This window comes from Barbus barbus (genome assembly GCF_936440315.1).
Source record: "Barbus barbus genome assembly, chromosome: 33".
Taxonomy (NCBI): Eukaryota; Metazoa; Chordata; class Actinopteri; order Cypriniformes; family Cyprinidae; genus Barbus; species Barbus barbus.
The window spans coordinates 16,291,894-16,363,982 of record NC_136761.1 but is presented as its reverse complement, the minus strand read 5'-3'; the positions used below and the strand labels follow the sequence as shown (position 1 = coordinate 16,363,982).

The 72,089-nt window shown below is 37.4% G+C and overlaps 4 protein-coding genes across 4 annotated transcripts; 1 reads left to right on the top strand and 3 right to left on the bottom strand.

Moving 5' to 3' along the window:
- Positions 1 to 47,298: 47,298 nt before the first annotated feature.
- LOC306853609 (alpha-1A adrenergic receptor-like) lies at positions 47,299 to 54,655 on the top strand. The gene is made up of 2 exons (XM_079391144.1): positions 47,299 to 48,381; positions 53,236 to 54,655. The coding sequence occupies exons 1-2, from the start codon at positions 47,427 to 47,429 to the stop codon at positions 53,733 to 53,735; spliced, it is 1,455 nt and encodes a 484-aa protein (XP_079247270.1). The 5' UTR covers positions 47,299 to 47,426; the 3' UTR covers positions 53,736 to 54,655.
- Positions 53,774 to 57,928, bottom strand: LOC306853611 (eukaryotic translation initiation factor 4E-1A). Its single transcript, XM_079391146.1, has 8 exons — positions 57,837 to 57,928; positions 56,393 to 56,496; positions 56,194 to 56,289; positions 56,000 to 56,063; positions 55,804 to 55,917; positions 55,563 to 55,702; positions 54,968 to 55,084; positions 53,774 to 54,882 (listed from the first exon to the last, which is right to left on the bottom strand). The coding sequence occupies exons 1-7, from the start codon at positions 57,852 to 57,854 to the stop codon at positions 54,970 to 54,972; spliced, it is 651 nt and encodes a 216-aa protein (XP_079247272.1). The 5' UTR covers positions 57,855 to 57,928; the 3' UTR covers positions 53,774 to 54,882; positions 54,968 to 54,969.
- Positions 57,929 to 57,991: 63 nt separating this feature from the next.
- Positions 57,992 to 61,875, bottom strand: LOC306853610 (alcohol dehydrogenase class-3). The gene is made up of 9 exons (XM_079391145.1): positions 61,820 to 61,875; positions 61,167 to 61,268; positions 60,614 to 60,755; positions 60,418 to 60,505; positions 59,777 to 59,996; positions 59,425 to 59,685; positions 59,065 to 59,200; positions 58,698 to 58,836; positions 57,992 to 58,580 (listed from the first exon to the last, which is right to left on the bottom strand). The coding sequence occupies exons 1-9, from the start codon at positions 61,835 to 61,837 to the stop codon at positions 58,556 to 58,558; spliced, it is 1,131 nt and encodes a 376-aa protein (XP_079247271.1). The 5' UTR covers positions 61,838 to 61,875; the 3' UTR covers positions 57,992 to 58,555.
- Positions 61,820 to 65,956, bottom strand: LOC306853612 (H/ACA ribonucleoprotein complex subunit 1-like). Its single transcript, XM_079391147.1, has 7 exons — positions 65,864 to 65,956; positions 65,328 to 65,479; positions 65,060 to 65,214; positions 64,654 to 64,713; positions 64,253 to 64,355; positions 63,969 to 64,112; positions 61,820 to 63,182 (listed from the first exon to the last, which is right to left on the bottom strand). Exons 2-7 carry the CDS (start codon positions 65,467 to 65,469, stop codon positions 63,172 to 63,174), a joined length of 615 nt encoding a protein of 204 aa, XP_079247273.1. The 5' UTR covers positions 65,470 to 65,479; positions 65,864 to 65,956; the 3' UTR covers positions 61,820 to 63,171.
- Between the last annotated feature and the right edge of the window lie 6,133 nt (positions 65,957 to 72,089).

Here is a 72,089-nt window from a genome sequence, read left to right as displayed (position 1 = left end):
GCTATTGATTTACATTTCAAAATAACACTTTAAAAATTAAACATTGTTTCTAGTTTATCTAAAATAAAATATGCTATTTAAATCAATATTCTCGGTGAGAGCAGAGCCCAAAGCTCGTGGCCAGTGGTGTTCAGACCAGAGTTTGAACCTCTGCTTCATGATATAAATGAGAATCACCCACAAGCTCTCTCTCGAGCCATCCTGTAGAGCAGGGGAAAGATTTACTATATTTCACAATATTGTTGTTTTTATTATATATTTAATCAAAGAAATGGAGCCTTGGTTAGCATGAGACTCAAAATCATCTAAGAAACAAATTAAAATACTGACCCCAAATTTTGAACAAAAGTCTAAATATAATTTAAAGGAACAAAACATTTCTAAATGTGTAAATGCATTTTGATGCTGTCAATATAGTACATTTCGGTGCACATGTGATCCTTATATACAAATAGCTACTCACACTAATGAGATCAAGGCTGATTGATGCTATTTAGCTTCTTGGAAAGTTAATACACAAGATCTGAATTTGTGAAACTGGAACTAAAACTCTAAAAAGGCATCATGTATAATGTTGTGCACATTTTTGCAATGTTTCGCCCATGCTTTTTACACCTTAATCATTTCATTCCATTAATAAGAGGACTTTTTATATTCAGGTGTCTACTCTGTGTTGTGCTAATGCAGACAAGTATGTATCAAATTGTTATAGTCTTATTAAGAAGTCCACTGTAAAGAGTGGAATCCATGTAGGTGTTTGATTCCCTGTGGGCTGTAAGATGAATAGTATCTCTATAAGATAAAAAGACAATTCTTCACTCAAGTAAAATTCGGCTGTGACAGAAGGAAAAACGAGACAAAGAGAATGTGTAACAGGTTGGTATAACAGAAACAGAAAAGCAGAGAAGCAGAGAAAGAGATAGATAATGAAGGTAGATAATGAAGATAGTGTTAATTGGAATGATACATCGGGGAGGAAAATGAAATAAGACAAGAAAAATTTAAATGAGAATGAGAGGGGGAGCAAGAGAGAGAAAGGAGAAATGTTGAGCATTTAGATTTTAAATGAGGCCAGCAGCCCTGACCCAGCACAGCCACTGCTACTTAATGAGGACATACTAAAATTACACACACACACACAAAGATTATGGGCAAACACACTCGCATTCTCTCAAATGGCAAATATTGCAAGGACATTAATAAACTGTATTCCAAAAAAGTATTCCAATGAAATATTCGCTGAAAAAACATCCGAAAAATATTTGGACTACAGAACATGCGTCACATATTCGCACTATATCCATTTATAGATAGACTACATATCAACTGAAAGCTGATCAGAATGTATCAATGAGATCATCCTTATATATTCACTATAAAATGCGAAATAGGTTGTTAAACCAAGTTGAATTTGCTTTAAATAAATAAACACAATTAAAAATGTTATAAAAAGGGAGCAACTTTGACCCTACTTTATTATAACTGTTGAAGCATATCTTATTAGACCTGTGTATTTGGAAGAGATCTTCTTTTCCTCCTTTTCATTCTTCATTAATGATAGATTCGGCTTCAGCTGCCCCTTCACTAAATGAAAGCGTTGGAGGCCCTCTGGGTTTTAGCAGTGGCACTCTTTTATCATTTGGTTCAAGAAGATGCCATGCAATGCGTTTCATATCCGAACTGCACATGCTCCTCACTAAAGAGAATATTTAGCAGCGAGACCATGTTCAGGCGCTCGCATGAGACTTCAGAGGAACATGGCCAGGCGTAAGACTATTTTAAACATGGACCTAATGCCATATGTGGGCGGTTTTCTTGATACATCTATTGTTACCCTTTGTCTTGTGTCAATAAGGAACAAATACAGAAAGCGGAAATTAAAAGTTGAGTCCATTAATCATAAGATGCACTTTGCCTGATGTGGCTATATATAATGTCTGGCCAGATTGTAATTCAAAACTACATTTAGAGAAAGAAGGAAATGCATCCTTAATATGTTTGATTATATGCAATTACACTGTGATCAGACTTTTTGGTGGACATGTAATATGTCAGTGGAAGTGCTGGGGTGGAAAGGAGGTTTGTTTAACACCCTCAGCAGCCTCTTCCGTTAAAGGGCATTTCATAACATTTTAATACAAGGTTCATTATGTTCAACATTAAAGTAACGTCAGTGAATGCAACAGGGCATGCTTCTAGTCTTTGTAGAAAATGGGTTTGTGGATAACGGAAAGGCCTTTCCAAAGTACCAATACCCAAAACAAATTTAACAGAAAACAAAAATAAAAAAGCAGCACGTGAAATTAATTAATCTTAGAATTAATTATTATAAAAAGACAGCTCTGAATCTGAAATTATACAACATTTCCATTTATTTAAATTAGCGGATTTTTAATTTACTTTATCTGCAAGTCACATATTTACGCAAATATTGACTGTCTTTTTGAGTGAAATAATCACTCAAAAAGTTTGTACAAAAGCACAGATTCAGGAACAAAACGAGTAACGAGTCTTTATAAGTGAGTCACTGAATCAATCACTCATTTGATTTGTTCAAAACATTAGGAACAACATAGTGAACAGAGTCATTACAGAGAACAGAATAGGATAATTTCATCAAACGCTTCATTTATAACATTGAATCATTCAGGAACAAACACCACTGTTGTATTTTGTTAGGAGACAGCAATATATTCTGCTTTGACTTTGTTTTTGTTTTGTTTTTTTTTCTACTTCAATTAGAAAAGGTCTGGTCATTGCTGATATCGGTAAACACCACATCTAGCTTGTGTGACATTGATTAATTGTAAGTTTTTCAACATATTGCTGTAAAAAGCAATATACCTGCTTCACATAGTGCCTAAGAAAATCCCTTCCCCATGGTAAAACATGCAGCCTCTTGTGACTCTTTGCTTAAATCAAAAAATTTAATGTTTACACGGAGTGGGGTAAAAAAATAAAATAAATTAAAACTGTTTTTCTCTCGACCTCACTTGTATCATTTGGTTATTATCAGTGGTTCCATGCAAGTTTAATCATTGATTTTAGTAACTGTCATTGCTCAACAAGAAACTGTAGGACTAATTGTGGATTCCCTGGCAATTAGATATTTTTTTCTTGTTGTTTTTGCCGTTTCTTATTTCCTAATGCCTTTCAGACCAATTACATAAATTCTATGCAGTGTATATATATATATATATATATATATATATATATATAAAATAAATAAATAGAAATCAATAGTTACTGTGACAATTGCCTAACGTGTGCAGTAGAGCCTGTAAAATCCCTTTGTGGGTCCAGCTACTGTTGTGAATCTTTAAGGGGATTCGAGTAGACCTTGCAACAGTGTATTTTTTAGGGATGCACCGATACCACTTTTTCCAGTACTCGCCCGATACGATACTTAAATTTTTGGTACTTGTCGATACAGAGTACCGATACCGATACTTTTATTGTATTTGTACATTTTTTAAATATTGGGTAAAGAAAACAAATGAGTATGTAAAATGTTAGTTGATTAACTTCATTTATCAAATAGATACTGTCAAACCAAAATTTATTCAGACACCTTCAACATTTCTCACATTTTATTCGCTATAGTTTAGAAAATGCTAATAAAATATTACAAGAACTCCAAGTTAAACTGTGTCAGAACAAATTTAGCTTGATAATACCTTTCTATCAATCAATCAAAATTATTCAGACAGCTGTTGGTATGACAATATTTACACAACTATCAATACTTTGTCGGCCCACCCTTAGCCTTAATGGCAGCCTGTAGTCTCCTGGGCATGCTGTCAACCAGGTTCATGAAAGCCTGAATTTATTTTTTTTTCCATTATTTGGTCTGAATAATTTTTGGTCTCACTTTTGCATCAATTTTACTGGTAGGCCACTGTATGAAGAATTTTTGGGTATAATTTGTCACAGTTTACTTTATACTCAATTTATACTTTATACTTACTTTGCTATCCTCAGTTACTTAAATTAACTATAGTGTCCTGCACCCACTAGTAAAAAAAAATAAAAAATTATATCTGGTCTCTGAATAATTTTTGGTTTGACTGTATATCCTTCGGTTATTTTTCACACTTAATTATGCCCATTAAAATGTAATTTACATTTTTTTGTTACTTTCACTGTTAATTTTGTATTTATTTATTTGCTCTATGGTACATCATCTTAAATAGCATTAGAGCTGCTCCATTGCAGCGGATCAGTGCTGTAACCACGCTTTTTGCTGTAATTATGCAGGGAACCACTCGTTATAAATCAATCATTTTTTTTATGATTGGACGCGCTGGATCCACTCAGAGTGGTTTGCTTATCAGCTTGCTCACATCAGCTATACAGGCATTAATACTGAATGTTTAACATTATATTCATTGCATGTACATTTTTAGACAACCTTAATCTCTAATAACTACATTCTGCTGTCTGTTTTTCTGTTGTTGGTGTTTCTTTGTCTGAATATGGCACTGATCACATGCGTGGTATCGGCGTTTAGTATCGGGGCATTTTAACGAATACGAGTACGAGTACATGAGCTCAGTATCGACCCGATACCAGTATTGGTATCGGTGCATCCCTAGTATTTTTCTATTGCTTAAATCCAGCATTTTAATATCAAGCCTCATACCTGCCTCAAGGCAGAGTTCTAAAACAGAATTGACAAAAGGTTTTTTTTTGTTTTTTCTGATCCAATTTGTGTATACTGCTCTCATGGTAACATTATGTTTATGGGAAGTCGTGGCCTAATTCGGACTCGTAATCCAAAGGTTGCGGGTTCGAGTCTCTGGCCGACAGGGATTGTAGGTGGGGGGAGTGAATGTCCAGCGCTCTCTCCACCCTCAATACCACGACTGAGGTGCCATTGAGCAAGGCACCGAACCCCCAACTGCTCCCCGGGCGCCGCAGCATAAATGGCTGCCCACTGCTCCGGGTGTGTGTTCACGGTGTGTGTGTGTGTTCACTGCTGTGTGTGTGCACTTTGGATGGGTTAAATGCAGAGCACGAATTCCGAGTATGGGTCACCATACTTGGCACTATGTCACTATGTCACTTCACTTTATAGGTTGGAGGTTAGTCTGGGCGGAGAAAAAACAACAAAAACAAACACTTTCCAACTCAAGCTTCACTTGCATAGTCTTCTTAAGAATACATAAACTGTATGAATCGGTTACATTATAGATATTATATGTTCTGCAGACCTGAACTTGAAATATAGTACAGAGAAAGCAATTTATAGCACTGACACCACTTAAATGGAAAAACACTTTGAAGAGTTTAATTAACCCGGTGTCATGAGTCCGGGCCCAGCAGTTCTTCCTTTCACCACCAGAGGTCACCATCTCCCTACCTCCCGGACTCTATTCCCCTAACTCCACACACCTGTCACATATCACACACACCTGTCACCTATTACACACACCTGTCACAGATCACACACACCTCTCACATATTACACTCCCAGCTGTTCCCCATTGTCATGGAATATTTATACACCACACTCCAGCTGCTCTGTCTGGTTGTATTAATTGTATTTGTTTGTAGGTTGTGGATGCAAGCACCTTCTGTTGCCGTATTTTTATCCCTTTCCAGTTTCGGTTTGAGTTGTTTTTCAGATCCTGTTTTTCAGATCCTGTCTGATCTGTTTCTGTTTCCGTTTTTGGACTGTGTCTGCTTTTTGTTTATTAAATTGAGGTTATACCTGCGTTTGGACCCAGATCTTGTCTTTTCCACGGCGCTCTCGCAGCGTCCCGTGACACCCAGCAGGCAACTCTTTTGCCTTTGCCTTTCTTCAACAGAATAGAAAGAGAAAGACAGAAAATGTTCTCTATCTGTTCTGTTTGCTTTCATGGATGTCTCTCTTCCTAAAGGTTATTCATGACATTATTACAATGACTGTCCTTTTCCTAGCTTGTACCTCAAAAAGCTGTAAAGGGAATTATTATGCTATTTGTTACTATGAGCACTTTTTTTTTCCCCCTCTCCAGAGGATGGGTTTTGCATTCTTAAGAGGACAGGTGCGGAGGAATCGTTTGTTCTCTCTCACTGAGCACTCTTCCAGTTAAACTTTAGTTTTCTCCTGGGAGTGAAAAAGAGACAAGGAAAAAAGAGACTAATTATTTTCAGTGACTATTATCAGTCATTAAAAAGCAAAGACTCAAAGACACAACACTTTTGAATTGCAACTGAGGTGACAAAAACAAAAGCCCTCTGCTTCTTTGCAAGACAGGTGCCTAAGATACACTATTACACATTTACGGTAACCAATTATTGTTGCTCTCTCAGGGCTTGCCGATGCCCTCTGAGGAGATTGGCATGGGACTGAAGAAAAGAAGGCCAGAGGCTAACAGCAATCTGAAGAGAGGTGATGAAGAGAAACGAGGGAAAAAAGAGATGTGCAAGAAAGTCTTAAAAGTGCAAACAGAGAAAGAGGTCAAGGAAATGTCCTTTGCTTGCAAAATTACACTCTATACCATTTCTGGGAGCATAAGTGGAGTTTTGCTTCAGTAAATGCCTGATTGTATTCTCTACATTTAGCAGTTGCCATATAAGATCATTTCAGAATTCAACAGAACAGATAAAACACATTAGAAATACATTTAATGCTGTTCAATTTTTTTTTTGTTTTTTTTTTTTGTTTTTTTACATATGTGACCCTGGACCACAAAACTAGTCTTAAGTCGCTCGGGTATATTTGTAGCAATAGCCAAAAATGTATTGTATGGGTCAAAATTATATATTTTTTATGCCAAAAATCATTAGGATATTAAGTAAAGATCATGGTCCATGAAGATATTTTGTAAATTTCCTACCATAAATATATTAAAACTTAATTTTTTAGTAGTAATAAGGGTAACACTTTACAATATGGGAGCACAAATATGTATTAAGTAATGCTTAACTAATGCACAGATAATCATTAATGTATAATGAGTTAATGTATAATTCATGATGAACTAAACCATTTATTAATGATTACTGCATCAGGAACTAATGAACATTCGATATGATTCAAAGATTAATTAATCAATAAATTGTTATTAGTTAAATGTGTCATAATGTATTAATTACCTACTAACTTATTTTATTAACTAATGAAGTAAATTAATTATGTTAATTAGCACATTGAGTTGAAGCCATGCCTTTAAACTTCCAGTTGTCTGCCTTAATTAATCATTAGCTGATGATTTGCAAAGGTATCATTATGTTATGACTTTACTTGTTGAGGCACAGAACTGTTAACTAATTGTTAAGTAATATGTCATTGTGATTATAGATTTTGAATTAGTTAGTTAGTCATGTGCCTCAACAAGTCACACCATAATGATACCTTTGCAAATCATTAGCTAATGATTAATTAAAGCAGACAACTGCTCGATAACGCCTCTAGTGGAATGGGCTCTCACTCCAATCTGGAGGCCCAGGGTGGAGTATGCTAGTGCAATAGCGTCAACTAACCATCGAGATATCCTCTGCTTTGTGACCGGAGACCCCTTGGTGTGACTGCCAAAGCAGACAAAGTGTTGTTCCGATTGCCTAAAGGGCACGAATGCTCGATGTAAGTTCTCAATGGTCAATTGTCCTCCTCAGAAGGGGAGAGCGCAGAGAGTGTAATAACCTGGGCCCTAAATGGAGTGTAGAGCGCCTTAGGGACCATAGCCATGTCTTGGCTTTAGGACGACCTTAGAGTCGTTAGGCCCAAACTCAAGACAGGCAGGGCTTACAGAGAGAGCCTGCAAGTCACCTACTCGCTTCACCGATGCTAGTGCCAGCAGCAGAGCAGTTTTGAGCGACAGTGTTTTTAAGCTTGCAGATTGTAGTGGCTCAAAGGGGGCACCTTTGAGGGCTCTCAGGACCATGGGCAGGTCCCATGCAGGGACTGTGAGGGGTCGGGGCGGATGGAGCCTCCTAGAACCCTTCAGGAAACGGACAACTAGGTTGTTCCGACCCACCAACTGTCCGGCTATTGGAGCGTGAGAAGCTGCTATTGCTGCCACAGGGGGAGCGTGGAAGGGGAGCGGCCCTTATCCAACAGCTCTTGTAAATAGGACAATATCACTGATAGGTCACATGTTGTTGGCTCCTCGCCGTGGGCTTCACACCAGGCGGAGAAAACCGAACACTTAAGGGCGTAGAGGCATCTTGTGGACGGGGATCTAGCCTGTGAGATGGTATTTAGGACATTCTCGGGGAGATCTATTGATTCCCATCGAGATCCCATAGATGCAGGGCCCACAGCTCGGGTTGGGGGTGCCAGATCGTTCTGTTCGCCTGAGAGAGGAGGTCCCGTCTCAGGGTAATGGGCCACGGAGCCGCTATTAGCAGCTGAGATAGCTCTGAGATCCAATGATGGTTCTTCCAGAGTGGGGCCACCAGAAGCACTTTGTGCTTGTGTTCCCTGATTCGCCTGATTACTTGAGGAATCAGAGCGATCGGGGGAAAAGCATACAGTAGGAGGTTGGGCCATTCGTGGGCCAACATGTCCTCGCTCTTCGAAAAGTAAGTTTGGCTGTGAGAGTTGAATTTGGAGGCGAAGAGTTTGACCTCTGCCTTGCCAAAGATTCACCAGATTTCCTGAACCGTCTGTGGGTGGAGCATCCACTCCTCTGAGGAGACGTTGTTCTGAGAGAGCATATCTGCTGCATATCACATGAGCTGCTCTCAATGAACACAGGTTGAGATGTGTCCATACCAAGAGGCACTTCTACCATCTCGAAAAGGCGTTTTGAGGTGAGCCCGCCCTGGCGATTTATGTATGACACCACCTGATGCGGATGCGTCCATGACGCCACGCATGGGGCAGAATTAGACATTTCAGCCAGTACTGAAGGGGTCTCATCCGGAGAAGGAACTATCTCTATAGCTCCTTTGCCAGCAAATTCTTTACCTCGGCTCGCAGAACGTGAGCGTTGCTGCTCAGCACTGAGGTGGAGACCATGCCGCTGAACCGCGGGGGTCTTCGTGCGAATTGAAGTGTATAACCACATTCTATAATCCCCAGAACCCAATGAGACACTCGGGGGATGGCTTGCCAGGCCTCGGCCCGTGTGGCAAGGGGTTGGATTAGTTCGGGTGGTGAGTCGCCTTGCGTGGACTCGACACACTTGGTAACTGGAAGAGGACATTTACTCTCTTCTTGAGAATGTTTGTTTTTTATTTTTCTCGCTATAACAGCGGGTGTGTGTAAAGGCGCTTTTGGAAAGGGCCCGTGATTCACAACAGTTTTCGGGACAAACAAACCGGCCTTGGCACCCGGAACCGAACAGGTGCATGAAGGCACAACAGAGGGCATTTTTCGGGGTTGGTCCGGCATTTGCGAGACTTTGCCCCCTCCTCTTTCTTTCCATCGGATCAGGACGACGCCGGGGGTGCAGGGTCCAAGGTCAGCTTGGGCCGGGGTCCTCGATGCTTCAGAAAACGGGTAGCGCTTGACAGAGCTGGAGGGCTGTCGAGACTCAGGCTTCTGAGCAGGCTGAGCGGGTGACGGCGCAGGTTTAGCTGGCTGCTGCGCTGGAGCAGGCTTGGGGCGACTAGCGACCGTTGCAGAGCTGGACCGCTTTGGCAGGAAGTATCGCATGGCCTGGGATGACTTCTGAGCCGCGGTGAATCGCTTAGCAAAACCCTCGAAGGCAGGTCCAAAGAGCCCTGTAGGGGAGACTGGGGAGTCAAGGAAAGGAACCTTGTCAGCCTCCTTGATTTCGGTGAGGTTTAGCCATAAGTGGCGTTCCAACACCACTAGGTTGACCATTGACCTCCCTATGGCCTGTGCTGTGGCCTTGGTGGCCCTAAGAGCCATGTCGGTAGCGCTGCGCAGCTCTCTGAAACCCGCGGCATCAGGTCCTGACTCATCCATGGTATGGAGGAACATTCCATCTCGGTCAGAGCGGCTTCCGCGTGAGGTTGACCCAAGCAGGAAACTGAGTGGCCGTCACCATCGTGCAGAGAGATTCTGCACGACGCACAATGATGGCGCGGCATTTGCAACAACTCCGCAAGCTCTTTTATATAGAAATTTGCTTTTTTTAGGCTCGCCGGATGGCAGCAGGGAACGAGCTGGCATCTGTGTTGATCGCTGAAGCGGCTCGGTGGAGCGGGCTAGAGCAGTGAAGAGGCGCAGAAGAAAAGGCAGCTTCAAATCCGCAGTGAGGCGTGTCAACAGCGAGCGTCTGGAGTCCTGTGATCAGCGAAGCGAAGAAGTCATCGCTGAAGGAGAATTGATCTGATTTCCTATAGCGAAGCGCCCGCTTATACAGGTCCTTCTCAAAAAATTAGCATATTGTGATAAAGTTCATTATTTTCTGTAATGTACTGATAAACATTAGACTTTCATATATTTTAGATTCATTACACACAACTGAAGTAGTTCAAGCCTTTTATTGTTTTAATATTGATGATTTTGGCATACAGCTCATGAAAACCCAAAATTCCTATCTCAAAAAATTAGCATATTTCATCCGACCAATAAAAGAAAAGTGTTTTTAATACAAAAAAAGTCAACCTTCAAATAATTATGTTCAGTTATGCACTCAATACTTGGTCGGGAATCCTTTTGCAGAAATGACTGCTTCAATGCGGCGTGGCATGGAAGCAATCAGCCTGTGGCACTGCTGAGGTGTTATGGAGGCCCAGGACGCTTCGATAGCGGCCTTAAGCTCATCCAGAGTGTTGGGTCTTGCGTCTCTCAACTTTCGCTTCACAATATCCCACAGATTCTCTATGGGGTTCAGGTCAGGAGAGTTGGCAGGCCAATTGAGTACAGTAATACCATGGTCAGTAAACCATTTACCAGTGGTTTTGGCACTGTGAGCAGGTGCCAGGTCGTGCTGAAAAATGAAATCTTCATCTCCATAAAGCTTTTCAGCAGATGGAAGCATGAAGTTCTCCAAAATCTCCTGATAGCTAGCTGCATTGACCCTGCCCTTGATAAAACACAGTGGACCAACACCAGCAGCTGACATGGCACCCCAGACCATCACTGACTGTGGGTACTTGACACTGGACTTCAGGCATTTTGGCATTTCCCTCTCCCCAGTCTTCCTCCAGACTCTGGCACCTTGATTTCCGAATAACATGCAAAATTTGCTTTCATCCGAAAAAAGTACTTTGGACCACTGAGCAACAGTCCAGTGCTGCTTCTCTGTAGCCCAGGTCAGGCGCTTCTGCCGCTGTTTCTGGTTCAAAAGTGGCTTGACCTGGGGAATGCGGCACCTGTAGCCCATTTCCTGCACACGCCTGTACACGGTGGCTCTGGATGTTTCTACTCCAGACTCAGTCCACTGCTTCCGCAGGTCCCCCAAGGTCTGGAATCGGTCCTTCTCCACAATCTTCCTCAGGGTCCGGTCACCTCTTCTCGTTGTGCTGCGTTTTCTGCCACACTTTTTCCTTCCCACAGACTTCCCACTGAGGTGCCTTGATACAGCACTCTGGGAACAGCCTATTCGTTCAGAAATTTCTTTCTGTGTCTTACCCTCTTGCTTGAGGGTGTCAATGATGGCCTTCTGGACAGCAGTCAGGTCGGCAGTCTTACCCATGATTGCGGTTTTGAGTAATGAACCAGGCTGGGAGTTTTTAAAAGCCTCAGGAATCTTTTGCAGGTGTTTAGAGTTAATTAGTTGATTCAGATGATTAGGTTAATAGCTCGTTTAGAGAACCTAATTTTTTTAATTTTTTGAGATAGGAATTTTGGGTTTTCATGAGCTGTATGCCAAAATCATCAATATTAAAACAATAAAAGGCTTGAACTACTTCAGTTGTGTGTAATGAATCTAAAATATATGAAAGTCTAATGTTTATCAGTACATTACAGAAAATAATGAACTTTATCACAATATGCTAATTTTTTGAGAAGGACCTGTATAGCCAGATGGTTATATAGCCTTTGGTTCGTTTTTATATCACTGCACGAACCAATGGCCGTGCAGTCACACTGCGTGATTGAAAAAGTCTTCAGTCCTCGCAGAAAAAAAAAAAGAGTTTTTCCCCATAGCGTCTAGTGATGCAGTACGAGTGAAGTATCGATAGGGAACTTACTGTTATTGATTTATTTTAATTTTTTTAAGAAAAATCATTATCATTTTATTTTATTCATTTATTTGAATTGAATCAGTTCCTACCTGTTCTCATTTCCCAACAATTCTACTGAAAGGTGCAGACCTTGCAACTCGTTTCTCTCTCTCTCTCTCTATCTGTATCTCTCTCCTCCCCCCATTCAGTCACTCTTTCATTCTCCTCTTTCTTCCCATTAATCATATTTGTTCACATTACCGAGGAGAAGGCAGAGTGACACTGCAGATAGGAGTCTTAATTAGCAGGAACGATCTAACACACACCAGAACCTGTGTGAAGATCAAACAGCCTAACAGCCTATCTGCTTACCGTTCAAATATCCCTGTCATTTAGCACAGAGCAAATTTGATTTTTCCAGCATTTTGTACCTTTCCCGGTAATTGAATTGTGCACCTCATAACTGAACGTTACCTCCTCAAATAGGGCGATGCTAACACGTTAAACCACTTAATATCATCTGTTGTGGCTTGTGACCGAGAGCGTTTAAAGCAGTCATGCATGCTTAAAGGTGTGGACGGCATGGCGACTTAGCGAATTTAATGAACTTAGTGCTCATAAATGATTAGCGGGGGCCAATTAATGCTTGACAGCATATATGTGTGTGCGTGGAGGGCCGTCTTCACAGCCAAGAGAAGTAACTGAATTAGAGTTACTAACAGATACACAAATAACTCTGCAATCATGGCAGGCGTTTCAGCTAGCTTAGATTAGGTCAGCTAATTGGCACACTAACACGATTTAAATAGCTCAAATTAATGTTGGACAAAATTAGTGAGGTCTATTTAAATGAATCCCATTTCAAGCTTATTTCTTTCAGATCCTCCTCTTTTTTTAAGCCTAGATCTCATTCTTCAACTCTCTATCGCCGTCTCCCTCACACACACACTCACTTTCACGACCCCTTATAATAATTTCAGAACATAAAGCCTCTGGTATTCAGCTGATTTACATATTTCAGTGATTAAGTATATATGTCAACGCTGATTTCTTGAGCCAGGAGAAAGGCATGATTTATTTATAGGTGGTGGGAGGAAAGGCACTGTGCGCATGCATCTCTAAAATCAGTCCAATATGTTCACCGCTCTCTCGTATGACCAACATGTGAAGCTTATCTGCATATGCAGCATCCAAACATAAACATAAACCAGAATCAGTCATATTCTAAATATATTCCACCGTCTCGTACAGCGAGAGAAGGTGACCCGAACTCATACACATCCCACGAGACTAATTTGCCTTCCTCTAAATCAATCACTCAGGCCATCAAATCAGCCTATCGCATTGTTTGTTACTCATAGATGCTCACACATGGAACGAGTTTTTATTTCGCCCTGTTTATGAGGCATAATAAAATGTAACATGAACTGCCAGAGGGAGTAAAGATGGGGAGACGACTCACAGCGAGCTTTACTCTGCTATGTTCACAAGATTATGTTTATTATGTTTAAGCAATATCGCAGGAACAGAACCCCGTGGCCACATATCAAGTGAGTGTTTGCAGTAAATGCAAGTGTATTCACGCACGTTAGTGCTGCTGAACTGCTTCTTCGGTGAAGTTAAATCTTCACAGTATTGTTCTAAATAAAGTGAGTGAACAAATCCAAATATCCAAATGGAGGTGTTGAGAGAAATTGCCACCTTAAGGCAAATTCTCCATATTAAGGCTGAAGTAGATGATTTCTCAACTTTTGGCTGCTAGGATACACGCAATATTTCTCTGCTTTGAGCAGATTTTCTTGATTCCAAAGTGAGTGCCATTTCTGGCAATAGGTGGTACAGAAAGAGGTACAAAAATAGTAAGAAATCAGGTCTCTGAACTTTAAAAAAGGCTGATTATAGTTATTGTTGTATGCTTCCAAAAAGTACACAACATAATAATTTGACTGCCATTTTGTAATCCAAACTACAAACTAAACATTAAAGGAATAGTTCACTTTTCTTGCCCTTCTTTCTTCCATTCAACAACAAAGAAGATATTTTGGACAATACACTTTCATGGTGCATTCTATTACACATCATCTTTTATGTTCCAAAGTGTGGGAAAAATCCCACTGGTACGGATGAGACGATGATGACAGAATTTTAATTTTAGGGTGAAATATTCCTTTAAAGGTCACGCAATCTCATCCAATACAAATTCAATACCCTGGTGAGAGGAAAAAAAAAAAATACTGGTATCTGTTTTTTAATAACCCTTTGGTCAGCCTGCTCTGGTCTCTTGGTTTTAGAGAGTTTCTGGCCATGTGTCAGCTGATCACATTAAAAGATTGGCTGGACATCCTGCTGAAATAAACAAATAATAAAATAAATGCAAATCATATACAAATAATACAAATAAATAAATGATCAATTAAACCAGTCCAGCTAAACTGGTCTTTTGCTTAATGTTAGATGTTGTTAAAGCTAATGCAAAACAGCTTCTAATACTCTAATTATATAGAAAAAGAGTCCAAGCCATTTATTTTAAAACGAGTCTAACAACAGCCCTGTTTAGACTAGTTCACATCGATGCATAAACAACCTTAAACTTCCGATCCTTGATATATTAGTTGTGGATACTGCCGTGAAACACAAGCAAGCATGTGTTTTTATTCTCATCCAATTCACAGTCTCCTACAGCAGATTTACCTCAGATAATAAAAGCGCTCCTCGGATAACCTTGCCATTCATCAAGCCCTGAGAGCTTTTTACCTGTGTCTTCTGCATGAGGCTAGACAGCCCATAAAACATCACTAATTAAATGCTGCTTTGGAGCTTCGCCTGACCAAGTTTGAGCGTTTTCAGAAACCGTCAGCGGTGTTCACGTAAGCATTACAATAATGCAATGATTCGATGAAAAAAAAAAAGAGCGGAGCCCAAGAGAACTGTTTATATAGTGTAAATTAGTTCACGCAGATCCTCAGCACCCCGTAAACAGTCGGAGTTCTGTTCCCTCACGTTGCTCTTCATTATTATCTCTATTATCTTTTCTCTTTATTCTCTTTCCATCCCCTCAGGCTTTGGCAGTTTAACAGGAAAGCAGCAATTAAACTCACTCAGGGGTTAGAGGCCGAGAAGGCCAGCGGGAGCACAAAAGGAACGGAGAGTGCATAGGGAAGAAAGAGAGACACGAAACCAGAATGTGTTTTGCTGTAGCTCTATTACACGAGGCTTGCCATCTCAGGGACCCATCTCGTCAGCAGGGTCACAATCCTGAGAGAATAAAAAGCTAATTTTCTCTTAATGAAGAGATGGAGGAACATTTGCTCTTGGTCGCTCCACCCGCTAGAGTAACGACCGCTCAGTCTGAGTGAAAAAGCGAGGGCAGGGCAGGTGAGACGCTACTTTCTGCCCACTACAGCAGGACCAAACCCAGAGAACATGTTAGGTTGGCCACCTCTAGTCCATGACAGATGCTTCGTACCATGAGCAGCCCCACGGTCCGACAGTGCAAAGGCCAGAAAGACGAGGTTCAAACAGGCTGGAGAGAATGTAGAGAAGACGAGAGAGAAAGAAAGACAGAATCAGCCGATGGATTTGAAGGGATAAAGTCAGACAGGTGACATAAAGGTACAAAGCTCTGCGGCTGGGTTGTGAATTCAAAGAGGTTCACTGCTAGATATTTTTTGGCTGTATAGCAAATGTTCTGGGATATATTCAGAAGCTATTATATTGTCTGTGGTCATTTGTAACTGTTTTACGTGTCGACTTTCATCTATTCTCGTGTATTGTGTCGAAATGTCAAACATTGTAGTTTGTCAACAATGTCAACATCTGTATGAAAAGATGCCAAGCTGTGTGGAAGAATAAAAGGAGATTCAAAGCAAAACTAGACTATTTTCTCCCACTTTATCATACATATGCACAAACACACACATGGTCAGAAATGCTCTTTTGTGTGGTGTACATCTGTCTCAGAGTTATGACACTATTTCAAAAGACGAGTCTGGAAAACCTATAATTCACATCATTATCTAAATGGAAACTTGCATCATCTGCTGTTCTTCTATATTCTTCTCTTGTATATTAGGCTTAATATAATTACTATTGTCTAACAATAAAATACTAACTTAAAAGTCACATTTTCATATAAAAAAAGATACCTAATACATGGGTAATATAATAATTCTATAAAATAGCCTTTAAAAAATAAAATAAAATACAACTACTATAAATAAATGTATAGTTTTATATGCTACAAGGCGTCACAATACTATAAGTGAAAACTCAGCTAAAATTACATTTAACAGTGTAAAATGTAAAATGTTTATTTGGGACTATAAATGATATGGAATTAAATATGTCAATTTTTTTTATTTTATTTTTTGCGCTTAGAATAGAGTATTTAAATAGAGATCAAATGGAAACCTTTGCTTAAGCTCTTGCTCAGATTTCTCAAGAAGAAATAAAAACATTCTGATAATGTCACCTGTGTCTCTCCTGGAGTTTGCAAAGATACTTCAACTATGTCATAAACCATGCTCAAATTTTTCCAAAATACCAAAGTCTGCAATAAAAAATGTTAATGTTATGTCAAGCATTTCTCATCAGATAGTTCCAAGACCAAATTATCTGAGCTATGCAATTCACATTAAAGCTCCATAACCTCAATGTCTACATTTCTCTCAATTATTTGTCTTTCTCTTTTTTTACTTCCATTTTTTCCTACAAGGAAACCCCTCAAACAAATGTGAACTTCAATGGAGTGGAACTCCATCAAGATTTCTGAAGAGGCAACCTTTGAGCAGCCATTGAGCTACTTCTCAGGACTTTTTTCAGCAATTTTCTAGCTAGTATAGCTAGATCATTCATACACACAAAGCCCATTACACTGGCTGAAAGACATGCAGTGAGCATCATAAATGGCTAAATGAGGGCTCCTGTCTGTGTCCAGCATGCCATCCGGCAGCTCCCCGAACACTGGGGTTGGACCGTGCTTTGGAATCCCACCCAAAAGAGAAACCCTGACTGATTTGAGCGCGCCCAAAATCCTGAAAAGCAATAATAGTCAAAAAGCTTGGTTTAGGAATGGAAGATGCATTTAACACCAAGCCACCCCCGCACATAGACACACTCACACTAATACGCACTTAACCAGAACTCACTCAATTCCTCCAGTCAACCCAAATCATGTCCTTTCCTTTTAGACAGCGTCTTTTCTATCATGGCGGCTGGAACTGTTTGAGTTATCATTTGGTTTCATCAGCACATTGCCATTTATCAAGAAATTCAGATCAAGTATATGTTACAAACCCACAATGCCCCCTTCTGGCCACTTTTGAAACTTGTTCCATTGTTTCCTCAGGAGAAAGGCCTATTGTGGAAATAGTATTTTTACTATTGTTTGACTGCAGTCTTACTACTGCAGTCAAACAACATCATTCAGAGACCTGCATCTACACATCCAATGATGACAGATTATATAGTAAGCACTGACCCTGATATAATGGCCATAATGAATTATAGTATAGTGATATCTCACATAACATTATGTGAACATTATAGGCGCTTCAAACTTGCCATCAGCACATAACAATGTTAGTGTCAGGCTAAAACTAGTGCTTTCTACGTCCAACAGACAATTACCACCCATTCAACAAAACAAATTGCTTTTCTCCCAAGGTTTTGAGCACCATGAGGGCCTTTTCATTTCCAGTGGTAAGTATGCTGGGGCTGAATATAGCTGTTAAAGCTAGCTCTCCAGGTGAGACACAGCAGCATTCCAATCTGACATGGATTTAACCACAGCTTTCCAGTGTGATTCCTGCAATAAGAGATTTGTGTGACTCTATATGTCTTTGTCCACATATTTTATTTTTGGTGCCTTTCAAAGTCCCATTAGCTCAAACCGCTCTGCTGACTGGAAATAAAAAGCGAGAGATGCTGCAGTATCCTAGCATGCTCTCTCAATCTGCTTGGTTATAACTTTTTTTTTTTTTTTTTCAACGCAGGGTAGGACAAATGTCACAGCAATGCAAGAATATTTGCCAATGTCTGTGTGTGAGAGAGAGGGGGAAATGAAGGGGAGTGTGTGTGTGTGTGTGACTGAACAGTAGCTTTGATGTTTTACACCTTCTGAAGTGGGCCTTCTTCAGGTGTCTAAAGTGGAGAGATCCTGGAACTGGAGGGAGAGGCGTACTTGTTCAAAGACTCGCTTTCTCACTCTTTTTTATCACTCCCTCTCTCTTTCTCAGGAAAACAAAAGTATAATTTTGACTATTCACTGTATCCTGTGGCACACATCCACAGCAGCAGTTTTATTCTGTAAAAATATCACCAGGATTGTTAGACTCTTTCATAGTAACTAAAGGTGCAGCTTTTCATTCTTTTTTCGATGTTAAAATAGACACAACTACACAACTAAAACAATGTTGGGACCATGATTTGGGACTCTACTCATACTTGTGGTTCCATCAGACCAGGGGTAGGCAACGTCAGTCCTGGAGTGCCGCTGTCCTGTAGAGTTTAGCTTCAACCCTAATCAAACACACCTGAGCAAGCTAATCAAGGTCTTCAGAATTACTAGGGCTACAGGCAGGTGAGGTTTTTTTCAGGGTTGGAGCTAAACTCTGCAGGACATTGGTACTCCAGGACCGACGTTACATACCCCTGCATCAGACAATCAGCAGTGTCATTCTACTGCAGCTTCAGAATGATTAGTCGCTCAAAGAAAAAAAAAAGCAAAGAGGTTAAAACTGGTACCTCTGGTGGTTCCTGAGCCAGATGAGAAACGGATGTTGAGATGAACGGGATGGATTACTCTCTCCAGGATGGTTCTCTCCAGGTATTACAGACCTCTTTGAGCCAAACAATGGCAGTGAGTTAGGGAAACCTGTCTAAAAGCAATTTGACATTGTGTTTACTTTATGTGTGCCTTTAAATTAAAAAAAAAATTGTTATTTTGAACTTTCTATTCATCAAAAATCTTAAAAAGGTTACCACAAAATCCACATACTAGAGTGATTTCTAAACGATTGTTTGATACTTTGCTATCACAGGAATAAATAACATTTTAGAATATATTCAAATAGAAAACAGTTGTTTTAGTAATAATATTTGACAAAATCAACTTTGACTGTATTAAACTTAACTGTAGTCTCACTTAACTGTTTTTATTAATCACACAGGTTTAGTAAAAAATGCAGCAGAATTTAAAACTAGGTTCCCAGCAACGTGATTTTATTTACCTTGTGATAGTCAGGGATTTCCTTGTATGGAGTTCAAGATTAAAATAAAACTCTCATTCATACTCAAAGTCGTGAACCAAACAACCACTCATTTAAACATTTTCTGCACCATCTTTGGACACAGACAACTTCCCCTCAAATACTGTGTTCTCACATCACTCACAAACATGCACCCATTAAATGTGAAGCATGTGATTATGAGATAGATTTGCTTTGTAGAGACCTGTCTGATAGAAATGAGAGCAGAGACGCTATAGCTCATAAACAGGCTGGCAGTTTTTATGCTATTGAATAATTCATTTCATTTCATGTGTTGCCTGTATACTAACTATAACAAGCCCAAACCTGTCACAGTCAGAATATTTCAAAGACATCACAATGAGTTGTTGAGAGACGGCAACCCAGACTAAATGACTCATCTGTGTGTGTGGGAGAGAACAAAGAGAGAGATCAGATGCAGGTCTCTGTATGTGACCTACAGCACAGCAGGTCTCTGATTCTATGCCTAACTGACTTAGACATGTGCCACCTGTGCACACATACATGCTTACGCGCCTGCTATCGTGGTCAATACTTTGTATTGACTATTATTTTTATGCAGAGACAATTTTCTGTGGCCTAACTCTTGTGGTTAATAAATATGCGTATGTGTATATGTTTGTATGTAACAGTATCAGATGCATATAGTTTACAGAAAATACACACAGAGAAATATACCTTCCAAATACCACTAAAATAAACCAACACATACCGCGTGTAAAAATAAAAATCATATCCCCCTGATTTATATTTAATTTTCATACCATCTGAACAATTCAAACTACAATTAAAACCTAAATGGGAGTTCACTTTCAGCCCAGCTCCAGCTGCTATTATTGGAAGCTGTTATTTAATGTTTATTAAGATGTTTTCCTTCCAACATTCCCTACAATGTAGGCAAAACCTGACCATCACACACACACACACACAAATGCACTGCTTTCATCATGAGTCAATATATTCTTTAGTCAATGGAGCTAGATTTGCAGACACAACATATCTGACAATGATGCAACGAGTTTAAATTCAGTGCTATATGTATGTACATGTTTGTGCGTGTATACATGCATGAAAAGTGTGTATATTACAGACTTGAGAGAGGAGATACTGGCCAATACAATTTGCCAAGACGTGGGGCAAACCTGCCAGGCTTGATTAAGTTCTCATATAAATTGCACAATAAGCAACCCAGTCATGTCTGTGATCAATTAACCCCTAAAACACATGAGGAACTAATATAAACAAAGAACAACTAATACTGACTGCTCAAAGGATGAAGACAGAGATAAAAACTGATTCACATTAGAGTGTAAACAACAAACGCGCACAGACCTTGTTTGAATTAACATGCATCAGATTATTAATGTGTGGATCATTACTAGGCCATTGCATTGTTACTGTGCAGCTAGTTCAGTGTAGTCACATGCATGCATTTCTGACGACCTCTGAATGTGCTTCAAGTGATCAGACACTGCTTATACATGTATTTACCATTGTGTACTTGTAATCGGATCAATAAAGACATGTAGTGGAAGAATAAATGACCCCAAAAAAGACAGTTCTGTCCTTATTTATGCCTTTTAAAATGGTGCAGCATGTCCAAGCTGCAACATTCAATGACAGTGAACGGTGACCATGGCTCTCTCAAGCTAATTTTTCAATGTATTACAATTTAAATTTCAGTCAGTTCCTCACACAGACCTATTTTATGGCCATAAAAGTGAGTACATGGAGTGAAACTTGAGTCATATGGACCAATTCTATGGCACTTTTTTGTCCATTCTGTAACTTGACAGTCCCTGGTCTTCATTCACTTTCATATAGAAAGCAGCATATTCAAAGAACGAAGCAGAAGACATGAGAAATGGGAGGATCAAATATATTTTGAATAATTTTTAACACATATGCACTCTTAAAAATAAAGGTTACAAAAGGTTTGTAAAAGTTTGTCACAAAAGTTTTGGTTCCCCAAGGAACCTTTCAGTGAACAGTTCTTAAAAGAACCCTTTTTTTCTTGAAGAACCTTTTTCCACTGTAAAGGACCTTTTGTAGAATGAAAAGGTTCCATGGATGGTAAAGGTACTTTGTGGAACCATTGATGCCAGTAAAGTGTATGTGTGTGTTTTTTTTTTTTTTACTCGAAGGTCCAGTTCGAATATAACCACAGGAGTTAGGGGAGAAAAAAAGGCTCAGTTATTATTGATTTAATTACATAATATTTAAAGGGATAGTTCACTCAAGATTATTCCATTAATTACTCACCCTCAGTTAATTCCAAGAACTTCGTTCATCTTCAGAACACAAATTATGATAATAATTGTTGAGTAAAGTCATTATTTTTGTTTTCTTTGTGCACAAAAAGTATTCTCTTAGCTTCGTACAATTACGGTTGATCCACTGATGTTACATGGACTATTTTAAAGATGTCCTTACTGACTTTCTGGGCCTTTATGTCAGTCGCGTTGCTGCAGGGTCAGAAAGCTCTCAGATTTCACCAAAAATATCGCAATTTGTGTTCCGAATATGAACAAAGGTCTTATTCATTTGGAACAACATGAGAATTTTGGGTGAATTAACCCTTTAACTTTATATAAATACTTATTTTTACTCCTGGAATGTTTGGGTGAAATATCCCTTTAATACCAGGTGTCTCTGTAGCGTTGCAGCTGTCAAACAGCATAGCACACTGGTCATCTCAAAAGAGAGTGAGCGAGAGGGAGCAGATAAAAGAGTGAAAACCAAATACAGCATCATATTCAGAGGAAGAGGCAGAATGAGAAATGGGAGAATAGATTACATGGACAGAGAGATGGAGAACTTTTATCTCTACCTTAAGGGGACTGACATGGTAGGGGCCCCGATGAGACAGCTCCTCGACTGTAGTCCATTTGTCTCCCTGTTCCAGTCTGTCTCTTAGGAACAAAATCAATATATCTAACCTTTTCAGCAGCCGGAGGCTTAACGCACACACTGACACACACTCTTCACCTCACCCTGCTGCTGCTGAGTAAGATTTAGTAAATCACATATCACCTGCTGATGTTCATCCAGAGACATGGAGCTAGATGGCATGTATATGGCTCAACACACACACACAAACAGACACACAACAAATGAGAGATGTACATATGGACAAAGATGCACAGAAAACGCAGAGGCACAGTGCCATCTGTAGGCCAATAAGAGAATGATGGCTTCAGCATGGGTAGTGATAACAGGCTATCAAGTTTTGCAGAGGATGTCAAGTTCTTTGGATCACATGAAAAAGTCTCAAAGAAATAATTGATTCTTTTATGCATTCAGCAGTGATGAAGCTGTGGTTTAATCCAGATTTGAGATAAAATTCACAGTCTGAGTGTGTATCTGATAGCACACAAGTAGAAAGGAAACGTTCTCTGTTAGAAGCGCAGACTGCTATTAGCAAGTTGATTTGTTATCTGCATGGTGTCATTCTCCTCATCAATATGAGAGCTCTGATATCTGCATTATAGGCTGTGGATGATGTGTTTTAAACACTGTTTTATGATACAATCCCACATCTACACAGCAACAGCGATGGCTCTCAAAAATCAGCACAATCCTTCATTATGATTCATTGAGGAGTGGATACTAGAAACCTCTCAGACAATCTGTCTGTATGTAAAGTACACCATGAGGCCGAAGACTTCAGCTTGGCTGTCAATCAGGGGTGCTACTAAATCATGTGGATCACAGACGTGGCCCTTCTGTTGTTAAGCCTTTTTCGCACCAACAAAATGACCTGAACACATTCGTTTTTAATCAAAGCAGCTACTTTACAGTTATTTGAATAAGGTCAACTGTATGAAAATAAAAGAGCAAACCAATGGAAATGAAGATACTGATATACTATAGCCTACTTATATATATTTTTTTTATCCTTGTTTCTTTTCATTTATTTTGAAGATCTGAGGTAAAATATCCAATGTCGCTTTTAGTATGGCTATAAGGTCCTTGCTAAATGATACTCAAACTCACATTAAACCCTTTTAAAATTGAATAAAGCATATATTCATTACCTGAGATTAACACAAATGCCAGTTCACATTTATTATATGGTAATGTTATGAAAATAGTAGGCTACATAATCAGCAGTATGTATAATAGATGTACTCAAATAATTTGTTTGCTCTAAATGTCCGTGGTGGTTTTACAAACATTACATTTGTTTGTGCAACAGAGTATTAAATGATGTAAGAGATGATTCTGAGTATTTAATATCAACTGAATACCACTGCTGTGCTTTGCTCTCCTTCTTCAACTTCCATATTCACTAACAGTTTTAAGAATTATGTGATGTAAATATTTAAAACTGAAAGTCCATAGCAGATTAAACACTATGAATCAGGGTCAGCTCCGCTTTGCTCATTTTCTGACCCATGATAATCAAATCAACATCATTGCCATTAAGACGCAAGCCATCTTGTTTTGGGCTTTTGAACCTGATCACATTGATGATAGAGAGCACGGGCTAAAAAGCATTCGTACAGCACAGATTTGTGTGTTAGGAAATGGTTTGGAAAATATGTCAACTTCACTATTTCTCTTTCAGAAACTCCGAAATTACAATGACAGCAGATTTTAGAAATATATAAAATACACAGAAACAGATGATTCAGTCAGCTCATTCACCTCCCACTGATGGAGATGTCAGATATATGTATGATCTTTCTATGCCACTGTGCTTTGTTTTGTAGCACCACTGGAAATACCATTTGTCACACTGATTATGTTATGGCAATTAGATGAGATTATTTCATTAAATGTGTTTAAATCAGTTTAAGAAGTATTTAAGAACTTTTATTACAGATTAAAATGAAAATAAATAAATAAAAATACTTTTTTCCTAAAGTATTTCTTGTAGTGAAATTATAAGCGTGCAACAACAGTCTGTGTGGTTTAGGCTTTGCCTACATTGCAGAGGTATCTGGCCAGTAAAACCTGAAATCACCTACCAATTCCCACAAGGAAACCCATTATTCATGCTTTTCTGAATAAAGTATTTTGGTTTGACTAACCAGTAGTGAACACTCAGGACCAGAAAATATGTAATTGCCAAGGCTGTCTAGTGGCCCTTTAGTAACACAATCACAAAACATGTGATTTACATAATTAGAGAGTGAACAATTTTCTAATTTGTTGATTGCTTAAAATGGGTTTACCTGAAGTTTAAACTAGGCCATCTTAAATGGATAGCATACTTAAAATTGAAAATCTATAATTTACTCACCCTAATGAGTACCTGGATTACTTTATTTCTTAAGTGGAACACAAAACAACACATTTTGAAGAACTCTGGGATCCAAACAACATTGGACCCCAATGGCTTTTATTGAATGGAAAATCACACAGGGTTTGGAACAACATAAGATTTTTCCTTTTGATGTCAGTCTCAAAGTATTCAGTGTCATGTCATGTCATGCTAAATGTCAATAGATCCTTTGGTACTATAAATTGGCTGTAAAATACTGTGGTGTACGATTTCCATAGGGTGTCTTATTCATTGCGTCAAGGTGTTTCTTAACAGCATGAAGGGCAATGAAGGCCCTGCATTCAAATGCAAATTTATGGGGTGCCAATGACTGTAACTATTTGTACTAAGAACTTGAAGCAAAATACTGTCATGCATGAGTGTTTTTCCTTGTTTTGCTCAGAATATTGTGTGCCGCTTTGGCTTGGCTGTCGCTGAGGTACTAGATTTTTTCAATATTGGTTTAGTGATACCTCCCTGTAGCTATCCGTTTTCATTCAATTCAGAGAAAAAAACACCTCCAGAGACATTAGCTACGGCTGAGTGAAGTAATTCATCACTGCAAGCTCTTCAAATACACAGGAGTTGCATAAAGCAACATTAATGCATTGTTCACCAAACACGATGTTCTCATTTCTCAAACGGCGTAACTCTGCTGCTCTGCGATAAACCTCAGTGGCCTAAAAAGACATTTTAGGCATTATTAAAGAAACAAGTTCTGCTGAACTTGGATCAGTAGAAATGAAAGAGAAAGAGAGAAAGAGAAGCAGCCGTTGTGCCTGGGTGAAGAGACACATTTGAAGGAGTGTGTGGGTCGGAGATGACAGCGGGGCTTTTTCATTTGACTTTTAAGTGCTGGAAGATGTAAGATGTAAGGCTGACAGGTCATGTAAGTTATGAGAGGGTGAAAAACATCAGTCATCTTGTGACTGCACCAACACACACACACACACACACGCAAACCAGCCTGAGAGAAACAAACACTCTCTGCACACAAATATTAGCATGCACAAACAATTCCCGCCCTGTGGTGTACGTCTCCAGCGACGGAGAATTGATGAACGAAATCATGATTCCGTCACCATAACATCTGGCTGCAGATCCAGCTTCAAATCTGTGTTTTTGAACCAAAACCGTCTCACCTATGCCTCAAGGTGTCATTGAAAGAGGCAGGGTGTTAGTATATCCTGCACGATTGGCTCACAGCACTCCACTAAAGAGCCGTCAGTGCGGAACATTCTGAATAAAGAAAGTCATTTAGCTGTATTTTGCTGCCGGACAGAGAATAAGTGATTGCCCTGGGCTCCTCTCTACTCGCTCTTAAAAACAAAGTCATAATTGAGGTCTTTGTAAGGGAGAACATTAGACTGTGAAACATTTATGCGCCTGTTCGCCTGCCGAATAATAATAATGCCGGCAGTGTTGTCTCTTTAATATTAAAAAAACACAAACATTTGCACAAGTTATCTTCCTTTATTACCAAATGCAATAATGAGATGTTTGTGCTACCAGATGATTCTAAGAGAGTACTTCATCTACTGCTAACAATGTCAGATTTACAGAGGTGAGTAGGGCCCTATGATTTCTATGAAGCAGAAAAGAAAAAAAAAAAAACTATAAAAATGGATTTACAGTATAACATGAAATGTCATTTGGCAAATTTTGGATGAATACATCATAAATTCATGATTTTATTATTTATTAAAAATCATTTAAAATGTAAATTGTTAAACAATTAATAGATCTGTTAAATTGTAGATGTTTCATGTTTTTTTATTATTATTATTAATTAAACTAAATGTAATGTTGTTATAAAAATGGAATCCAGAATAAATAACTGACTAAATAAATAAAAAGAAAAAAAAAATGTTTAGGAACAAAGTGCCTAAGTCAGCTTTTGTACTAAAATCTAAACTACTGACTGTAAAAATTCCTATTTAATGAGTCAGAAACACTGAAAAACAAACATAAACGTGTAAATATGGTAAATGAAAGGCTGATGTTTTGTCTAAGAATCAGTGGCTAACACTGAGAAGTCAGTGGTTAAATAGAGGGTTAATGTTCTGGTAAATGTTCAGAGAAATAAAAAACCTAAAGGTTATACCGTCTGAAAAAGGGTCATGAGACTCTGTGTTTAACGATTATAAATGGCCAATCGTAGAAGAACCAAAGTCTACTGTTACTAAAAATCTACCGTTTTAGTAGATTTATGCTAATCAAAAATGCTTGAGAGAATAACATAGTAACACTGCCAACATAGTACAAATTAGGGAAAAGAAGGGGAAAATGGGAAAATATGGGAAAATTATCATGTGTGACCATCCAAAAAAAATAAAATAATAATAATATCCAATGCCAATGTCATGTAACCCTGGTGCATACAGGTCCTTTTCAAAAAATTAGCATATTGTGATAAAGTTCATTATTTTCTGTAATGTACTGATAAACATTAGACTTTCATATATTTTAGATTCATTACACACAACTGAAGTAGTTCAAGCCTTTTATTGTTTTAATATTGATGATTTTGGCATACAGCTCATGAAAACCCAAAATTCCTATCTCAAAAAATTAGCATATCATGAAAAGGTTCTCTAAACGAGCTATTAACCTAATCATCTGAATCAACTAATTAACTCTAAACACCTGCAAAAGATTCCTGAGGCTTTTAAAAACTCCCAGCCTGGTTCATTACTCAAAACCGCAATCATGGGTAAGACTGCCGACCTGACTGCTGTCCAGAAGGCCATCATTGACACCCTCAAGCAAGAGGGTAAGACACAGAAAGAAATTTCTGAACGAATAGGCTGTTCCCAGAGTGCTGTATCAAGGCACCTCAGTGGGAAGTCTGTGGGAAGGAAAAAGTGTGGCAGAAAACGCAGCACAACGAGAAGAGGTGACTGGACCCTGAGGAAGATTGTGGAGAAGGACCGATTCCAGACCTTGGGGGACCTGCGGAAGCAGTGGACTGAGTCTGGAGTAGAAACATCCAGAGCCACCGTGTACAGGCGTGTGCAGGAAATGGGCTACAGGTGCCGCATTCCCCAGGTCAAGCCACTTTTGAACCAGAAACAGCGGCAGAAGCGCCTGACCTGGGCTACAGAGAAGCAGCACTGGACTGTTGCTCAGTGGTCCAAAGTACTTTTTTCGGATGAAAGCAAATTTTGCATGTCATTCGGAAATCAAGGTGCCAGAGTCTGGAGGAAGACTGGGGAGAGGGAAATGCCAAAATGCCTGAAGTCCAGTGTCAAGTACCCACAGCCAGTGATGGTGGTGTTGGTCCACTGTGTTTTATCAAGGGCAGGGTCAATGCAGCTAGCTATCAGGAGATTTTGGAGCACTTCATGCTTCCATCTGCTGAAAAGCTTTATGGAGATGATTTCATTTTTCAGCACGACCTGGCACCTGCTCACAGTGCCAAAACCACTGGTAAATGGTTTACTGACCATGGTATTACTGTGCTCAATTGGCCTGCCAACTCTCCTGACCTGAACCCCATAGAGAATCTGTGGGATATTGTGAAGAGAAAGTTGAGAGACGCAAGACCCAACACTCTGGATGAGCTTAAGGCCGCTATCGAAGCATCCTGGGCCTCCATAACACCTCAGCAGTGCCACAGGCTGATTGCTTCCATGCCACGCCGCATTGAAGCAGTCATTTCTGCAAAAGGATTCCCGACCAAGTATTGAGTGCATAACTGAACATAATTATTTGAAGGTTGACTTTTTTTTTGTATTAAAAACACTTTTCTTTTATTGGTCGGATGAAATATGCTAATTTTTTGAGATAGGAATTTTGGGTTTTCATGAGCTGTATGCCAAAATCATCAATATTAAAACAATAAAAGGCTTGAACTACTTCAGTTGTGTTGTAATGAATCTAAAATATATGAAAGTCTAATGTTCATCAGTACATTACAGAAAATAATGAACTTTATCACAATATGCTAATTCTTTGAAAAGGACCTATATATATAAACTATAATAATAATAATTAAATAATTAATTTGAAAAAATATGGTATTCCTATAGTCCAAAAAAAAAAAAACGTAAAATACCATGATACATTTTGGTTCTGTTTCTATGTGCTGTGCATAGCCCTCATTATTCAGTTGTGGGCAGAAACTAATCGTTAAAGCTTAAGTGGGAGATCCACATTGATAGTTTGTAGGACAGCAGCTGAATCTTAATCTGAGTTTTAATAGAAGATGTCTTTAGCACAGCCCTGTTGACCGCTTCACTGCTGGAGTAATTAAGACATTATTATAAATTCCAGAAAAAAAAAAAACACTTTTCACACTTGCATAACAGTGTTGTGGCCAGGCGTTTTGGATGTAATGACAGCATATATTGTTTAAATGCTAATCATTACAAAGGTGAAAATGTCATTTATGCACAACTAGAAGTACAAAACTAATTTAAATATTTCGTTTTAGCCATTTCGTATGTCATATAGCATGTAACTACTATACTGTAGGAGACTGACATGACAACACTGATTGGTCGATGGCACCAAATGACCATCAAATATTCCCTCAAATATTGTGATGTCAAAAGGCAGCAGAGAAGAAAATAGGTTAATTTCAAGCTTTCAAATGCCTTTCAAAAAAAAAAAAAAAAAAAAAGAATCAGACACCTTCTAAGCACAAAGGTACTTCTGAACAACCATCAATAGAAAAATGTTTTTTGTGTAAAGATGGTTACGACATGACATCTGCAAAGACAACGTAAGATGCAACTTCTCAGAAAAAGTACAAATTACCAGTTCAGAAGCATGTGTCATCCCAAACCAGCAGGTAGACTCCATACATCAAAATTCAGTCTAGGTTGTTTTTTTTCTAAATCAGGAAATACACTTGCATTACGGACATGATAAAAAAAGGACATGCCATTTTGAGAATTTATATATTTTAGAAACTGCAAAATTCAGAAACAGCTACAGCAACATATGCCATTTAGAAAGGTTGGCTTTCTAAAGAACATTTTTTTTTTTCCAAAGACACATTAATGAGGAAAATCCAGTGTTACAGATGGACATCACATCACAGATCACAGGAGATTTGTGAGCAATCTGTAACTGTCAGGTCTGAAATGCAAAAATCATAATTGTTAAAGAATAGAAAAATTAAGCAATGTATAAAAGATAGCAATGCATAGGAAGTTTCAACTTTGTGTAACATAGAACATTACGGACATGACGCATCACTGAAGTGAAGAAGCTTCATAAAAATGGATCTTGTGAATTCAAAAATTTCATAAATTGTTGTTATGCAAAAGTGGATGCATACATTTCTTAAACACCTAGACTTTTTGAAAAACGCTTACTTAGAACAAAGTGAAATTAAATAATTATTTGAATCCCTATTTTGAAAAATTAATGGTTTAAAATGTTGTTTTTGTCATTTTGGCATGGCCAAATAAAGCAATTTCCTTAAAAAGTCAATTATAGAAGCTAATATAGTAAAATACTGTTTAAAAAAAAACAACAACATTTAACATAGGTTAAATATATCTCTCCAATTTGCGGTTATAGTGTAGATGTGTGTGAACTATAAAATGTATTTATGCGCATATGTGCTAATAAGTCCTGGTGAGTCCTTGAAAAGTTTGAAAAATATAGTTACATGAAATTTAAAGTAATAAGTCTTGAATATTTTAAATGGTATAACAAACATCTTAATTATAGTTCTAAGAGGTCTTACATTTGAGGAATGAGAAATAGGAATCATGATACAGCCTAAAGGCCTCAATATACTTCAAACGAAGTTCGTTTTCATTCTTCGTTTGGGGGCAAAAAGAAGTTTGAAAAGGCTGAGCTACAGTATACTGTTTTCAAACATTTCAACACCCCTGTGCTGCTGGAGGCGGACAACATTTGTCGCTCGCGCGAATGCCCTAAACACAACAATGATGCAATGAAGGTGTATCTGGGTCTTTTATTAAACTGGATAAATGATGTGATGGGATAAAAACAAAGGTTTATTATTGTATGTTCTTTTGGCATTTTATTTATTGTATACCATTTAAATTTGCTTATTGAAAGAGCAACGACAACAGCAGCAGTATGGTGTAACATTTATTTGAAACATGTATTTGGTACTTGCTACCTTATAGCTTTACTCTTTCGTTTCCTTCTTTTCACAGCTTTGGAAAACTTGCATCTGATGTTTCACTTCATCGCTTTGCATAACTCCGGGACACCAAGCTTCGTTGCAAATTCTTTCTTGGAATTAAATGCTTTCTCTGAATCTTTAAAGTCTCTCCACGAGCAATGGTACAGGCACGGATATATTTGTGGCAGCTCAGCTATTTGACACAGTGTATTTATGTTGCTAGTGACTTGGAGATGTTGCTCTCCTGCCTGACCTTTGTTGTAGTCTCACGTAGCCAGACCTTCAGACTGACGACTGAAGGTCTGGGAACTTTGGCCACTTTGAATGGCCAAGGCCCGCCCAAGAGGGCATGTGACTGACAGGTAAAGCAACCAATCACGTTTCGTTTTGTGCCGCGTCGTATTTAGGGGCGTGGAAAGTCACTACAATGCCAGACCGGTTTGTAAAGCTCTCTGATATATTTTAAAGATTCTATGCCACAAACTTTAAATATTTCACATACTTTTGAAAATCCAGCGTTTAGTTGACCTGGTAAGCGCTCGCCGTCACCATTGTAAACACGAAGGCTTTCTTCTTTCGTAAGGGGGTTTGGCGCCAGAAAGTTCACTTTGGCGTTTTTTTAACTGCCAAAATGAACTCAAAATGAACTTCGTTTCGGCCTGATTTTGTTCGAAATGACATCATATCAGTTTGTTCTTCGATTTCATTTGAAGTATATGGGGGCCTTAATGTATTAATTAAATCTGAAAAAACTTGATTTCATTAAATAAATATGAGTGCTGCACATTTTAAAAGTAAAAACATGGCAGTGTTGCATGTTCTACAGCCTTGAGGTTTCAAAGCAGTTTGCAATTAATCAAGCTATCATTTATTTATGTATGTATTAGTTGTTATTTATTTTTTGATAGACATTTGTCTTATCTGACTAGAACCAGAAAGTCTGAGCATATCACATCAGTCCTCAGGTCCTTACACTGGCTTACAGTTACATTTAGGATTGATTTTAAAGTTATTTTACTCATTTATAAATCACTAAATGGCCTAGGACCCAAATACATTGCAAATATGCTCACTGAATATAAACCTAACAGACCACTCAGATCATTAGGACTGAGTCAGTTAGAAATAGCACGGGTTCACACAAAACAGGGGGAGTCCGCTTTTAGCTATTATGCGGCCCGCAGTTGGAACCAGCTTCCAGAAGAGATCAGATGTGCTAAAACATTAGCCACATTTAAATCCAGACTCAAAACTCATCTGTTTAGCTGTGCATTTGTTAAATGAGCACTGTGCTACGTCCGAACTGACTGCACTGTACTTTCATTTTATATCATTTTCCTTGTTTTTATTGTTGTGATTATTATTCCTTGTTTTTATTGCCGTGATAATCATTTTCTATTCTTAACTAATTTAATTAATCTAAATTAATTTGAAATCAATTTTATATAATTTTAAAAGTTTAAACTGAAGGCTAAAGTAAGTGCTGTGATGGTAAAGAGAATATGGGCAAAGAAAGACAAATGTGTTGGTTAATCAGTTTAAAGTAGGACCTCTGAGTTCTATTTGTTTGGTTTCTGGTTAGGGACTGTCTGTAAGAGGAGGGAGTGCGGGAGGGAGAGAGCGATGGACTCACTCAGATATGAGTGAGGGACACCAGCAGAAGAAAACTGGTGTCATAATTTAGGTACACCTGTAAGTGTAAAAGTGTACACTACAAGTGCAATATCTATAAATTGAGAAATGTGCACAGTCCGGGAGGGACAAAATGCCTTCTCTAAGGCTCTAAGAGCTGTAGAGGCAATTAGCACATTTGAAAGAATGTGAGATGCTAGAATGGAGGTTCTAGTCATGAATCGCTCTACCAACTCTAAGTTCCTACCATTACAAACAAGGGCACGCCCCGAGTTTTAGCCAAAAGGTCAGATATGATGGTCAAAGTAAGTAGGGGGTGAAGTAAGTGTTTTGGAAGGGGTTTTTTTTTCCCACTCACTTAGTGCGGAAGAGTTTGAAAAAAGCTTGAGAATATTTGTTTTTATTATTATTATTACCATTTTTTTCCAACTTGCTGTGATCAATATTATTATTATTTTTTATGACTATTTTACTTTCTTTCATGTAAAGCACATTGAATTGCCATTGTGTATGAAATGTGCTATATAAATAAACTTGCCCTGCCTTGCCTTATCATTCCATTTTTGTCCAAGTACAAATATGGTAAGGTACTTACAGCACTTACTCTTTTCTACAAAAGAAAAAGAAGTTGTCTTTGCACCTTTTCTCCCTGAAAGCTCCTTAAAACATGCACACTTTGAGACACACACACCTTAAATTAATAAAAGGATTCATATTTCTTTCATACAATATAATCTGCATATTGGCCAACTGAATGAAGTAGGTGGGACGTTCTTTAAAGCTGTGTGAAAGCTAAGTAAGAAAGAGAGATTTCTTTGCTATGAAATGTAATCTCCTGTATTGGTTTGTGAGTAATGGAGGCAGATTCAGTATTTCATTAAGTTGGCCAAAGTGATGTATCATCCCTCTCTTCTCAGTAACGTTGCATTAACTTATTAGCTTTACACTCTCCCACTCGCTCTCCCGTTTTCACTTGCTCTCTCTTTCCCCTCGTCTGTCATTGAAACATAATCACCCTGTAAAAGTAGAGATAATAAAAGCAGAGGGAATAAATGACCCTAAGAGACACAGAGAAAGATGCAGTTTACAAGATATTTCCTTCCTTAATTTTGTCACTGTGACTCAATAGATAGACTGACAGTGGGCCGTATAAATGGTTGTAAAGGTTGCATCTGATATGTGTGTGTGTGTCTGTGTGTGTGCGCGTGCGCGTGAGTCAGTGCACATGTGTGCATATTTGCATGTGTATTAATGGCTCTCTGCATGAATGGAGACAGTTCATTACTGAAGCTGTCCTCTATCCAATGATAAAGCCTTTTTAATTATGCTTCATGAAACAATATTAAAGATTATTGGGGTGTGCCTAATTTTTCTAGACAGTGCCACTCCTCTCCGGGACAGATGCCACCATGGGATGGATGAGAATGACTGACGGCGGAGTGAACTTCAGAGACATGACAGGAAGTCTCTTGAGAGAATTAGGACTGACTCAGCTCTTTTGGCCCATCTAGATGAGAAGCAAGACGTTACGGGCATTTTAATACCAACAAATACTTCCAGCAGTAATGCATGAGAGATAGTGTACAGTCAATCAGTTATTATGGGAAAATATTTTGCAATAATGATGACTGATTGTACATTATCCCTCATTACACAGTGACTCAGCAAATACATCTGCAGACATTATATTGCTTTAAAAATATTGTATAATTTACAGTAATATATACAAATAAATAATTCCTAGGTTATAGCTGCACTGTAAAAAAAAAAGTGTTTGTAATTTTTACACCCTCAAGTTGTTCCAAACCTGTATGAATTTCTGTCTTCTACTGAAGACAATAGACAATGTTTTGAAGAAATAAAAAGTTCTCTCATGAAAATCCAGATGGGGCAGGCCGATAGGTTCCAACTCGATCTGATATAAATCACATCATTATTCACATGGTGCAGCTGATTGGTTTGTTTTCACATCAGCAGCCAAAGAGTTTGCTGTTTAACATTCAAATACACGGCTAGTGCTTGCTGTAACAGTTGCAGCGCGTTTCAGAAACCCTCCACCTTCCCCGATTCCACCTATATCGATCTGCTACAAGGTAAGTTCATGTATGCTATATATGCAGGGTCATTTCACATATGTTTCAGCAGTAGTATTTCCTACATGCTCACAGTAGCATGTCTGTGGATGTATTTTCAGTCTCGATACTTGCTCTGCCACATCAGCAGCAGCGTGGAAGATCTATTTTGCCAAGACCAAACACATTGACATTGCCATTTATACGACCATGCTAAGCGTTCCTAGAGTGGTAATGACCAAATGTGGACTCCAAACAGTTGCTGGTCTCCATTGACTTCCACAGTTTTTCCATACTGTAAAAGTCAACTGTTTGGTTACCAACAACTTAAGGCTGAGTAAACGATGACAAAATTTTCATTTTTGGGTCAACTTTAACCATTTAACTGTATTATATATTTATTTATTCATTCCTTTATTAAATCATTCATTCGGTACTGGGGTGTTTTGTTTTATATTTTCTATTATTTGTGTAATTTTTATTGAATTATTAGTGTTTTTAGTTACCCTTAATGGTGTTCTTCTCTTTGTGTATGACCCTGTGTAATGTAAACATACAACTACTGACCATGTTTTATGGATGGGCCACTTAAAATGAATTCTGATTCGTCATGTGGCTTTCTACTGAAATACTAGACAGTATTCTCATGGTGGTTATTAGTGAAGCCGATTTTGGCAATTTGAGTAGATTGGTATTTTAACATTTTATCACTTACAGAAAAATGAGTTACTAATTATAAAAATACAGGTACCAATATGCCATCTCGTAATACCTGAAACATTGTCGCCGAAACAGGATATTTTTAAAGTGTGTATATTATCTTACATTACCTTCTGCAGCAATATAAATTATATATATATATATATATATATATATATATATATATATATATATATATATATATATATATACATATATAAAATGTTAATCAGTTTACATTGACAACATACTATGAAAATTCACTTTTACTTTATGCCTGTGTTTGTTTGCAAACGTTTTAATGAGTACTTAATGCCTTGAGTATATTTAATTGACCAATTAACTTCAAATAAACAGTTTTATTAAAGAGGATACACTTGAATTGAGCATTCCAATGCGAGTTCATCTAGCAAAATATCAAACAATTAAATAACTCTCTTAGTTATTAAAATAAAGAGTCAATTCAGAACAAATGACATTGTATAATTAGAAGTGTTGATATGCAATTAGTCTTTTATTAAAAAGATAAGGTTCCCAAACACTCATAAATCCTGACAGAGGGAGGCTGGATGAGATGTAGGAGGGTATGTGATTTATTTGGCTTTCATTTTAAAAATGTGATTGTTCTGGACTTATTTCAAAACTTGAATTTTCTCAAAGATTAGCCAATGTGAGCGCTCTCTCTCTCTCTTACACAAACACACACACACGAACAAGCAAAGGCAAACCACACAAAGCATGGTCCCCTCTGATGCACTGATGCATTTAATCAGAGGGGCATTTTTCAGTGGAGGGAAAGTAATCATTTTTGCACAATAAGACCCATCTGAAAATGTCCACTCACATTTGTGTGGTGGCAGCATGCAGCCCAGTGGATGCATTATGTATTCCAGTGATAGATTAGACTCATAGTATTTGTGCTACCCTCTTGATGCTGAATGTCACCTTCTTTAATCATTCTTTCCCAAACAACAACTTGAGTTCGCTCTTTTCCAAAAAAAAATGCCCAACTGAAAAAATTGGGCCCAACTGAAGTGAAACCACTCCACTAGGAGTGCTGTGTCATTTAGAAAATGAATTCAATCACAGTGATAGATGCATGTGAGAGGTTCCTGGAATAATGTTTTTCTCATCACATTATTTTTATAATTATCATAAGAAAATATTTTAGCACCACTGAAAATGATGATGCAAATTTTATGCAATTATGCTCAGTTTTAATGTATTCGGCACTTCCCGCAAATAAGGTATAATTAGTGTTAGCGCCATTACTTGCAAAATATTAGAAAATATGTATTGTAAAATATAGCATAGACTAACATAAAATTAATCTAGCAATGTAACTAGCGAAAGAGTTACTGCAATAAAACAAAGACTGACAGTCAATCTCGAACATGCAAACACACAAATACAAATATAAAATAGATTGTTAATATTAGTGCTGTCAAACGATTAATCGAGATTAATCGCATCCAAAATAAAAGTTTTTGTTTACATAATATTAGGTACGTGAACCGTGCATATTTATTATGTATATATAAATACACACACATACAGAACATATTTTAATTTTTTTATATGTATTTACATGTAGATATTTACATTCTTATATTTTATATTATATCTAAATATATTTAACATAAACATATTTTTCATAAATATATACATGCATGTATTTCTATTTATATATACATAATAAATATTCACAGTATACAACAATATATTATATAAACAAAAACTTATTTTGGATGCGATTAATCGTTTGACATCAGCACTAAATCTATATTAGCAATCAATTTTATAATTTCGATTGCACGTGAATGCAGCATTGTTCAACGAGTATATTTGAATAAACACGACAAATAAAGAGGCATAACTTTGCCGTTGCTTACCTGACAGCATTGGAGTTCACGTGCACTACGCTTCCAAACAGTGCCCTGCCCCCTAGTGAATGAAGCAGTACTCAGTTATAATTTATATTATAGAATATTCTATTAACACATCTTCAGCTTAAATATTTGGTTTAAGGTTTACATAAATAATGTACTTTATTTGTTTATTATTCAGGCCTATTTCTTCATACATTACAAAGCACCAAACATTTAGTTTTGCAATGCATAAAAAAAAAATGATGTAGGCCTAGCTAAAGATCATAAGTACTATAGTACCATACATGCAATTTATTTATTTATTTATTTATTTATTTATAAGAGAGGCTTGATTTCATATATGTAGTTCTCTTTGTAAACCACAAAGTTGCCTAAATATGATATGCTCTTTTTAAAAACACAAAATTACTGGATGATGTTTTAGATTTTTGCAATGAGCTAGCGTGAAATGGCAAGTTTGAGAAAGAAACAGTTAAAGTTGGTGCCGGGTTCAAATCAGATCCTCATTTCGTCCTGCCATTCTCCACTCAGCTCCTCAGCTCCATTCTGCCCCTCAGCTTGGCCTCACTATATGACAGCCCCTCGTCCATTAAATGGCATGGGTCTTGATGGCTTCATGAGCATGCTGCCAAATATGGAAGAAGTTCAAGAGTAGGTGAAAAAGGACTGGGAGCGGTGGTATGAAGTTGGTCTAATGGACTGCATTCTAAACATCAGAAAATCCCAGTGCGACAAAGGTGGAGAATGAAAAAGATCTAAAGATTGAAAGGATGAAATGACTGGTTCTCCCAGAGGGCATCGCATGTGCCCTGAATTTACTGATCTGTTCCCAGATGTCATGGGCTACCTTCCTCTGATTGGCTGCAGGAGACTCATTAGTCTGTGTCTGTGAAATGCTGTGATGCTGCCAAAGAGAACACCTAGAACTGCTCAGAATAAGAAGATCAAAAATCAAAGGAAACAGACTGTTTTGAAAATCAGTGGATTTTTCTTCTCTTCTATTTTTTGTCCTAATAAAACATTCCTTCTTTCCTTTTTCGTAAAATACAAAATGTGAATCTATTCTATAGATTATAGATAATCTAATCTATATATATATAACATATGTCTGTCTGTCTGTCTGTGTCAGACATTTTATCATTTCAGATAATAGATAAATAGATTGACAGACGACAGACTAGACAGACAGGAAAAGTGAAAGTGGCGTTACATACGGCCAAGTAAAAAACACACACACCAGTGAAAACACACACACCGTGAACACACACCCAGAGCAGTGGGCAGCCATTTATGCAGCGACGTCCGGGGAGCAGTTGGGGGTTCAGTGCCTTGCTCAAGGGCACCTCAGTCGTGGTATTGAGGGTGGAGAGAGCGCTGGACATTCACTCCCCCCACCTACAATCCCTGCCAGCCAGAGACTCAAACTCGCAACCTTTGGGTTAAAAGTCTGACTCTCTAACCATTAGGCCATGACTTCCCCATAGACGGATGGACGGACGGACGGACGGACGGACGATAGATAGATAGATAGATAGATAGATAGATAGATAGATAGATAGATAGATAGATAGATAGATAGATAGATAGATAGATAGATAGATAGATAGATAGATAGATAGATAGATAGACAGATAGATAGATAGTAAGTAAGTAATATTGCCACTAGATGGAAGCATTGTGCACATGTAGGACCATAGTTTATTTATTTATTTTTTATTTTTCATCCAGCATGATCTCTGACCAATCTTTTTTTTTTGATTAATAATTGCATTTTATTGTCAGGTATTACTTTTTAGGCACACCACACACACTAATAAAAGTATATGCTTGATTCAAATATAAGACACTGCGTATTATTTCAAAAGAAGCACTGCATTTCACACAGCCTATAAACATATAGAGAGGAAGAAAAAAATAAAGATGATGAGTAGGAGAAAGTTTTATCCTCATTATGTCCAAACTGAGGGGTCTCAAGACACTTAACATTTCTCATGATGAAAATATCTCTCCTTCCCCCTTTGGATTTAGATCTTGGCACAGACAGATATCAAGAGAGCCATCCCCACTTCTCTTATTCCGGGGATGTTTATAAATTTCCTTAAATGTCCATTCAGCCACTGTCACTTGTTTGCTCCCAGAATATCTAAAGATCAATTGCAGCGGATGTCACTCTGCTCCCATAAGCATGTTGTACACAGATTAAGTATATTATATAAACCATGGCTTTACTGCTCTTCTCCCAAAAATGGATTTCTCTCAAAGTGATGAATATGCAGAGGAATAACCTAAGCTTCTGTGAGTACAGTTTATTTGGAATAAAATGAAGATTTACTTCATAACACATGCTTGTCAAACAAATAACTCGATCAAGCCAATCACCTTACACAGACAGCAGAGGACACTTAAACCGATAATGACAATTTGAGAGAAACAATCCTGTGTTTCTATAGCTCATACACACAGGAAGTCCTAAACAACCTTGTTTGCACTACTGTTCCCTGAGGAGTTGGAGTATGTTAAATCAAGTTATTCGGCAAGCGTTGCGTGTCCCTCTGTGCTCTCAGCAACTTGCCTGTGTCCTTACTGTTGAGAATATGAAAGAACAGACCAGAACAAACTATTCTTGGCACAACCATATCCCAGTGCTCGTATATCACTACTCAAAATCATGTATTAACATTATCAAAAAGGTTTAAAGGCATGTAGAAATATTATTTCATCTATATCAACATCAAATTGATCAAAAGCTTCTAAAATTGAACTTATATGAAACGTAAACAATGTAAAAACAAATTTTGAGAGAGAATCCCAGCATGAAAGATGCTTTGATTTGCCTGAGTACACTTGAAAAGAGTATCGGTTAAATAAAGTCGCTGGCATTAGTTCCTCCCTACCAGGATGAATGCTGCTTCATCTGGACTGGATTCCTACCTCAGCCACAACAGATAAAGACACCATGTGTTTTACATTCAGCGTTTCACAATGTAACCATGTGTATTATACAACTAGTAAAAGGCTCATACTGCTTTAGGCCTCAGGGAGATGGAAGCTTTACTTTGACCTTACCTCTGCCCTTCAAGCTCTTGCTTGCTTTTCTTTCTTTCAGATGTTGTGTCACATGGACAAGATAACAGAGTGATATTTTGGTTAGGTTTATTAAGGTGGGGTCATATTAGCAAACTTTTGCGAGCAAAAAAGTTCCTTTGTCCATTGTCAATAGTTTAGCGATGTCTGAATTGGTAACAATTTACAACAAGGTGCTATTACACTCTTAAAAATAAAGTTTCCAGAAGGAGGTTTTCACAGCAATGCCGAAGAGAAGAACCAGTTTTGGTTCCTCAAAGAACCTTTCAATGAACAGTTCTTAAAAGAAATAGTTTTTCTTAGTGTGATGAACATTTTAATAATCTAATTCCACTGTAAAGAACCTTTTGTGGAATGAAAAGTTTCCATGGATGGTAAAGGTTCTTTGTGAAAACATTAATGCCAATAAAAAAATATTTGTTTTTAAGAGTGTAGCGAACGTTATTTTTAATGAAATTAATGATTTGTTAATGAAAATAGAAAGATCAAAAAATTGTATTATCTATATAAAATCCACAAGATTCACATCTTTGGTCCATCAATTAACATCTTGTGACCAAAATATCAGTCCATAATCCATAACACGTTCTCCAATGAAAAAATCCAACCGACAAATGATGTAATGCTAAATTTCTCCAAATCGGTAATGATGAAGAAACTGAATCCGATGTAAAATCTGCATTGGCGAATATTTCAAATTATTGCAGATCACATGGATTCCTGTTGAAATAACTGGATTTCACCCATGAAAATTCAAAGAACAGTCATAAATGTGACCGCACTGCTTTTTCACTCTTCAGCGGCATCCAAAAGGCCCAAACACTAATGTATCCCGACACACATTTCAGATTGGCTATTTCTTCCAGAAAGCCCTCTTTCTTTCCTGTCACAGCCATCAGCTCAGACTGACTGTAATTCAGACAAGCATAGCTGATACTAAGAGCACGAGGGCATGTTCAGCCCGAGCAGCCTGAGACTTCCTCCCTGAAGTGTAAATGAGATTTGTGTCTCTTGGGATCCACATCATGTCTGTAAAAAAACTGCGTTGGTGTCTGTTTGACCTGAGATGGAGGATAAAGCCACATCGAGAGGTCTGCAAAGGTGCCGGGGTTTAAAAAAAGGTGCAATGAGAACACCATGGCCTGAGACAAATGTGTCACAACATGGTGCTAAAGAGCATTTTACCCATGAGACAACAAGGCTGGCTGTGCTTAAGGCATTTGAACATGTTTTTACAAAGGTGCACTTTGCAAAAAGAAATGCCACAGACAAGGTTTTATTACATGCCCCTAGCCATTTTATTTTCGCACAAAGGAAATCTTAAAATGACATGCTTTATATTATATAGAGTTATGTGAAGTCTTTGTGTGAAATTTGCATAATGTACCTGGCACAGGGACTTTATTTCTGAAAGTGAAGGTTAATTTATGCTTACTGCACTTTAGCTTCCGAAGATTTTGTTGAGATAAATCATATACATTTTAATAAATGTCAACGTGTAGAAATGTTATGGTGGCTTAGAGAGTTGTAACTGCGCTGACGGTTTTCCTATTCGTGGAGCTCTCAAGAGTATCTTAACGTCTGAAGCACAACAAAATACAATGAAAAAGAGACATGTTAAGATTTCAGCATTAATCTGACACCGTTTTAATATGAGGAAAAAGGTTTGCATTTCGACTAAAGCAGTTAAGTGCTCATCACAGCTTAGTTGTCAGAGGCTAAGTAATGAAAGTAAGAATGGGAGGAATTTAAGTTAAATTAAGTTAACAGTGCTTGAAGTGGGCCGGTACCCGGTACGCACCGGTTCTATATTTTAGCCTTTAGAGTACCTGCACTTTTTTGTGCGTACCGGCACTTCTGACATGTTGCCGGTACTCAGAGTAAAATCGTCAGGGTCTGGGTGATTAGGCTATATGATCCCATATATGATTAAAAATTATATAGAAACTATGTAAATCACACTACCCAGGCGGGATCACCTCTCATCTCGTCCAATCACGTGAATGAACGCAAGCAGAGTCGGTCTACTTCATTGTGTGGTGCGCGAGAGCATGTAGTAGAATATTAATTAATTATTGATTACTAATTTGAATCTGTACTTTATAATGAAAATCGTATCTTAAAATGAAAAGAAGCAGGCTTTAGCAATCACATCATTCAACTGTAAACTCCTGGAAAGTCCAAGGATCCAGTGAACGAAGTCAAAAAGTAAGCTCAAAACAGCACTAATGCAGAGAAAACACGGCCGATTTCATCAGTGATTACGGAGAGAATTACTTATGTACAGTCCAGATGTCAGTAAAATTATTATTTTCTGCGTGTATTTGGCTTAAAAGCAAGAGTGTTTTATAATGAACGCTGATTATGCATTGGTCAGAGATTTAGCAATTCTGAATTGATCTGTATATAAAAGGCAGGCGATTTAGTGGTCTTTGGCGTCTCCCTGTGGTCCTGTTTGGTATCGCAGCTTGACTTGTGCTAATTTGTATTGAAAACTTTTAAGTATTGATTGATTGTGGCTCTGTACATACATTGTGAATTATTAAAAAGTAGTTATTAATGGGGGATAAGTAAATACCAAACTCATATTTCAATAAGTGGGTGTTTCTTCAACATGTACTTTTGGCCTGTGAAAAAAAGAAAACTGTCTTTAAAAGCACTTTTCATATTTTACAAGTATCACAGACGAATACTATAATTTCTGTAAACATTTTTTTCAAGATATATCTTTTACACTACATCTTATATTACATAGATACATACATCATTTATATCATTCTTTTGTCTCTTGCTATAAGCTACCTTGAGTGCAAGCATCTTACATTTAAAGGTAAAACAAAACAATATGCAAAATAAATAAATAAATAATAAAGAAAAAAAAAGGCACAGCTAGCTATGCTATTAGTCCATAGCAAGAGAAAGGCATCTAACATTAAAAATATATATTTTATATATATATTATTATATTGTATATATTATATTGTTGTTAAATTATGCTATTATTATAAATTATAATATTTATAAAAAAAATAGTTTTGATATATATTGTCAAAAAGCAGATTTGGAATAGACATCCTAAAATGATGGTCACAAGTGATATTTACCTTCATATTTCTTTACACATCACATGTTATATTTAATATTATTTTAAGATATTTAATATTATGCTAAAGCTTTGGTTTTGGAATAAGATTAGAACAATAAAATTTGTACATACAGTAAATGGTATTTGAAAAGAAGCCAAAATAAATGATGAAGGCATGGTGAAAAGTCCCCATGACAGGTTTAAGGTTGAAATATGTTTGTTTTAATAAAAATCAACCTCTGGGACATAAAAGTGCCTGACGTTGATTAAATACTCAAAAGCTAATTAACCAGAATGGAACGGGTCTTAAATAATTAATCAAGACCAAGAAGGTCAGAAAAATTATTTTAAATATGTATAGTAAACTAAACCTCATGGGAAATGTCAAATCCCCATCTGATAAGACTTTTAAGCCTATATCATGGTCCAGAGGTAGTGGCACATCCCCTTTCTCAGCTCGGGTACTTTCCCCATGCCGTAGAGAAGGTGATGCATACTTAGTTCCCACAGTCTGAGGATTTGGGTATCAAAAAGTCCCGAGCGTCAGCAAAAAAAAAAACTTTTCTCGTCTATGCTTAAGCTTGACTTGCTTACATATTTCAAAACCAGACTACTGAAGTCAAATATAGCTGACTTGCTGTAAACAAGCAATCACATAGTTTACTCTAACTGATGATGATGTATTTGATCTGTTCTGTGAAAGAACACAGAACATTCTTTTATATGAAATAACCCTATTTTGATGCTTGTGTGTGTGTGTTTGCGCGCATGTATGTATGTATGTATGTATATATATTAGGGGTGTAACGGTACATAAATATGACGGTTCGGTATGTACCTCGGTTTTAACATCATGGTTCAGTATGATTTCGTACAAAACTAAACCTATTTTTTTTTTAAATAAACAGTGGTTTACTGAACAAGTTGCTCTTTCTTTAAATACATTCAGATAGAGTTTAAATTTTCTTAGTGATAAAAATCTAGCTCAGTTTATGCTTAAAAATATAGGGAGCACTTTTATGTTTTAAGGTTACAATTAGGCCTAACAACTTAACCCAAACTTAAATTTAATTACCATTTATTTTTAAATAGATGATCAACAAGCAACTTCAAAAAAAAAAAAAAAAGTATGCAAACATGTAAATTGCACGTAATGCAGTTTTTAACTTATAAATAAACTTATAAATAATAAAATGTATAGGCTATTTGTTAAATTATATTCAATTACACACTGGCTGTTATACCATGTTTCATAACAGATTAATATTAACATACATTAGATAAAATATAGCCTAATGAGTATATGGGCATTCATTATATTTTACTGAATCTGATACTTTTGTAAACCTGTTAGTTAACACCATATTATGGTGTAATATTTTGCAAAATGCTCCTCTCTAGACTTAATTTCTCTAGTGAACTAACAAGCTGTGGACACCTTGAAATTTTCACTCTCCTATATTTATGTTCAGTTATTTCACTTTATAGAAAATTACATTATACATTGCCATAGAGTAAAATTACTGATATGTATATGTTTGTATGTATGTATGTGTTTATCATATGACATAACGGTCAGTAAATAAGGACAGCTTTTTCATTTTGGATAAACTATCATTTTAACAACCGCTATGGTTTGATAGACTGTCTCCTGCAGGGAAGTTTATAATGTCCGAGATGCTGTTCTCCCCCAGGCTTTTAAGTCAATCAGTCTATTTCCATTTAAAGCCACACAATACCACCTGACCTCTATATAAGACTATGTTATGTGAGCTATGTTTAGAAAAAGATTATTTTCAGAGTTATCTCAAGGCATCATAAACTGATTTTAAGTGGATGGATTTGAGTTCTTATTTTGGGGCACCAGTAGAAGCCATGGGTTTGATTAATAACCAGGGAGGTCAGGGGGTTGCAATGTTCCCTTGCCAAACAAAACGCCTTCCAGGTGCGTGCACAACCACAAATATCTCTATCTGAATATTTTCTCTGAAAAAAGACACATGAGGTACTCTGCACATGGACAATTCCTCATGCCAAGTATTAAATGTACCTGATAGTGTCTGATTGCACACTTCAAGTATTCAAAAATATCCTCTAATCAGGACTCAGATGTTCCATGTACATAGAAACCCCTAATCATAATAAAAGCACTCTGACATGAAGAACAACGGGAGCTTAATTAATATGTATGGGCAAGTTTCCTGGAAAAAGATTAACCCTCAGCATGGACTATATTGCGCTGTCAAAGACGATTCTACACTGGATACACCTCCAACTAGGATTAATCTGTATTAAAAAAAAGCGCTCCATGTTTTATTAATCTCTGACCTATCTCATTCCCAAGAGCTAGATTGAAAAAATAATAAAATAAAGACTAGAAGAAGCAGATTCTCACCTGTCATAGCATTTATTCTCAATGAAGTGCTAATTTTATTGATCTAACAAAACAGACATGAAAGGATGACCAATTGTTAACACTGACATGATTTAGTTCATGCTGGAGAAACAAAATCAGAAACATGACTATTATTACTGCATACGATCTCACATATTTTCTATGGTTTAGTTTAGTTTCTTTCTTTCCACCAAAGTAACTGTGCTGGTAGTGGTAACATATTTTTTTTCAATGAGAAAGCCCAAACCTAACTATTTCTCAATATAAAACAAGGCTGATAAAAGTAGACAATAATTTATACCAGGAAATGCAAAGCAGTGATCAAAACTATGTGATTTGTCACAAACCAAAAACACTCAAATTTCGCACACATTCAAAAATCGCAGCCTGAAGACGAACCGTTACAGTTTTGATGTGAAATTCCAGTCTTGTGAATATAATTATACTGCTTTTTCAGTCATTGTGGTTTTTAATTACTTATTAGGTTGTACTTTTAATATATAATAAACCTTTCTTTAAACCCATGTAGAAACATTTTTGTCAGCAAAATTATTTAGGTATGTTAAGAAATTAACTTTATGATCATAAAAAAATATTTATGCCCGTTGTGTCAGTCTATTGATATTATATATATTATTATGTCTTTTTTTCGAATATGAAGCAATATCGGACACCTTTGGGAGTGTCTTTACAACATGATCCTATCAACACGAAAGATGTGGGTTCAGTTCACAGGGAATGCATGAGCTGATAAAATCTATGAGTTGCATGTGAACTGCAACATAAGATGTTGTAAATGAAAAAAATAAATAAATAGAAAATCTACCGAATCTAATTTTTATAATATAAAAAATATGTTATAACAAGGACCTAAAAAAGCTCTCTATTCCTGGCACACTTTGGGATTAAAACCTCATGTCTCCAACCCAATGAGCTCATCTTCAGACTCCACAGGAGATAATAAAGGCTTTGCGTGAGACAAAATTGTGTAACAAAAGTCGTATGCTTATGTGGTTTTGTCTGGGATGAAGTGTAAAGTATAAAGCTTTTATACAGAAAACAACCTGTGATGTCACACTAGTTTACTGCATGCTTCACAAAATGTCCTTGTACACTTGAAATTTCCTTGATGGCTTAAAAAAGTTGATCAAAGAAACTAGCTATAACATGGCCATATTTCAGATGTAGATTTAACAATTAAAACAGGTTCTTGCAGTAGATATCACCAATGACCTAGGATGAAGAGCCTTTTTGGAGTGCAAATTTCTAACCATTTTAACTGACACGCTTCAGCATGATTAATATTTTAAAAAGTCTAAAGATACCATTTTAAAAATAATTTCCTGTCAGATATGACTGTAGTTAGCCCATTTTGTATGCATTTCTATAATTCTTTCCCAGCTATTTGCTCTTTACTACAATTTATAATACTGTTTTAGTTTTCCTACTTCAAAATGTGATATTTGTTTCAATGTTACTTTATGTTTCTTTGTAACTGTGAAATATAGCTACTTGCAATCTCTGAGTGAACATTGTTTCTGTGCCAATTTTTACACCATTCTTCAGTTTGTAGTAGACAGATATGGACATATTATTTAAAAGTTTAAGACATTTCAAAACTCTTCAGACTCCATATAGTGTATTGCGTTTGATTTTTCAGCACTCTTCCTCTGTTTAAAAAAGAAAGGGGGAAAAAATGAACATTTACTCAAGAGTTTGGACTGAAGCCGTGATGGGCGGTATTAACGCCTTACCCCTGAGACAGAGACTCTTTTTTCACTTTACATGAGTGCATCAGAATGACAACATTGCTCATCAGCAACTCGTGCAACGTTCTAGTCGCTCATGGGAACCTGACCTAAGCAGCCAACCAACGTGTTAGCAATGGGGAATATTTTTCGCCAAAATGAACCGACAAAATGAAGATGAAGTCACACAGTTTTGGGGAAGCGGTTCTTTGGATGCGTACAAGGGGTCAGCGAAGTTGTCAAACTCTTCCGAGTTAAATGGCACAGAACTCGAGCCTCTCCACCTGTCCCGTGCCGTCCCGCTCGGCTTGGCTTTGGGGACCTTCATCATCTTCGCGGTGGCTGGAAACATCTTGGTGATACTGTCAGTGGTGTGCAATAGGCACCTGCGATCTCCAACTAACTATTTCATCGTTAATCTCGCTATTGCCGACTTGCTCCTCGGCACAACCGTGTTACCTGTATCAGCCACGTTGGAAATATTGGGTTACTGGGTGTTCGGGAGAATTTTCTGTGACGTTTGGGCAGCGGTCGATGTGTTATGTTGCACCGCTTCAATCATGAGTCTGTGCGTAATCTCCATTGACCGTTATATTGGAGTGAGCCATCCTTTGCAATACCCCAACATCGTGACGGGACGCAGAGCTTTGCTGGCCATGCTGGGGATATGGGTCCTGTCTTTGGTCATCTCCATCGGGCCACTGCTAGGATGGAAGGAGCCTCCGTCACCGGACGACACGGTGTGCGCAATAACAGAGGAACCCTTTTACGCGCTTTTCTCATCGCTCGGCTCCTTCTATATTCCCTTAATGGTTATTCTAGTCATGTACTGTCGTGTTTATGTGGTGGCTAAACGGACAACGAAGAATCTGGAAGCCGGTGTGAAGACGGAAACTATGAATTCGGGCGAAATAACGTTGAGGATTCACAGGGGTTCGCAGGTGCACGAGGACTCCGGCGCAGCAGCCAAAGGTCGCGCCCATCAGGCGAGGAATTCTCTGACGGTCAAACTTCTGAAGTTCTCCAGGGAAAAGAAAGCAGCTAAGACCTTAGGGGTTGTGGTTGGCATGTTTACGTTGTGCTGGTTGCCATTCTTCCTCACTTTACCAATCGGTAGGTCTTTCTTGTACACAGTTGCATAATTTGTTCCCCATCTCCCTTTCATGTTGTCACACAACGAGAAGCTGCAGTTAAATAGCCCATATAGCACACACACACACACACACACACACACACACAAAACACATGGTCTCTTAGCCTGATCATCTAAAAACCTGCTTTCTTTCTTTAAGCAGGAAAACAATATGAAACAGAAAATATAACATACAACTTTCCCAATTAAAATGTGACTACCTACCCAAACAACATTTAGGCATAATGAATATACTATTGTCTTTATCAAATCTTTTTGAAGCCCACATACACAAATATTTCTAGAGAACAAACACATAAAAATCATCCCACCAGTCTGATATGGTATTCCAGTCTCACTCTAGTAGGAAAATGTCCAAAACGCCTTTAAAACCAGCCAACAGATCAGTTGGACCAGGCTTGGTGACCAGCTAAACAATTTAGGTTATCATTAATCAATAATACTTTTTTGTTAAAATACTGACAGTCTAAATTCATAATAATATCCTGCCTTTCATTTTGTTTGCCATTATACATCATGATGAATTATATATTGTATATGCCTGTCAATATTTTTTCTTATGTCATTATAGGATCAATGAAAGGTTGGCAAACAACAATTAAGATGAAACAATCCTCACGAGGAGTAATCATTATGAATGTTTAATTTAATACTCAAATTTAATGAGAATTTGGTCAGATAAATATAAATATGTATATGTATATATATATATATATATATATATATATATATATATATATATATATATATATATATATATATAACATTTTGCTATACTATTGTAATGGGGCGAACGAGACATGAGGCAAGCGGATCCAAGTGCAAACTTTTATTAACAAACAGTCAAATCACAGGCAGGGTCAAACAACAGCAAATGGATATGGCACAGGCAAGACACAAGAGTAATCCTAGGGCAAGCGTGGGTCTTGATCGGCAAACAATATCCAACAGGGCAAGGCAGAGAGATAATCCAGGTACACGAGCAATAGTCCAAGAGAGGTGCAAACAGAGTCCGAACAGCAAGGCAAAGGGTTAATCCAGGAAACACGAGCAAGAATCAAAACAGAAGAAAACACACAAGACAGGGCAAGACAACTACGTGGGCTCCGTAGAGTAGCTATCGCTAGGAGAGTGATAAACGCTATACAATACTCGGCAATGACAGAGAGGAAGTCCAAGGCTTATCAAGCGTGTGTGATTGTGTGATCAGATGTGTAATCAGAGCAATGTGAGATTGGTGACAGCTGTGTGTTGTCAGTGCAATGGATGATGGGAATTGTAGTCCAATGGTGAAGTGCAACAGTGGTGTAGTGCAAGAGTCCATGCAGTGAGCGGGTGACCTCTGGTGGTGAGTGAACGGAAGTTCATGGACTGGATTCGTGACAACTATTAACAAGTACAACAAAAATACAGAACAATTAGGGCTTTCCCATCCCAACATATGTAAAGTTAAAAATAATAACAATATACAAAAAAAGTAAAAATAGTAAAACAAAAATAAAAAATAATAATTAAGCTATTACTTAAATTACAGTGAAAGTATGCATTCTCTGTTCAACTAAATTAAGTCGCCTATACACCCACATTAAACACATACAAGTGATTTATCCCCTGCAGCTGGACATTTGTGGTCAGTGGGAAGACCGCAGAGTAGGGGTTAAGAGAGAATAAATCTTTTTGCACTTTATTTCCTCCTCACTCTCATGGGGCTCCCAGTGTGGGGTCTGCTGCATCCACCGTTTGGCTGTCACAGCAGGGAGTATGAGAATGAGGCCCTGGACCGCAGCCATTCAGACTCAAAGGCAGGTTATTATTAATGAATTAACATAGTAGTCATTCCTGTCCCAGACAGGGTTATCTCAGCAGGGCAGGGTGCTTGGAAGTTCAGCTGGCCTGCTACATAATTAGGCAACTGTGGCTTTCTTTGAATTTTAGAGAACAAAAACTTAAGTGGAAAACTGTAGTGAATTACTATACAGCACTGAATTATTGTTGCTACAGAGGTCATATTTACATGAATATATCATTACGATGTTTTAAATTAACAAGTTTGTTTAGACTGTTTGTGCTTACATGGTAACTCTTTAAAACTTTGAAACTTTAAGATTAGTTAAACTCAAATCAGTTGTTCATGCTTATTTACTTCATGAGTTCCATAATTGTTCAGGAAGGCACAATAACCACTAAACTGCATAATGCATTACTGTCTGAGGCAAGCGATTTCCTGTGCTAGATTGTGCTATGTCTTTTAGTCACTCGCCACTAGCTTTCTTTAATATGGGAGCCTGTTTCTGCAATTGAATAATAATAATTAAAAAAAATGACTGATTTTCACAATTCATACTTTTTTTCACCCAATTCTGAGATGTAAACTCCGAGAGATGTCTGAGAGAGAGAGAGAGCGAGAGAGAGAGAGAGAGATTTAGAATTCAGACTTTTTGTCTCTCCAAGTTTGCATGTGCAATTAAATTTTATTTCCACCACAGAAAAAAAAAAGACCTTAAAAAAACTGCAACTTTTTATCTCACTATTCTATTCAGAACAGCAAGTTTAAATCTTGCAGTTGCATATCTTGCAATTCTGGCTTTTTTCTTTTCTTTTTGGCAAAAAACATCACATGGCAAAAATAAGCATCCATAAGTATAATGAAAGAAAACAGCTAAATTATTATAGCTGTTTTATTTATTTATGTAATAAATAATATAGCTATAATGTGTATGTAATATTTAATGAAACTGGCAATACAGCTTAAGACGACCTACTCATAATTTTGTCTCTTTGCCGAGGAAAATAATACATGAGACACGCATGCAAACAAGGTTTATAAGTTATGTTACATAAATCGTTGATATTTTTCCAAACCTGTCATACTAGACAATAGAAGAAACCCCAGTGAACCACTTGACAGCATACAAGTTGGAAAAACAGGATGCAAGGTTGAGGACAGTGTATCTCAAACTTGTTTGCTTCCTCTTAGAATCCTATCATTCTAGAACAGTTACATTGTAGAAAGGTTATTTGATAAGAGTAATAATCAGAATAATGAGACTATTTACTATGTAAGTGAGTGAGCTACTGTGATGATGCTAACATTAATTAATGCCTATTTAAGGTCTATTCACAACTTCTTTTGAACTGTTACAGCCTTCTAATAGATCATTGTCCCTTATACACTCTATTGGCCTTCATTCATGATTTCGCTTTTTCAGCCAAGTCTCATGGTTCCCATGGTACTTTGCAGTGGGTCAATGCTCTAGGGCTGCAGCATTGAGGTGCCTCCGCTTTATACACCAGAGATCTCAGTCTAAAGCAATTAATGGCTCACATCCACAGCTCTACCCCCTTCTTCATTCAATTTTAGTGGTAAAGGAACTTTTTTTCTAGAAATCTTTCTACATGTTGTTTTTACAATAAACAGAAGAAGCATTTCATATTCAGGTTATTGATTCACAAATGCTTCAGCAGATATCTACTTTATTAAGGCTTTCACATATTCACACATCAACTGTGCAAAAGGCCTAAATTTGGCATGTTAAATGGCCAAGTGATTATGTATTTTACTTTGCTTATTAGATAAAAACTTGCATACTAAACTCAACAGGTTAGTTCCAGACTTTCATGTAGCTTATGGGAAAAAAGAAGGTTGACTTAGGTTAGGCTATAGATTAAGTGATTCAAAACGTGGAATGGCTAAATTTCAGTTGCATTTTGTTTGCAGTAATATTTCAGTTTTTTTGAGAACTGGTGTGAAGGCTGGAAACAATCTTTATATGTGTATATATATAAAAATTTAGAAGAATATCCCTTAAAATATAAAATCAAATATTTTGAAAGGTTATTTCAGAACATTTTGTTCTTTGTTATATATTCCCCAAGCCATTATGAATTATTTTAAAATGATAATTGAATTATATAATTCATTAAACAGCAATTATGATTGATCATTTTAAAACAATTCATAAAGAATCCACTGTATGGCTGTCCAATGAACTATCTTAACTGACATAGCCTACTGTAGATCTATCTGTCCTAAAAGCATGTTTAACCAGTGTCTTATGCATCACAGGCCATTTCTTCCAAGTTCCCATCAAAGAGTAAACACAAAACGTATCTGTATTGTTTCCGGAGTTCACTAGTAATTAGGCTAAGTATTAACTTTATTATTATGAGTACATAGTGCTATCCCATAGGAATGAAACTTGGGAGTTAGATTTAAATTAACTTTTTATTTCCAATTCCTCAATAAAATAATAATATATTTAGATAAAACATAAAATATTTATCAATCTACACGTTTGTTTTTAAGTTGACTTGTGCACATCTGCCATTCAATAAATATTTAGTTTCATAGTTTTCACACCAAAACTGCAAAAAGCAGAACATTTGATAGGCAAGCATTGCTGCCACCTGCTGGATCCTAAAACAAATGACAGAGCTATAAAAGAAACGCCAGTTGTGTCGGTAGGGGGCACAATCACAAACAATCACGAATTATGCCAGCAGGGGGCACACCAGTCATGTAGGTGTTATATGAATGAGAGAGGGGGGGGGGGGGGGGGAAGGGGGGGGGGGGGTTATGGTTTGTTCAGGGCCCGGAAAATTCACACAGCATCACAGAAAATTTAACTTTCCTAAAGTATTCTCAGAAATACTCTACAAAACTTAAATGTTCTCTGGAGATGGTGTAATTGTCAAATTCCTAGAACTTTTTTGATTAAAGTACAATGTAAATCTAATTTATAATCTGAATAATTTGATGTCACAATACTAGTGTATAAAACTCAAGCCCACCAAAGTTATCTCTCTCCTTGCAGTTGCGTTCAATGTCAGCCTGCGGCCTCCTGAAACCGTCTTCAAAATCATCTTCTGGCTTGGTTACTTCAACAGCTGCCTGAATCCCATCATCTATCCTTGCTACAGCCGGGAGTTCAAGCTAGCTTTCATCCACATCCTGAAATGCAGATGTCACCGCAGGAGACAGCCAGGTTGGAGAGCATACAACTATCAGGGCTCACACATCAACTCCTTCTACTCACGGCAGGACTCAAAGGACTCTGTGAACTATGGTAGTTACCTAAATGGGAGCCAGAGAACCCTGTCCTCTGCCAGCCCCAGCCCTAGTTATCACACCAAAGGCCTGTCACATTTCCAGGAGGACGGACCCAGACATGCCCGGAGCAGGACACCTTCTGTGTTATCTGAGAGTACTTTGGATCATCATCTTGAGCCTGTGGAGGAAGATCCAACCCAGTCTGTAGGCAATCCAGATCAAGCTGCTTCCAGAAATTGGCCTCATGAGCAATTGAAAGAGTAAGGATGTCGAACTTTAAGTGGTACAGGACTGCTTTTTTTCAATAGCATTGAGTATTTTTTATGGTCAAGAATAATACAAAGAAATAATTTCTTTCAAAGCTATTTAAATCTAAAACAATCTGGTGTTAATGTACAGCACAGTGTGAATAAAGTGGTACTCTTTAACAAACACAGCATTAAAGCAGTTTTGCTGACAATTTCCAATACTAAATAAATGAATGAAGTTGTACAGTTGTCATCGAGATATGCAGGTATACACAGTACACTTAAATATTGTTCTTGCAAAATGACTACTTTTTCATTATAGATGATTAATAAAAGGCTATAAAACTGAGCTAAATGGGTTATAAACTTCTACTGGAATGAGATGTTTCCCACATCTCAAGAATCTCAGAGAGGATTATTTATTTATCATCAACAGATGCATTTCAGAAGCTCTTCACTGGGTATAGACAATGCACTGTACATTTTATTTACATTCATTTTTCATAAGCACCCATGTTCAAGAAAGGGCTTCTATTATTTTTTGTTTCAAAGTATTCAAAACTTCTAAATGAAGTAAATGTAAGAACCAGAGATCAGTTATCAATACTGCCTTGAACATTTTACATGAGAAAACAAGACTGCAAAAATACACATTTATACAACAGTCTTTGAACAGAACTTTTGACAATCTCAAGCGGCAATACAAGAAATATTTGAATAGTGTAATCAGAATCATCATGATCAGTTTACTGTCCAGATCACTTAAACACAATCCAAAACAGAAGTGTAAATGTGTAAGTAAAAAAAAAAAAAAAAACACTTAAGATTTAGAAACTGCAACTCAACATAAAAAGGCAAACGGAATATGAAAGAAAAACATTCAGAAATTGAATACACTTCCCGTCCCCACCAGCAAAAATTAGTGTGCTGACATTTAAAAAAAAAAAAAAAAAGAACGTGGCTCTGTTTTTATACACTGTACAGTTTTGTAAATATAATATTCCTCTGATTAAACCCTTCCATCTACAAATCTGAAGGCCTTTAATTTCCTAGTGTTTCCCCCACAGTATCCTGTGAAAGGTCAGATCCCAGGTCAGTTTTGTTTTCGTCTGTCTCTCCTGATGAAGATTTGAATTTGATAAAGTTGACTGTTGTTGCAGAATCTGAAATGAAATTATAGCATGGACAATTTAAGAGAGGATATTTAATGTCAATGTGAATTTGAAAGAAACCATCAAAAATACTCACTGTTAAACAACAAATTTATTCTTGGTGGTGGAACCACTTTTGGTGGCTGTGTCCGCATGTGACTGGTATCCAATGATAACTTTTGGAGGCACACCTAATCTTTCCTTATACACACGCCTGTGAATAGACAAATAAATGCAAATTTACAGATATATTCAAGAAGTAACTTCCTGTAAGTTCAGGGTTAAGGATGCTCTGTGCCTTCTCAGCCCCTTGTATCAACATATACAGTTGTAATTACTGTGTAAATGCATGTATTCCACCTCTGAGCAGCATTAAACAGTCTGGGTAAATAAATGCCACTTCAGAATCACTTCTGTGCCACCTTTGCAGTTGCCAATAATCTACCTAGTGCTCTTCCTAATAACCACAATTGAAAAGAAAGTGAAAATTAAAGTCACACTGTAACGCAAGTAGTGGCAGATCTTTTCTTCTGTATTGTGATATACATCCAAGCGTTACAGATTATCGGAAAAAAAAAAAAAATAGTGCTGGGACTTGGATCTATGCATAGGTTTTGACTGGATTTTGAGATGTGGGTGTTGGGCAGATGAACAGGAGCTTGAAGGGTTTAAGTGGACTGAATGATTTTTACCCTATGTGTACAACAGCATCTTTGTTCTCGTAGTCTGTCGTCCATATCGCTATTTTGTCTCCCTTTGTTCGGATGTTGACGACAGCACCACAGACATCATCACTGTGGTCATCAAACGCTTCTCCCACAAGGCACAAAAGCTGAAAAACAAAACCAGAATTGAGAGAGAGAACATCTAAGCCTTTATGATCCACAAACACAGCTAATGCAGTTAAACCAACTGGAGAGAGTATAGACTTACCGTCTCCAACCAGAAGCGGTCCAGGTCGGCTCTGCGCTGCTGTTTGGACAGAGTGATCAACCAGCGACCACCCTGCTTGTTTCTCTCATCTTCCCACATGGGCTCAATGCCATCCTGCTCCAAAAAGAGCCCACAGATCAATTTAGATGAATTCTAAATTATTTGCATAATGCTGTAATGCTATATTGTGGCTTACCTTGAAGAGGGAGTAGTCACATCCTGACATTAAGTTACTTGATAACTGAATGTGATTGTATAGCCTGGGAAAGAACATCAAAACCTCTGTTAGTGCCTCAGTGTTGCTTACAACTCACAGTCTGTTTATTTATTCAGTGGTTGGTGAATCTATCATGCTGTTTGTGTTGTTTCAATTGTCTCATTATTACTTACGCCCAGAAGTCTTCCACCGTGTCAAACTTTGAGATGAGACGGAGATTAGCTTGCCATGTTTTGCTTTTGTCATTTTTAAAGAACCAAAGAGACCATCTGCCAAAAGAAAACAACCCTTTATAACTTTTTCAGATACTTAGGGAAACACACACACACACACACACACACACACACACACACACACAATGTGTGGCTTTACCTGTTCTGCAGAGGATGTTTAATATAATCTTCAAGACTCACTATCTCTTGTTTATTTTCATCATTTTTTTCTTCTTCTGAATTTGTTGGATTTGTTGAAGTTTCCTACAGGGAAAGAACAGAACAATTGGTTATATTTCCATTATTTTCATCTTAAATTTTGCTAGCTCTTTTTCTTTTTTAAGAGAAGTGGTTCTTGACCTTTTGGACTCCAGTGCCACTGTATGAAACATTATTCAGTGGACTTCTGCAGCAGTTTGTGATCTACTATTTTTAAAATGTAGGATTTTTAAAAATATTTGTACCCATAATTTCTACTCAATGTAATATTTATAAGCTTAAGGTTAACTAGAAAAAATATATATATTCAGTATATAAATGCAGATGGAGTAATTATAATTATTTTACATGACTTTTCCAAGTCTAGTAATCACACTTTTAAAATGAGGCACCCTCATATTATTATATAATGTTTTGTCTTATTTGAAATCATTGGAAGTCATCTTGGAAGTTTGCTGAGGCCCTGCTGTGTTCGAGTAAATGTTATATATTGCCTCAGGGCAATTAATAAAATAGTTCAGGTGCTTCTACTAATGATAAACATTTTTAAATGAGCATACCTATCACCAAAACTAATCAACAAATAATAATAATTATTGCTGCATACTCAAGGAATATGTATGACTATATATGTCAAGTATTTTCTTTATAACACGGTTACAGGAGGAATGATGGACATTTATGAAAACTTTGGCAGGAACTTACGATCTCGCATGTACATTTTCAGAAAGGGCACTTTTCTGAGAAACTTTCATAAAGTCCACCAAAGGCTGTCTGGGGAACTGGTGCCTCAAGTATCATTTTATTTTTTACAGTGACAAATATGCATGTTCAGAAAGAAAAACAATCTTGCAACCAAACTGTAAAATTCGACAAGGTTTTATAACTAACCTCTCCAAAACTTTCTTTATTAACATTTGGCCAAACTAAACATCTAACAACTCCACTTATGTCCGTGAATACTATTTAATCTTGTCAAAAGACCAAATCGCTGATTTTGAGCTAGAGTAAACGATGTGTCCATACAAAGAGTAAAAACAAACATCCATATTTCAGTGACACATCAGCAAAACATGAGTCTGGATTACAGGAACAGATACGGTTAAACAAACACGTACAACTTTAAATGAAAAACTCCAACATGCTCACAACCATCCTCTTCAGAGAAAAACACAATATATTTAACACTTTTGCACAATATCCTCCAAAAGCATAAACGCGACAGTCAAGACACATGAGCCCACTTCACTGTCTGCTGTAAGAAATATCACTCCCACAGCAACATAGCTTCTATAAAATCCCTGAACAAAATTAAACACGTAATATTAAAAACTATCGCTGATGTCATCACAGCAATGTTTGTAAGAGCACTTATATTGACTCACCGGTTCAGCAGTCGCCATCTTCTACAAACGTGAAGGGTTTTTCCGTGTGTGAAAACACCATTTGATTGGCCAAACTCAACCGAGCACGCGTCTGGACAGCGGCCCCTAGGGGACACCGAGAGAAATGGACTCCTTAATACTTCACTGCTCGATTAAAACCATTTAAGTACTTTATTTATGCAGATAATATAATAAATGGATCATTCGAAATGTTTGTCACTGTGTATTTTTACATTTTGTTTAACTTTATCAGGGAAAATAATATTTAGGAATCATAATTTTACCATTATGTGTTCAACTTAATTTTTAACACACTTATATTAATCAAATAATTTATTTAGTCAACTTATATGATTTTAAATGTACACGTTCAATATGTATAACATACGACAGAATATACCAAGCCATTATACTCCAATATTTTGACTATTAAAAAAATAAAAAAAGAAGCGCAGAATGTTCTGTGTTTGGCAATCAAATTTATTCAGTGTGTAACTGGAACTCTACACTCAAATAACCATTATCAGAACAACCTCTAACACCACAGTCAACACAGTAACTTCTGAGACAAGGGTGTTAATGATTAGTTTGTTTATTTCGTGGCGGGACAAGGCAGTTAGGACTCGTGTCTGAACTCCTTTACCTACATTTCACTGCTGGTTATACCCTGTATAATTGTGTATGTGACAAATAAAAATCTTGAATCTTGAACTCGAGGCTCAAAGCTGCAGGACGGTTCGGATACTGTGGAAGACACACAAAAGAAAGTTTGCATTTAGACAACAATTTGTTCCCCATATTGCATTAATATAATATTACAAATAATGCCAGATAAAAACAGGCACGTTATAAGATATTTACCTCTTCCCAGCATGCATCAGGTCAAAGGCCTCATTGATCTGGACAAAAGGCAACGTGTGAGTAACAAATTCATCCACCATCAGCTTCTTATTCATGTAGTCATTCACTAGCTTAGGGACACTCTCCACACTCTTCCAACCTGAAAGACAAAAAATAACATTTCCTATGAAGTGCATTGCCCAGCATATCATATTTATATGCTATATAATAATAATAAATTATATTTGTAGTATATAACAATAATAATAATAATAAATACAAACAAAAAAACAAATAGATAAAACAACAAAATATATATATATTTTATTTATTTTATTTTTTTCTTAGGGCTGTCAAAGTTAACACGTTAATAACAAAATAAACCCACCACCAAAAGCAGTGCCTTTCCATGTACGCCCTGTGACAAGCTGAAAGGGGCGGGTGGAGATTTCTTGCCCTGCTCCTGCCACGCCAATGATGACACTGGTTCCCCAGCCTTTGTGACAAGCCTCAAGAGCAGCTCTCTGAATTCAGACATGACAATAAGAAACATGGCAACAATAATGGTCATCCTGACCCTAAATTGTATAAAACAAGGCAATTATGCACATCTCTAATATTGAGTTACCATGGAGACAAATATTCTGAGGAACAATGACGACTTCGACTAAGCAGTACACAGCTGGGTGGCTGTATCTGACAGCTTTTGTTCATCCCTAACTAAACGGCTGATGTTTCTGCAGCTCACCATAATGCCAACATTGCCAATGCATTCGAAGGAGTAGTCAACTCCTCCATCTGTCAGCTCCACCAGCACTTCCTGAATGGGCTTGCTGTGGTCCTTGGGGTTCACAAACTCGGTGGCTCCGAACTTCTTGGCAATTTCAAACTTGTCTGGGTTGATGTCAATGCCAATGATCCTGGTGGCATCGACTGACTTGCAGCCCATTATAACTGCAAGCCCCACTGCTCCCAAACCGAACACAGCGCATGTAGAGCCGGCCTCAACCTGCCAGAGTGAATACAAGTTCATAAGATATTTTGAGGCAGCAGGAAAAATTTTAATCTAAAGAAATACTTATTAATTAAACAAAACAGACCTTAGCCGTATTGATAGCAGCTCCATATCCAGTGGAGATACCACAGCCCAGCAGACACACTTTGTCCATGGGGGCATTATCATCCACTTTGGCTAGAGAGATTTCAGCTACCACAGTGTATTCTGAGAAGGTGCTAGTACCCATGAAGTGGAAAAGCTGCTTTCCTTTACATGTGAACCTGGAGGTCTTATCAGGCATCAGACCCTGACCTTGGGTCACCCTAAAAAAATATATTACAACTAAGTATCTACAAACCAAACTATTTTAGTTAAAATGAACGAAAAAAGCCCTATGTTACCGTTCAAAAGTTTGGGTTTGGTCTCTTATGCTCACCAAGGCTGCAATAATTTGATCAAAAATACAGTAAAAACAGAAATTTTATTTAAAACAACTTTTTCTATTTAATATATTTTAAAACGTAATAAAAAATTATTATTTTTTTAAATCCAGCAGTCACTACTCCAGTCTTCAGTGTCGCATGATACTACAGAATCAGAAATCACTTTAATATGCTGATTTGGTGCAACCGTTTGGATTATTTGATGAAAAAAAAAAAAAAAAACCTCTTACTGACCCCAACTTTTGAACAATAGTGTATTTTCACAATGGAAAAATTACAATGACATTGTATTCATAATTACCTGATTTTCTGACACAGGTTGGTTTTAGGATTTTTACAGAACTTGCATTCTCCACATTGGGGTACATACAGCGGAATAACAGTATCCCCTTCACAAAAAGTGAAAGTTTCAGGATTTCTGCATAACTCCAAAAACAGCTCACATTTTACACATTAAATGGCATTCACATGAGGGTAAATGGTCCATTTTGACATGCCTGGTTTGAATTTATTGACCCCTTCACCAACACTCTCAACAGTGCCTGCCCCCTCGTGACCCAGGATGACAGGAAACAAGCCCTCAGGGTCACTTCCACTCAGAGTGTAGGCGTCAGTGTGACACACACCTGTAGCATGAATCTAAAACATACAACCACATAAGACTTCTCACGATTACAGATTGTGAACAGCTATGCATTTTGCTCTATAAATGACTTGATTGCTTAATTATTTTAATAAAGAGCACAAACGCTCTTCTGTATAATTATGCACAAGACAAGACAGCAGGATCAAAACTGAACATCAGTGCACCTGCACAGTGTAAATAAATGTCACAAAATATGGTGCTTTGACAGGGTGCAGCTTTAGCAGAGTCTGTGCAATTAATATCAGTTATGAAAATATCCCATAATCCTCTGATATGTCAGTTTAAAATGTTACAAAACAAAGATTTTATGGTGCACTAAAGTGCTTTGTGTCATCTACAATTTATGCACATCAAATAACATATTGCTTTTGTCAAGAGGTACAATGTGCAGATTAATGTTTTACCTTCACTCGAATTTCATGGGCTTTAGGTGGAGCTACTTCCACTTCCTCAATGGAAAGAGGCTTACCAGCCTCCCAGGCCACTGCTGCCTTGCATTTGATCACCTGAGGATGATTTGAGAAGATACCGGTTCATAAATAATCCCAGAAGAGATGTTTTGGTAACTCCTTTCCCATAAAATGAAGGTTATGTTCTGGATGATTTTATGCAGATACAGTACAGTTCCAGATGCAGTTTGACGAACAAAACCATGTGATTTTTAATACAGTTTATGCACACTATAGCAAAACAGGCCCAATATATGGTGAATCTCTATTTACATGCTGTAATAAATCTCTACTGAAAGCCCGTTGAATGCAACAAAGAAGACATTAGACTGACATGTTTCTGATCTTTTAATGCATGCATTGCACATTTCTGAATAACGTTACCGAAAACAAGGGCAAAGGAAAACAGGTCAAAGCAGCACAATGGATCTTTGTATACCTAAATCTGCATGTCATGCACATGGGCTGCTACATATTTGGAACCGTTTTTGATCGAACCTCTTGACACACAAATATAGCAAAATTATGTACATTAAACGCGCCCAAATGCACACTGTAAATACTTCATGTATTTCATAGGGTGAGGGCAAATTTCGCTGCCAACTTACTTTCCCAGTTGTGTCCATGGTTTTCTTCCACCATGAGAGGAAGGGGAGGGGCGTGGCAAACTGAAGAACTCTTTCTTGAACCAATGAGAGACCAGGATGTGGCTACGCTTGAGCAAAGCTCGTTGTTTTTCTCAGCGAAAGCAGAGCTTTTGCATTTTATTGGTCGGTTGCTAAACGACTTATCTTTTGAATTGTTAAATAATAAATCAAAGAGCAGGTTTCCCTAAAACTAGATATAGCCTGTCAAAACATGTCTAATGTCTATACACACTTTAAGCATGTAATTAGTTATATGGATTACCATACATTTTACAGAGAAAAATGTTTTCCAACAACATTAATGTTTTATTTTTTTCCTCCTAAGTAAAATGGAGACGACTGGACAAGGTGGCTGGAAATCTAATTTTATGCATAACTAGCAGCATTATTAAACTTGATAGGTTGGTGTGTTGTATTATATAATACTCACCAAATCAGTTAGGAACTGTGAAATATACAATGACCAAAATGCCATCCTGTAATATCTGAAAGGCTGTCACTTGTTTTTGCACTAGACTTGGAAATCCATCAGCATATTCAAAAAAAAAATATATATATATAGTTGTTTTAAGCAGTAGTCAGTGACATAGGATTGTTTATCCAAGAATAGTTAAGACAATTTCCTAATGTTATTGCACAGAATAAACCCAGACTAAACACTTAGTCTAGCTATTGATAACGCTACACATTGCTTTTTATAAAGTCTCTGACAGCTTTGGAGAAGCAGGAATCTCCCCCATTCAAACAACCCAGTATTTACATTTGAGCAATAGCAGATTCTTTTGGACAAACATGTTGGTACATCACAGTAGAAATAATAAAAACAAGTTGGCCAAGTTAAAAGTACAGTAAATTTAAATTTTATTATGCAAGTCCATGGTGGCATATGGAGTTCAAATGAAACTGATTGCAATTCTGTATATGCAAATATCTATTATAATCCAACAATGAAAAGTTTTTTTTACATTATTACTATTGTCTGTGGAGTTGGCTTTACAATTTTGTCACACCACGTAACCTTGATGTTGTTCAAGTCTATACTGGTCGAACCGTCAGTGAACGCAAACCAACCAGTCAAAGTCGGGGAGACACGGATATGGTAGCTTAAAACATCAGCCCTATCAGTATACCAAATAAAATAAATTCTACTGCAGAAAAATACAAATATAGTACAAAAAAAAAAGTAAAAAGTTCAGCTGTACAAGAGAGGCATCAGTCTAAAGACTCTCTTAGGCCCCAAATGTTGCTTCTGGCTTCTCACTGGAAGTCTCTCCAGCAGATTTACGGACACATCCCATACGGAGAGACCTTCATCATCTTCCACCTGCAAAGTAAGAAATATATGATGTGTTTCTCCTATTAAAATGAGATGTTTTAACTGAATGAAAAAAGCAGATCAGGTATTCACATAATACACTGCTACTCAATGGAGATGATTCTATGTAATTGCAGCCTTGGTGATCTTGAGACACGTCTTTGAAAAAGATTACAACTTTTTAACATGTATATTTATATGTAAATTCAGTACATCATCCAATTATACTATTTTATGATGATCAACATAAGCCCCGTTTCCACCGCAGGAACTTTCCCCAGGAACTATAGGGACTTTGGGCCGGTACTCTGTGCGTTTCCACCGCAGGAACCAAGATCTAAATAAAGTTCCGGGTGCAAATTTGCCCCTCAGAAAGTTTCCAAGGCTATTAATATGTTTAAATGAAAACGAAAAGAGGCAGTGGTGTTTGATATCATATTTCATCCTATTGTAAATACAGTGAGGAAAATTGCAGTAGCCGAGGCGAGCTGACTGATGTTATCAAGTACGCTGCTCTTTGCAGAATTACCAGACTTGCGTCGTCCTGACCGCAGGAGCTCACACTCCCTTGTCGAACTCGCGAAGTCAGAACTACAGAGGACGCATGTTCGGAATTCGTGTACTTGGTATTGAGAAACGCGCACAGACCTACGTCACCAGACTATTTGCCTAATCTTCTCGGTACTTTAGACCGCGATGGAAACGCAGACATCAACAGGTCTGGGGTTAAAAAAAAAAAAAAAATGTTCCTGGGACAAATTGTTGACAAATTGAAAAGCGGCTATAGCTAATTACCTCTGAATCCACGTCCACCGCCTCCACCTCTGCCTCCTCTGAATCCTCCCCCACGTCCACCAAATCCTCCGCGTCCACCAAATCCTCCACGTCCACCAAATCCTCCACGTCCACCAAATCCTCCACGACCTCCACGGAAGCCACCTGCAAATACATCATTCACTTTAGGGTTTATACCTTCAAAGGTAAACCGCAATGTTTAAGTTATGTAGCGGTTATAACCAGAGATGATGATCAAACTGAATCAATCAGCATATGTATGACATTTTCTTGTGTGATCTTACCTCCTCTCCCACCTCTTCCTCCTCCATGGGGTGGGCCTTTCTCACCTGGAGGCCTAGGGAGGAATCTCTGGAGGGGCATGAGCTTCATAGGGTCGATGTAGAACTGATGCAAGAGGAGAGAAAGAGAAAAGCTAATTAAAAATATCTGCATAATACTATATGTTACATCCTAGTGTATTGATAAGAGGCAGAACAGTCAAAGGCAAAGTCAAGTTGCAAAAATTGCTTGAAGGCTCCTAAGAATCCCTTTGATATTCTGATGCAATATCTACTTCTAATTTATGGATAATTCTAAAAGAAAACCCACTGATCGCTGTCTAATATTGGAAATAACACTGATAAGTGGTGGGGTGCCACTTACCAACACTACACATCTAGGAAACCAAAAAGACTGAACTTACCTTCTGTAACTTCTTAAAGGAAGATGCCTTCATATTTTCAGAAAGTTTGACTGAAAAATACTGGAGGAATTTGTTAAGGACTTATTTACACATTTAATGAAATTTTGTTCATTTACCCTGCAAATTCTGATATATGAGATGTTTAAAAAAAATAAACTGTTCATTATGATTTACTCTTATTAATCTAAACATTTAGAAACCTAACAAAACATACATTTTGAAGTATTAATAAGTTATGTGCATACAATTTTGCACATATAAATAGTTAAAAGATTTTAGAGCAAAAAGACATGCACAACAACCTGAACGTAGACATTTTTAGAAATAGCTAGCTAAAAATATGAACTATAATTCAGAGGACATTTGTGTACAAATGATGATCCCATGCAATAACATGTAAGGATACAAAATCACGAAGCTGCCCAAAGATCTCGTCCACTTTTCCAATTTGCTCCTTGTTTTCCAGGTATACAGGAGCGTTGAAGTAGGGAACTTTATTGTCGTCCGTCACACATTTACAGACAATTTCATCCTCACAGGGGTGCATGAACTCTCCCAAAGCTGAGACACGAAGAGCATGAATACCAGTGATAACCTGACAAGCAGCCTTGCAGTGCAAACGCAATCTAACGTAAATGGAAAGAGAAGCGTGAAAGCAAACAACGGCACCTTACCGACAACATATTCCGGTGGACCAAAGTCTTGATATCTGTTAAATCCACCTCTGCCCCCTCGAAATCCGCCTCCACGACCACCACCTCTGTTAAAACCACCGCCACGACCCCCTCCTCGACCACCACCCCCGCGGAATGACATGATCGAGATTCTGTAAAAACACATGAAACCAATCTCTTGCTAAATAAGACAACACAATGATCAACTACGAGAAATCAAAATGAAGTCTGCTCATCGTGAGCGAAACAAACCCTGAAAAAAGACTGCATCTCCAGGTTTAATGTAAATAGTTTTAGGATTGAACATTCCTTATAATAGACCATAACCATAAATATTCAGGAAAGCAATAACAGTCTTGGTAACGTTAAGTTAGTGGAGTAAGTTACCGTCGAGCATGGTTAACTAAGGACGTTAACATTTTAGCATATCTAATACTCCTGAGTGCAAAAAATATAGGCAAATAATACCATAAAGTATTTTACTCAAACATATGCTAATGTAAAACTCGAACTGAAAAGCGAAAAGCACAATTTACCTTTAAATATGGTTGGTTGGACTAGCAATGAGCACGCTGTTGACTCTGGAAACACATGTGCCTGCACTACCTACCGTAAATGAACACCGGCTCACAGACTGTCGTAAACACGGAAGTCAATACCACGTTTGGGCGACACGTGTCAAGTGAAAGCAGGGGCCAGTAGTCAAAAAAGTTTAATCTGGATCAGAATGATCTGGAAAATGGGGATAGGAAATATTACACTTAAAAAAACTGCTGAATAATGGCTTTTTAAAAAATTAAGAAAAATTATAGAGTATATAACGCATTAATGAAATATTTAAGAAAGGTGCATCTGTTTAATAGGATTTAGAAGCCAATTTATTATTCTTTTTTTTTCTTCTTCTTTCTTTCTTTTCTTCAGTTTAGTCTTTCTTCCTATTCCATCAATGATCCACACTCCAGCTCAGTAGGTGGCGGGAATGCACCTTTCTGTTTGTTTGCCAACCTCCATAAGAAGAAGATTGGTCCATCTCTGATGATTGTGCCAATTTAGTTTACAATGTCATTAAAAAAACAGCAACTTTAAATTAAATATAATATTTTAGTTTGATATTGACATTATATTTGGGGGATATATTACATTACAAATGTTGTGTTTTTTTTTACCAGTTTTAAAGTTTTATTACATTTTTTTTTTTATCCAGAATTCCGCCCTTCTCTTGGGATCACAATAATCCTTTTTTATTTTTATTTTTTATTTATTTATTTATTTATTGGCTCAAAAGGACACAAAAAGACACAGGACACACACAACCTGAGAATTTAATCCAGATCAAAACCAAGAGTGGATTCTGTAGCGTTCTCAAGACAATAACGAGGCATTTTGCAGTACAAGTGGTGTTCGTGAAAATAACAACAGAATAAAGTGCAACATTAACATTAACACATTCCTTTAACAACGGTAACCTTCTGAAAATGCTACAATATATTTTCATCATTTAGCTTATTGTATGTTAAATTATATATATATATATTTTATGAAGTTGAGGTTTTAGTGCATTTTTGTTACTCGTTCTTACTAATTTCACATAATATGTTTCATTTTACAAGAGATTTTCCCTTCAAAAGAAACACACACAAACCATTGCCATATTTAAAATAAAGATTTTTTTAAAACTTTTTCTGAAAGTGATTTTGAAGAAAGTCTAGAAGTCTAAATGACCTGTCACCCAAATAAGAAATATGCATGCACTGAGGAAACAGCAGAGGTCACTCTTGACACATGATGAGCCGAGTGGCGTAGAGTACAGTATCTCTGGAGGGGCTCTAATGATAGTGAGGGACCAGAACATTTGGATGCTGATCAGGGAACTGCTGGCTCTCCTGGGTCTACACAGGAGAAGGCGATATCTGTAAATAGAAGTCAGTTTCCCCCGAATCTCTGTACCTCATTTTTTTTTTTTTTTTAGTTTTTCTTGAATGCCGCAGGCAACTGTCAGCATCCAGCATGGGAACTTGAGTAGTGTACCGAAGAAGAGGGAGAGAGCGCTAGACAGCCAGAGAGAGAGTACCCTACATCAAGAGGAGTGTCGCACTTTATGTGGAGCTTATTATAACCTTGTGTTGTATATCTTGTACCACAAATACCTTTACACTTTCCCTTAAACCTTTTAAAGAATAAATCATGCCTTTATACCTGCACGTCCTCAAACTCGACAGTGACTGGAATTTTGACTTTATCTCTTCAGCATCTGAATGTCAATATTTGATGCTGGGCTAGCACACACGCTCAAAAGCTGTGCTGCTTTTCATAGAGATGGAAGACATACACAAGCAATGTTTTGTATGTGCAAAAATGTGTCTGGATGGATGATGCAGTTTCAAAACAGAAGTGAACAACTGTATTTTGTTCCTAACACATTTTATGTTCAACATATACATCTATGCACTCGATGAGACCTTCATACTGTGAATGAAATATTGAGGAATATTGAAAAAAATAATATATTTTTTAGAAGAGCCAAAAATTTGATTCAACAAAGACAAAAGCATTCAAAACTAAGGTGTATTTAAAATGCCTGCCAATTTATATCCTCATTCTTACTCATGCGAGGCTCACAAGTTCTTTACCTTGGAAAACTTGTTGTAAATTACCACGTGTTAACACTCCACACATTCCTTTTGCAGCTTTCAGGACATGAACCATGTGATTTAATTGCACAAATGTGGAGTGGTTTGTATCCTATCGTATCGATTTCGTGGTTGGGTAATCCGTGATTGCCACAATGGTTAGTCAGATTATGGGGAAAGAAGGCAATGTGGCCTTTTAGACTGTAATGGGGGGGAAAGTCTGTTAATTGCCACTGACTGCTGAAAGTAAATTAATTATTGATCGCTTACCCCACTCTTTTTTTTTTGGACTTACATAGCTTTACAAATCCTTTTATCTCCCCTAAGTGTAAGTACATTTCCGCTCTTGCATAATTGCACACGGAGGGAAGGACTCTGAGCACCTCATTAGATCCAAAAAGTTGTTTATTTTGGATTTGTTTGGGATGCGTATACCAAAAGATGTCTCTCACACATTTTGTACATTTTCATAATGGGTCTCATTTGGTGACCGAAAAAAAAGCAAATTTTTGTGCAAAAAACAGTTTTGCCATATAGATTCATCAATACATTCGTGTTTGAAATAATTTGAAGTTTAGTAATTTAGTTAAAAATGTAAAGGTTTCCATTTCAAATAATATTTGTCATCAAAAATAAAAATAAAACTGAAAAAAAACAATATTAACCAACACAATTGTTTTCAACACTGATCATATAACTAGCATCAAATTATCATACAGGTATTAGAATGATTTCATGATGAGTTCATGTGAAGCAGAGGGTCTTTGGTATGGCTGCTAAAAATTCAGGTTAGCCATCACAGGATTAAATTGCATTTTAAAATACATTAAAATATAATCTGTCATTTTAAATTGTAATAATATTTCAAAATATTTCTTCTATTTTTGATTAAATAAATGCAGCTTTGGTGAGCATGTATTTATATATGGGCATACAAACCTGAAAAAGGAAATTTGTTCAAGATCCTGCACATAATTATTAATGAACCCCATTGTCACTGGCTGCTTTTTCCCCTCCCTTGGGCTGCTGTGCACAAATAGGCCTACTACCGTCATTACCTGTGGATGTACGTGTGGAGACCGAAGACGACAGAAGCAAAGAAAGAATGTAACTGAATGAAATTACTTATGTGGGTGAGGGCTCGCATCCAATCTGTGTTCAGGATGACACTGAATGCAAAGCACAGATCCAAGCCAACCCAAGACTGTATCATTATTCTGGCCATTGATTTTGCACTGGGCATCCAAAGGGCCTTGTGCTCTTTGAAACGAAGTATAAACAAAGTACCAGCATGATATAACAGCATTTTTATTCTGCTTCAGGAGGCAGCAAGCCCAATGGATTAGAGGTTTCACTCAAAGAAACGCAAGTGGTGTGTATGTGTGTGTCCATTTCAAATGGCACACTGTTCTCTCAGCCCGTGTGAATGACACTCGTTCTCTGATCAGGTTGAGTCAGAGCATTCTGAGTGGGAGAGGAGAACTGAGCGTTCAGGGACATCTGAAGACAGGTCATCTGATGCTTAGAGCAAGGCTGTGATGCATTCTGACTTGGCATTTCACCTCTCGAGATGAGAGACAATAAGATCTGGCTTTATGTTTGGTTTCCTTTAATGCTTTGACAGGCTGGGTCCGATTTAACCAAACTGAGTGAAGCGTTAAGACCAAGGGTGGGAAGAATAGCAGTAATAAAGGTCATATCTGTTAAGATTCCAGAGTTATTTGTTGGTTTTGTGTCGGCAGCCGAGTTTGTTGTCATTTACAACTTAAAAAGGCAAAAAGAAGGAGACTAAAAAGTCAGATTTTTGACTCTTTCTACATATTCAAAGTCTATATCCAATCCATTGTCAAGAATTTCAATGAGTCTGTAACCATATTCATGTTTTCTCAGGTGGCAGATGGACTCTTTGATTACATTAAGAGTGTTTCACAATAATGGTACAGCTACAAATGGGAAACAAAAAAAAAGGCCAGGTCAGATAATTGTTAGCTACAAGCAGACAAATCTCTTTTTTGTACTTTGATGTTAGTAAATCAAATACTTTAATGTATTGTAATTGGTTCCCTTTGATATAAGACAGATTTACACATTCCATCTCACTTTGCCTTCTCCGTTCCATTCAGTGCAGCAACGATGACCAAGATTATACCCTGAAAGTACCTATACATATAGCAGTGTCATTAGAGCTGAGAGGTTTTCCATGCTCTCCCTGCCCCTACTGTTCATCCACACAATCCTTTCAACAAAATCAGAGAAGATAATGTGTATTATTAGGTTTCCCATTCTCTTTAATAAGTGATGGACGAGTGCATTTACTTTCCAGGTATTAGACTGGTCTGCAGGGTGTTCTCAGGTGCCACCACTGGATGAACTGGACTGAGGGACTTTTAAAATGTTGCGTGGGTCACAGTAGGGTAAATTATTTGTTAATCCATAAATGATAATTCTATACCGTTTACTCACCCTCATGTTGTTCCAAACTTGTATGACTTTCTCTCTTTCTTATGTGGAAAACAAAAAAGTATGCTACCTGTGTAGCATATTTCAATTCTTATGAAGATATACCATAGGTTTGTGTGTTTTGATCGTGAAACTTGTTGACTGAATCTTCAGTTTGTGAACAATCATTAAGACTGGCTTTGTAAAAAGAACAATTTGTTAAAAATTACTTGTTATACTTCTCTGATGAACACACTAATAGGAGCTTGGGTGCACTTTTTCTGTTTCTCAAACAAAGCTGTTCTAAAGTTTGTTTTATTTTTATTAAACGTGGCTTTGTTTATTCATTTTGACATTTTGGAGATCAAAAGCCTCTTCATTCACATGCTTCATAACGTCATCATAGAGTGGCAATGAACTTTTTGTGCTCCATAGAAGAAAGAAAGTCCTATGGGTTTGTCACAAGGCTAGTAAATAATAACATAATTTTCGGTGTTGGTTGGTCTATCCTGTTAAGAATCATAAAGGTTCAAGCACATACAGTGCCCTCCAAAAATATTGGAACAATAAAGACAAAATTGTTCTGTTGGCTGTGGAGTCAAGACATTTACAAATATGATTAAAAGATGAATGTGAGACAAAACTACAGGATGTCACATTTTATTATTGGGTGATTCAACACATAGATGTTTTACCAGCTAAGAAGTTCAGCACTTTTAGAGTTTCATCCTTCTATCTGATGTGAGCATAAGTATTGGAACAGTTGCCTCTCAGGTCTTTCTAAGTGATCAGCGGTGTCCTGTTGCATTAATTCTTCAGATATCAAAAACAGGGAATGCGTTGTATCCGTTATATCCATTAGTTCTGCATTCTGAATCTTGCATTCGATGATGACACACACAAACCAGGATGAAGATGAGGGAGTTGATTTTGAGAGAAAAGCAAGCAATTTGGATGCTAAAAGAAAAGAGGAAGTCAATCAGAGCTATAGCAAAAATAAAGGGCATGGAGAAATCAAGAGTTTGGAAACCACTAGCGACACCAGCAACCAACAACGACCTGATCGACTGAGAAAACAACAGTAGTTGATGAAAATTAACCCTAAAAGACGTGTCTGTAAAATCAGCAACAACTTCCAGAAAGCTGGGGTGATGCTCTGACAATCTACTGTCCTCAGGAGACTGACATAATTACAGATGCTACACAGCAAGATACAAACCTCTGACCAGCACCAAAAATAGAAAGGCAAGATTAGAGTTTGCAAAAAAGCACAAAGGTGAGCCAGAAGAGTTTTGGAACTGTGTTTATGGACCGATGAGACAAAGATGAACCTTTATCTAAGTGACAGGAAAGCAAAAATGTGGAGAAAAAAAGGGAACTGGAAATGATCCCAAGCATACAGCCTCTTCTGTAAAGCATGGTGGAGGTGGTGTCATGTCATGGGCATGTATGGCTGCCTCTGGAACTCCCTCTCAACTTTACTCATGACTTAATGTATGATGACAGTAGCAGAATGAATTTGGAAGGGTGCAAAACCATCTTGCCTACCAATATTCAAGAAAATGCCACCAGCTTCATTGGGAAGTGTTTCATATTGCATCAGGACAATGACCCAAAACACCCTGCCAGTTCAGTCAAGGAATTTATAAGGGCAAAGAAATGGAAAGACTTAGATTGCCCAAGTCAATCTGCA

Bases quoted from the DNA above. Each gene is read 5' to 3' on its own strand.
- LOC306853610 (XM_079391145.1), bottom strand. The intron at 59,201-59,424 runs GTGAGCTGCAGA...GTCTGAATTCAG, and splicing joins TTGGCAATGTTGGCATTATG to AGAGCTGCTCTTGAGGCTTG. The intron at 58,581-58,697 runs GTAAATATCTTA...TGTCTTCCACAG, and splicing joins CTGATGCATGCTGGGAAGAG to TATCCGAACCGTCCTGCAGC.
- LOC306853611 (XM_079391146.1), bottom strand. The intron at 56,064-56,193 runs GTAAGTAATAAT...GTTCTTTCCCAG, and splicing joins ACGGTGGAAGACTTCTGGGC to GCTATACAATCACATTCAGT. The intron at 55,918-55,999 runs GTAAGCCACAAT...TTTTTGGAGCAG, and splicing joins GTGACTACTCCCTCTTCAAG to GATGGCATTGAGCCCATGTG.
- LOC306853612 (XM_079391147.1), bottom strand. From the start codon at position 65,469: ATGTCATTCCGCGGGGGTGGTGGTCGAGGAGGGGGTCGTGGCGGTGGT. The intron at 65,215-65,327 runs GTAAGGTGCCGT...TTCGTGTCTCAG, and splicing joins TCCACCGGAATATGTTGTCG to CTTTGGGAGAGTTCATGCAC. The intron at 64,714-65,059 runs GTATCCTTACAT...AAATTCCTCCAG, and splicing joins TTGGGCAGCTTCGTGATTTT to TATTTTTCAGTCAAACTTTC.
- LOC306853609 (XM_079391144.1), top strand. From the start codon at position 47,427: ATGAACCGACAAAATGAAGATGAAGTCACACAGTTTTGGGGAAGCGGT. The intron at 48,382-53,235 runs GTAGGTCTTTCT...CTCTCCTTGCAG, and splicing joins CTTCCTCACTTTACCAATCG to TTGCGTTCAATGTCAGCCTG.